Source organism: Strix aluco, chromosome 25 (genome assembly GCF_031877795.1).
Source record: "Strix aluco isolate bStrAlu1 chromosome 25, bStrAlu1.hap1, whole genome shotgun sequence".
NCBI lineage: Eukaryota > Metazoa > Chordata > Aves > Strigiformes > Strigidae > Strix > Strix aluco.
This window is the reverse complement of record NC_133955.1, coordinates 1691091-1752038: the sequence shown is the minus strand read 5'-3', so window position 1 is coordinate 1752038 and position 60948 is coordinate 1691091. Positions and strand designations below refer to the sequence as shown.

Genomic DNA, 60948 nt, shown 5'->3' with positions numbered 1-60948 from the left:
CTCTACAGTTTGCCCAAGAAAAGAGGAAGAGGCCACTGGGGTGAGTTATGCAACTACCTGCATGGAGAAAAGATGCCTCCTCTCCATCAGCAGCAGCCGACATGCCAGCAGCTGGGAAGTGGAGGAGCCAAGCTCTTGGGTCGGCTTCACCCTGTACCACTGGCCTTTCAGACAACCCCAGTTCATCCCCACCTCCAAGACCCCACGCAGAAGCTCCCAGCACACCCTCCCTGGCCTGTACCCTGTGGCAGAAAGGCCCTTTGGCCCCAGGTAGCTGCACCCACAGGTCTGTCCTGTGCTGGGGCCAGATGGTACAGTCAGCATCACATGCATGGGCTGTTTTTAGTGAGGTTAAGAAACTTAGCCCCCGTGGAGTGACAAACTCAGCATCTGTTTAACTCACTGCACCTATTTCTGCACCGGACGTTGGCTGAGAGCAGGCTATTTTTAACCATCCCTGGTTTACTATCTTCTTTCTAGCTGTTATCATGGGCTGGGAGAGGATCTGTGCAGTCTTTGTGAAAAACTCACTGCTGATCCCAGACCAGATAAGCCTGCAGAAAGCTTCTTCCCCCAAGCCCAGAAGCATGTGGGCGCAGGCTCTCTTGCAACAAAAATGGAAGTGACTACTTTCTAACCGCTTCCTTTCTTTCTGGGTCTCTCTCTCCCTCCTGCCCCTCCTGACAAGTTCGTTTCCTGTTATTGATAACGGCCCCTGCACCCAGCGAGAGGTCACCATGCTCAGTGCCCCCACGAGAAAACAGCGTGGGGGCTGGAGACCGCAGGACTGTGCAAAGCAAACCAAGCTGAGCTTTGCTGGAGCAGGCAGAGAGGCTCAGTCCATGCCGCTGGGCGCTGAGGTCCCTGCTGCTACAGGGTGCAGTGTGCCAAGGGACCCAGGATACGAACAGCACAATGGATCTTCTGGATTTTCAGGCCTTTTTGTGCTTTTTTCAGAGGGAGCTGCTTTGTCCTGTATGCTCTGGGGATGGAGGGTAGCTGAGGGGTTTCTTGTTCCTGGGAGCCTTCTCCTGCCCACACTCCTTGCAGTGTTTTGCAAGCAGGCACTGTGGTCTAGAGCCTCCTGAGAAGACATGTGTGTGTCTCTTGGAGCGGGGCAAGACACTGTTTGCTGCCACCCTGCCAGGCTTCCCATGTGAGGCAGAGAGCTAGCTCCCCAGGGGTAACTGAGGGACACAAATGTTTCCAGACAGACTTTCCAAAAGCACAGCATTCTCGGAGGCAGCTGGGGAAGTGCAGGACAAGCCCAAGCGACACGGGGATGAGCAAGATGCTGCCACCGGTGCTGGGGCTGCCTCCCCTCGTGGTGCCACACTGTGTCCTGGGTGACCAGGTAGCCCCATGGCTCTTGCTGTGCCTCTGTGGCTTCTCCTCTGGCATTTGTTGGTTAGAGAGTCAAAGTCTCAGCACCTTGGAGATCTGGCCCCACATGCTGACTTAGATCTCCTCTACCCTCACCACTTGACTCAGGAGCAATCCTCCATGCATGAAGCTAAAATGAATGGGGAGACCTTGTTCCCAGATGAGGAGAGAAATAAACTATGCTGATATAAAGCACCTTCACGCTAGAACACCTTTCCCAGGAGAGTTGTTCCTGTGCCAACACACCCCTCTTTAGTCCACAGCAGCACCAACTCTGCATCGTGGCTAACCCCACACAGATGGGGCTGGGGGTTCACCTGCTTTGACTCTGTTGGCAAAGTTGGAGGAAAGCTCAGCCTGTTTGCAGGAGATGTGGGAGAATATCTAATTCGAGAAACCAAAAGTGGTTCTGCTCAGCAGTCAGTCAAAGAAGAAAAAAAACCCCAACAGTTAAGCAAGAAAACCAGGTGATAAACTGTTATTTTGGTTCTCCTTGAGGAGAGGGCAGGAATGAAGGGGCTGGCAAGATCAGCGGCGGATGCCTTGAAAAAATGAAACAGCAATTGCTTAGTTGCTCCCAGCCAGATCCGGGCAGCGGCAGGAGCAAACTCTGCGCAGACCGTCACTGGCAAGTGGGAGGAAGGTCACACGTCGGCTCCCTCCAGCTCTCCCTCCCCCAGGATCAGCTCCATCCCAGCGGGATGCCCGAGGGTCCGGGCTCGCATGCAGCGGTGCTCTGCGGGTGCTGAGCTCCCCGCGGCTCTGCCAGCACGGGCTGCGTGTGGCAGACGTTCGCCCACCACGGCACAGTGTCGGGGCTGTCCTTGGGAATGCGCTCACGCGGAGGAAGCTGGAGTAGCGAGACGTTGTTCTCCGGCAAAAGCAATCTGCGGAGGTGCTGCACTCAGCTCCCGGGTCCTGGCTGTCCCCAGGCCAGCGGACATGTAACGCCGAGCCCCCCGGTACCATGCCGTAACTGGGCTGTTTGCACCCCCCGCAGCCCGCTCTGTGGGATGCTCAGGCTAATTGCTTAGCCCTTCTCATGCCTTCCGGGAGCTGATCGGCTGGTTTTAACAGAGTCTGCTGAATCCCCAAGCAGCTGCTTCACCTTCACGTGCGATGTTTAGGCAGCGAAGGAGATGGGCTAATTTCCAAAACTCTACAGGACGTCCTGAGCTCCCAGTCGTGCCAGCGGGAGCAAGACCATCCCTTTCTGAGCGCTGGACCCAAAGGTGATGGAGGCCCAGCGAGACGAGGCCATGGTGCGGTAGGCAATCCCAGGGGAGTGAGACTGCGGGGCAGCATCTGCGTTTGGGTGTTAGTTCGGTACCTGCCTGGGCTCAGGTGGCTTTGGGGCTACACTGCTGTTTGAAGAAGGTGAGGAGAGGTCCTGGGGTCTATGGATGAGGGTAAGATGGCTGGGAGAGAAGGCTCATGCTTGGGAGGCTGGAGGACAGAAATGGGTGTAAGGACTGGGTGGGTTTTAGTGGGAGGAACAAGTCCCAGTCTGAAGCTGAGAGCTGCTCTTTGCACATGGGAAACTAACTGTGATGGTATTGCCAGAGGATGCTCGAGGTGCAAGATGACCCCATGGAAGTGGAATTGTAAAATGTAAGTGAACAACCAGGAAGTACCAGCCAGGGATAAATCCAGATGTCCCTCCCTGAAGCACTAGCTCCATAGGGTCCCCATGTCCTGCTGGGCTTGCTGAAAATAAAACCACAGCCATACAGTCCCTTCAAGACCCTTGAGGCTCTGCCACAGACCTCTCCAGTCCCTACATCCCAACTCGTGATCCTAATGCACTGGTGTCTCCAGATGGGACACACAGGATCCCATGCCAGGCACATCTCTGGGCCCACGTTGGGCCAGGGTGAATGGCTGATGTGGTAACTCTGCGTCCACCCCTCCATCACCAATCCTCTGCTGTCCCACCACCACTCTGGGCATCCTCATCACCTCCTGAAACACAAATGCCACACTCGCTCACCCTGCTCACCATGTTGGGCATCGGGGATGCTGTGCAGGCAGGATGCCTCCGGGGACAGGAGGAGGTTGGGGCTTCTGCAGCGAGGCAGGGGAAGGACCCAGCATCAGGGACACTTTTCTCCTTGCAGCAGTCCTGCTCTCCACATGGGCTGTAAGAGTGTGAGGGTGAAGGCCACCCTTGAGGGGTCCAGGCAGTGACACCCTGCTGCCACCAAGGTCAGAGCAGAGAGGAGTGCTGGGGACAAAGGATGTTCCTGTTCTGGGTCCTTACCCCTCCTGCCTCACTAGATGAGGGGCACAGCTTGGCCCTGTGGGATCCACCCCAGAACCATTTCCTTCAGTGCAGCTTCCCCCATCACCTCCTGGACTTTGCCCTCCAGGTACTGCCCTGCCAGGTTCCTCTTTCTCTGTGGCAGGTTGCGATGGGGGTGGCTGCCCTGGAGTCCTGGTCCTGCCGTGACAGCAAACTGTCCCTGGGTGTCCCCAGCCCGGACACCCTCCTCCCTTGAAGCCAGGACCTACTGCAGGTCTTCCATGGACCCAGAAGTCCCTTCTTGTAGCACCCAGCAGCTCCGCCACACTCTGCACCCCTGGCCAGCCTGAGGTATCTGGTGCAGAGCTGGCAGTCCAACACGGGAACAGCAGTGCAAGGCCCCTTGCTGGCCAGAGCAGCTCCTGGCTTTTTGCTCACTGCTGCATCCCTCTGCAGGCCCAGCCTGTGTCCCTCAGGAGAAGCAGGGTGGCAGCATCATTTTCCAAGTTGGAGTGCAGAGGTGACCAGAAGTGGTGTGCACAAAAGCATGTGTGTGCACCTCTGGGACTCCCCTGCGCTGCAGAGGCCAGTGAGGTATTTGCATGCCCTCTGCCTGCATGGGTGGACACTAATGTGTGGACAGGGACATTTGCTCTGCACGTGTGGGTGTGCATCCTGCCCGTGTGCTCCTGCGGGAAGGCATGCGGAGGTACACGTGCCATTCCCAGGCAGGCAGCAGCCACGTGGGTCAATGCGATGAGAAGGTTGCTGCAGGAGTGGCACCGAGAGCTGATAAGTGCCCTGGATCAAGTGATGTGTTCCTGTTCCATCTGCTCCTGGTCTCCCTCACGTCCACTCTGTCTCCACCAGCTTATGCCTCGGTTTCCACCATCACCTTGTCTTTCATGCTCTGGGTACCCACTGGGCTGTGGCCTCCCATGCTCTGTCTCCCCCCAGATGCTCTTCTGTTGTCATGTCTCAGCCTGTTGGTGCTTCAACAGAGGGGAGGAAGAGGAGCCATGCTGGATGCGTGGGAGTATGCTCATGGACCATCAGATGTGTGTAGGGGTCAGGAGGTCTCAGCAATGCAGATTTTTCTGCCCCTGGGAGCCTGGGCCATGGCACATCCCTGCACCACATCTCTGCTTCCCTCCTGTGTTCCCTCCATCCTGGATGAGTCCCCATGGTCCATGAGTCTCCATCAGTTCTTTCTGAATAAGGAAAAGCCAGAGGGGGTCAGGTGCGGTTGCCTGGGACTCTGTCCTGAGTGTCCTTCTTGGTCCCAGCCAGCACATGGCTAGTAGAGCCAAGCCAGTGGCATGGGGAGGTCCATCAGTGGCAGAGGGAAATTGTTGTAGGGTTTTCTGGAGTACTTCCCTGAGCATGAGTATCTTGATGTTGTGTTGTTTCAGAGGCAACATCAGAGGATATGCTGCATCCCAGTATCTCAGTTTCCACCTTTTACCCCCCGTGCACGGTCTCACAGAGGCAAAGGAGTGACCAGGTCCCAGGACAACCAAACAAGGTCATTTTGCAAAGGGAGCGCATCTGCATCCTTCTCTGCAGCTTTCAGGAGGGTTTCATGACCAAGGCAGAACCTAGCAGGAGGAGGAAGGGACTTACTGCTGAGGGGATCCCGAACCCTTTGAAATGGCCATCAAATCTCTTAAATCGTGCTGAGCCACAGATCACTAAAATGGACAGCACACAGGGAACTCCTGGCCTTCATAAACCTTTTTTTTCCACACCACTTCCGCAGCTTGAGCTTGTTTCTTGGATAAAATCATGTTTTGGCAAAAGGTTCCCATTCCCTTTGGGGAAACAGGGCCAAAATCCAGCTCCCAAAGGCTGATGCTGCCCTCTGGTCTCCTGCCCACTGTGTTCTGTGCAGAGGAGCAGGATGTGCCTGTGGTGTCTCTTGGGTACCCTGAAGGCCTCTGGACAGCCCGCCTCTGGGGATTGGAGCTCCATTTCTCTGTACCTTTGGGTGCTGATGGGTTTTGTGGATGCTCCCTGGGCCCTACAAGGTCTGTGGGGGTCCAGCTGTCACAGGCACCTGGCAGTTGGGCAGGTTGGGAGTGAGAATGGGTGCACGGATGTCACTGACACATGCCCAATGGCTCACGTGTACTGGCAGCTCCATGGGATCTGCCCCGCTGCCATGCCGAGCTTGTCCCTTGCTTGTCCCTTGCTTGTCCCAGGGCCAGAGGAACAGAGCGACAAGGATGCAGCAGGTCTGTGCAGGGTTGGGTCAGCAAAAGACAGGAAGGGCGGTCCCAGGGGTTTGCATCTTTGCTACATCCTCAGGGACCCCTTGAGCTCAAAGCCACCCAGATGGGAAGGGTGCCCACTACGCTAAGAGGGCAGATACAGTCCCAGCCTCAGCCTTGCTGAGGAAGGAAGTTTCTGCATTGTCTGACAGGCTGATACTTCAGGAAAAAACCCTCTTTGTTTACTCTTGTCCCTACTGAGGGCAAGTTTATACAGCCACCTTGTTAAGTACTGCACTGCTGGTCCTCTTAGGTAGACTTCTGAGTCAGAAGATGGAGGGTGGGAGGGAAGGGCAGTGCTGGGCTTGTTTGTGGTGGGGTTGTCTCTAGGTTCTTACAGCTGAGTTCTTTCATCCCACATAGGACCAGGAGGAACTCCTCAGTTCATCCTCAGGTCTGATATAGAGTCAGGTCTGCAGAGGCTGTGGCACCCTGGGATCTGCTTGTATGACAGAGATGCTGGTGCCCTTGTCTCCAGGATAAACTTTCTCTGCTGCTGGCCAAGCCCAGTACTTTGCTCTGGAGCTTGGCCCCACTGATCTCCCAGTTTTTGGTTAAACGGTGGCACTGACAGGGTCTCCCATGGGCCACCAGTGCAGATGTTGTTCTGGCACCCCCTTGCACACACGTTCCTGCAAACACACAGGTGTGCACAGACATGCACCTCTCCAGCACGGTGACCAGTAGTGCCTGGTCACTAGGTCCATCCCATCACCCAGGGATGGACCCGGTCACCACAACGAGCTGGGCTGGAGGTGCCCTGGGGCAGGGGGGTGTCCCTGGGGCAGCCGGGAGGAGCCAGCGGCCTGGCAGGGGTGGGGAGAAGGTGTTTGGGATGGGGGGTCCGTGGTGGCTGGTGGGGACGCAGCAGGAGCCGCTGCAGCATAGCGGGGTGGGGGCAGAAGAGGAAGGAAGCGTGCAGTGTCTCTGTGCAGAGCCCAGGCAATAACAAACAGGAAGAGCGGTAGGGCTGTGGCAGGCGGCAGCGGGCATCGGCAGGAAGGATGTGCAGTGCCCCAAGGGCAGACCTGTCCTACCTGAGCCAGACCCTCCAGGGACATTCCTCCCCAAATACAGCCCCTTCCCTGCCCTGCTGGGGAGGGGGAGCTCATGCACCTTCCCCCGAGGTGTCCAGGGATGATCCTGGGTGCAGACAGGTGGCAGATGGCCCACACAGGGACAGCAGTTAGGGGGGTGGTGGGTGGCATAAGGACCACCCTGTGCACGGCTGGGCACTGAGGGCGGGAGGCAGCGGGCCCTGGCTCGCCCCTCAGCCGTATGGGCAATGGCTGGTACGCAGCCAGGCCAGGGGATACGGCCAGGGTGGCAGGGATGGGAGGACTCACCCTGGCTCCCTGTGGGGCAGGTGGGGTCTGGTGTCCGCAGAGCAGCGCCACTGCACAACGTGGAGCATCCCACCTCAACCCTCCTGCCGCTGGCCCCAGCCCCATGGCCAGGTCTCGCCTGTGCCTCTGTGGCCCATGGGCTGGCACCGGCACTGGCCATGGCTGGTCACAGAGGACACCAAGCACACCCCACCGGCCCTGATGGACATTCCCATGGAGGCACCCCAGGATTTTGGAGGAGGCAGGGCTGTGCCTGCAGGCGTAGGACAGGGGTTCACTGGTGGGGAGAAGGGCTGGGGCTGCAGGCAGCCCAGCGGAGCCGAGCTGCAGCGATGTGGCCGGTATGTGTGTGGGCGGCAGGCAGGGTGGGGGAGAAGGAGGGAGAGGAAGCAGCAGAGGCAGCAGCTCCTTTGATAAGCAGCTTCCTGAACACTTTCAAACCGTGGTGTTAGACCAACACGCGCGGCGCCTGCGGGCCTGTGCCAGGACCAACGGAGCCCACGCCGTGGGGCAGCAGGTAGGCAACCCCCCAGCCCTCCCATGCCCCCACTGGAGAGGGGATCCCTGCCGGGCAGTGCCGGGCCCTGGTGCCCATGGGTGGTGGGCATGTGCTCGCTGCTGGGCAGCCCCGGGTAGGGCTGGGATGCTGGGCAGGGTGATGGGGACTCTCTCCCTGCAAGTGCCAGCAAGGACTCTTCCCAGGCCCTTCTGCCTGCCAGGGGCTTGGCCAGAGCATCTCCCAGGTGTTTCCTGGCCAGTGTGCAAGGGATGGCTGCTGGGGTTGGAGCCTGCTGCTGTCTCTGGTCAGGATCTCTCCTGGTGCTGTGGCTCCTGCTGCTCTTGCCCTGTCTGGCTGGAGGAAACCCCGTCAACACAGGCCCCCCAGGGCACTCTATCTGGGGTGTGAGGATGGTGTGCATGACAGCCGTGGCATTGCCACCCCCAGAAATGCTGCTGGGCAGCAGGGAGTCATGGGGAGCAGCTCCTGCTGTAGCTGTGTTCCCAAACAGCACAGCCACAGCATGGACCCAGTTCTCTGCAGGACCTCCCTGAGCTGATGGGGTACCTGAAATCCCACTCTTTGCCCAGCAAGAGCTCCAACTCCACAGCACCCCCTGTCCCTTTGGGTCCATCTCCTCCTCACAGAGGGAGCTGGGGACAAGAAGGAACCTCACAATCCCAGGGTACTGCCTGCACCATGAGGAGCTCTGCCCAGAGGTGAACCAGCATCACCTGCATCTCTCCATCCCGGCCAGCGGCTGTCGCGGGGCCGGTGGTGGTGGAGCCGTGGCACCCTCCTCCAGATGGGCTACCCCATTGCCTCTTGCTCAACCACCCAGATAAAGCAGTTTCCTCTTGACGGTTGCTGAGACTTGCGGGATGGAGGAGGCTGTCCTAGGGTCATCCCTCCCTCGCCAGAGCCACGAGGCCATTGAGGTTGTCTGGCCCTGTGTCTGCCAACGGCAGGAGCTGGCCAGGCTCCTGGAGGTGCCCACAGCCCACCTTGTCTCACCTGCTGAATGCTGCTGTGCTCATGCAGGTCCCAGTTCTCACTCCTCCCCACCATGTTTCCAGGCTGAAGCAGGCATACCAGGAAGGGCTGGAAACACATGTCAGCGTGTGCTTCCCATGGAGGCAGAGAACGTCTTGGTCTCCCCCAAAACCAGACCATGGTCCGCCAACACAGGGCATGGATGTCCTCCGCTCGGTGCATGCAGACGGCCATTGGTGCCATGCCCAGGGTCACCAGTGGGTGCCTGTGTGGGCTGCAGTGCTGCAGGCACCCTGGAGGGTGAATGTGCTGGGAGGTCACCTTATGCCACCTGTCTGTGGGCCCCTATGCAGGGGCTGGGGGTCCTGGTTCCAGGGCAGCTGAAGACTTAAAATCTGTCCCTTGCTTAGGGACCATCCATTGGGGGATCCACCCAGCCTCATAGTATCTCTCAGATCTGCCTTTTCTTTTCCAGCTGCTTCTCCTCCAATGGCTCCTTGACTCCCTGGGAGCTGAGGCCCCCCCGTGTCCACTCCCTGTGCTTCAGGACAAGGGCTTCACGGCTGTCGCAGCATGGTACAAGCCTGCTTGGTGTGCTCCAGACTTCACAACGGCAGCCTGACAGCCCAGGCAGCCAGGACAGACATGGACAAGACGGACAAACCCAGTCCCTCTGCCAAGAAGCACGTGCGTCTTCAGGAGAGGTGAGCATGGCTGGATGGCGCCTGCAGCCCAAACCCTGCACTGCCTGTCTCAGCCCAGACAGGGGGTACCCATGGCACTGCTCATCCCCAGGGCTTAGGCTACCCCAAACTTCCTTCCCCCAGCCCAGCCCTGCCAGCCTGCTGCCTGCTGACTTGTGCAGATGACAGATCTGAGCGTGGAGGGAGCCTGGAAACCCCCAGCCCAGCCCAGACCAAATCTAGACACTGTCCTCTGGGGGCTTTCCAGCAAAAAGGCAAAATGACCAGCTAGTTCCTTGTTCCTCAACTCCCCCATCTTCTGGGGTCTCTACCTGGCCCCTTTCGTCATCCCCTGTTATTCTCAGCCTGGCTTTTGCTCGGTGTGGGATGGTTTTAACCGATGATATGGCAGGATGGGCTGTCCTCCTGTCCCAGGGTGGCAGGGGGTCAGCCAGGGAACCTTTTGCCTTGCAGGAGGGGCTCCAATGTGTCGCTGATGCTGGACATGAGCTCACTAGGGAGTGTGGAGCCCATCCAGCCCGTCTGCACGCCGCGGGACATCACGCTGAAGTTCCTGAGGACATCCAGCCATGTGCTGAGGATAGAGGAGCTTCAGCAACAGGCGCAGAGCCTGACACAGCTCCAGGAGGAGTTTTCGGTGAGACATTCCCTTCCCCTCTCCCTCCTCACATGAGGGAGGACAGGGGCTGGTGGTGGGTGGGGCTGGCAGGGGTGGACATCTCCAAGGGAGGCTCCGAGCCCCACAGCACTGGTGGCAGGGAGGGTGATGTGAGCAGGCAGAGGTGAGGGATGCCCTGGGTAATCCCTGGCTGTCCGGTCCCTGGAGTGCACACGAGTCCTGTTTGTGTCCCTGGAAAGCCCGTCCTGCCCTCCCATGCCAAGCTCTTCTCCCAGCGTGACCTCGCTGGAAGGTGTCCCACCACATCTGGGGTAAGGACAGGGCACATCTCTGGTGATGCTGCTAGGTCCCTGGGTCAGCTTCTCATTGCCTTGGGGACCAGCTCTGCCACGATGAGGGGACACAAGCAGCAGCAATGGGGTTTTCCTCATAGTTGTTCTCTCCCTCTGCAGAAAATCCCACCCAACTTCGTCAGTCCGGAGGAGCTGGAGATCCCTGGGCGTGCCTCCAAGGACAGATACAAAACCATCCTCCCCAGTATGTGCCACTGCATCCCTTTGCCTCACATTTGTCCAGGTGCCACGTGCAGGGTGTGTATGAATGTGTGTGTGTGTGGGAGGGGGGGGTGTGTGTGCATGGGAGAGAGGTGACTCAGAGCAGCCCTGGCACTGCGGTGGGCACTCTTGGGTGCTCTCGGTGTTCCTGCCGTGCTTGTTCCTGCTCCCCATGTTGCAGGAGCTGGTTGCTGTGTTGCAGGGGGTGTTATGGGGTGGTACGTGGGGAGCTACTCCTTGGGGTGTATTCCCAGGGTGTGCAGCACATGACAGCCCAGCCTGGGTTGCTCCCTGTCCCAAGGGCATGTCGCTGGAGGTGTAAAGGCTGGGACTGTTATAGGACGACTCATTTGGGCTCTAGTTAGGCACTGTGGGAAGGGCCTGGTGGGTCATTGCCTGACGGGTCAGTTACCCCACATGCTCAATGTGGTACAGGCAGGTTTGGGCATGACTGGCTGTACTCTGCCATGGTAGTGAGGGTGAAGTGGGGCAAGAAGGGGCCTGAGGGAGGGTGCAGACAGCTCTGAGCATGACATGGAGCTGGAGGACTCAGCCTCCAGTCTCTGGAGCTGAGGCAGGGAGGATTGGCAGGGTCAGGCTCTGAAAGACTGTCCCTGGGGTAATGCTGCCATATCTTTCAGATCCTGAGAGCCGGGTCTGTCTCAGGAGGGCAGGGAACCAGGAGGAGGACAGCTACATAAATGCCAACTACATCACGGTGAGTGTCCTGCCTGGTTGGAGAATGGGGTGGTCTCCCAGATCCTGCAGCCTCACAAGGCATCAGGCTGCAAACTCCTTGGTGCTGCAGGTGCCACTCTGGGACCCGCATGTTGGGCACTGACTGTCACCCACTGTCCTGTGGCTGCCCTGGGGTAGCACTCTGAACTTGCCACCCCTTACTGAGCTGGAGACACGTGGCTCCATCTGTGCAGGGCAGACACACCGTCCCTTTTGGTGTGAAAGTCTCATGAGGTGGCTGCTCTCAGCTCCTGCTGCTTGGGAGGATTGAGCACCTCTATGGGCTCCCTCACAGTGGCTCCTCTGTCTCTTCCTCATGCACTAGTCTGCTGTCTGGCAAGGCCACAGGAGGCAAGCTGTGCCAACAGAGCTTTGTAGCCAGGTGCTGTTCAACCCTTACACATCCAGAAATTCCCTCTTCACTTAGGGGGTTTGCTGCAATTTCCCAAGAAGAAAACTAATGAAGAGGAGGGCATGGCTTATCTCTGACACCCGATGGGGTCCCTTTCCAGAGACTGAGAAATCCCCAGACCCACAAGCAGCCTGATTTATGCTAATTATCCTCTTGTGCAAATGACCCCTTTGAGGCTGCAGTCTCACTTGTGCTGAGCCATGTATCACCCTAAAACAGGTTCTTGTGTCAGCCAGCGAGGAGACAGTGGGAACGTGGAAGTCAGAAAAGCAGCCCACAAAAGTGCCCTCTGGTATGATGGACAGACCCCTGCATTTATTAGCGTTTATTCTTCTGATGGTGATCATGGGTGTGATCCAAAGAGATGCCAGCATCCTGCCATGAGGGTCAAAGTCTGACTTTGGACGCAGGACCATCATGCCTAAAACTGTTGGGAGGCTTGCTCATCCAAATCAGGGTTTGAACATGGGCAGCAGAGGACTACTTTTAGAGTAGTCTTCCTGAAGCAGCCTGGCAGCGTGCAGCTTCACATTGGGTGACACCATGACCCTGTCCACATGCCTCAGGGTGTACATGAGCATGTGGCATCCTCTCTGTCTCACACGAGCGCTAGCAAAAATGCAAAACCACCAATGATCCCTATCTCACACACCTACGCACATGGGTGCCAGATGTCCTTGTGTGGAGCTGGTATTTTCTGACCCCTTCCTCTCCAAGGGTGTCACAGTGCAGGAATTTGTGGGCACATCAGCAAATTAGCAACCCAGCCTGCTTCTGGCATATTGGGAGGCATGGCGAGTCTGGAAGGATTCTGCAGGTATTTGATCACATCAGGCCCTACCTGGGATTGAATATTTTTCCTGCTGACTGTATCTATGAAATGTTTTTGAGTTTGAGAAGCAGGTGTGGGGGGGGAATTCCTGGTGTTGATACCTCCAGATCTTTCTGCAAGTCTCCTTCTGAATGCAAAACATGTTTCCTAGGAAAAAAAAGATATTCTTGAGGCGTGAGAAAAGGGATATACAAAATGTTCCTGAAAATGTTCCTGCCCCTTGGCTGGGCCAGTGCAGCTTCTTGTGGGATGAAGCTGTTAACAGGATTGCTGGAAAGATCTGGATTAAATCACAGGGGTTTGGGTGCATTTTTAACAAAACCATAAAGCTCTGCTCGGAGTGCCCTGTACTTGCTTTTCCAAAGGGTGTGAGCACTGTGGGTGCCTCCCCTGGCATCCCCGCGGCATCCCCAGCCAGGTCCCTGACTCCCTGTTGTATTGCCAAATTGCATCTCCAGCTGGGAGCCTTGGATGAGGCTTTTCCACACCTCTGCCTGTGCCTGCCCTCCAGCTCCTGCCTGCTCCCCTCTGTTGGCCAGCAGCACTGCCCGTGAGGTCATGGTGTGAAGCAGGAGCCGAGCAGGACTCAGAACACCCCCAAGCTTTTGTATTTCTTGGCAATTTTATACTGGGGGAGGAAGTGACCATGGAGGCAGGGGATGCTTGGAACTGTGAAACACAACCTGGGGCAGAGGCAGCACAGGGGCCCATGCCGACCACCCCTCCACCTCCCCGGGCCCAGCCACTGCTGGGACTGCCACATCCCCTCCCGAGCCTGGCAGGGAGGCAGGACTGGTGGGACTGTCCCAGGTGCCAGCCAGAGCAGGGCTTGATGGCTTCTGCCTGTCCTTGAGGAAATGCGTCTTGTAAGAAGTGCCTTCGCTGCGTGAGCTCTGCCTTGCCAAGGTGTCCATCGTGCTGGCTATTGTCACACCAATAACCTGGGAATGTTTGCAAGGAGCTTGGGTGCACATGGCTTGCTCTAGGGGTTTGCTCCTGGCTTGTGGGACCAGGAGGATGGAGGGGATGTCTGGTAGTTCCTGATCAGGTCTACAAAAGCATTTCAAGGACAGGTTTAGTAGGAAATAGCCTGTGTGGCTCAGTGTCTCACCTGTAAAGGAAGACAATCACCACAAGAGCTAGGGTGGCCTGGAGACAGGCTCCCCTTGCATGTCAGGGTCCCTCCAGCGTCACTGATAGACCATGTGCTCAGCAGGGCTATGCGGGGCAGCCCCGGGAGTACATTGCCACCCAGGGACCCATGCTGAACACCGTGACCGACTTCTGGGAGATGGTGTGGCAGGAGGAGACACCCCTCATCATCATGATAACCAAGCTCCAGGAGCGCAAAGAGGTACCATTGTCCCCCCCAGGCGCAGGCACAGCACCCCAGCCAGGAGCAAAGGGTGGGGTAGGATAATAAAAACAGCAAAGGGTTATGTGAGACCAGACATGGGGTCTGACCACCCGCTTGCTCTCTCTGCTTTGCTCTCAGAGGGTACCCCTGATTGAACACACTTGGAGGAGGAGAGCCCCAGGGCTGCAGCCTTGGTGCCATCCATCAGAGCCTCTCCTCCTCACGTGGCCTCTCATGCTCTGGGCATGCTTTGCCAGCTGGATAATAGGATAAAGAGATTAGGGCAACTCCTGGGAGAGGGAGCAGAAGCAGCAGTCAGCAGTGTCCCTCCAGCCCCGAGAAACTCTCCTCTGGGCTGGGAGCTCTCAGCTGGTGGATCCAGGGAGGGATACGACCCAACAGCACTGTACCCCACATGGCAGCCACCCTGTGGCTTGGCTGGGATCCCTGGCTCCCCATCCAAGCAGCACCAGCCTGGGGGAACTCACCCTCTCTTTCCTGGCCATGTCCTTCCTCCCTTCTCTCCCTGGCTGGCACAGCATCCCTGTGCCCTCCACCAGCATCTGGGCCCTCCTGGGTCTGGCAGGACATAGGCTGGCCCAGGCACAGCTCCTGGGGGGCTGGGGAGAGCCGTGCAGACCTGAGTCTGAAAGCCATATGTCATGGGAGAGGGTGCAGGGGAGCAGATGTGGACAGAGGGATCTGTCCCTTTCTTAGCTTCCCCTCTGTATCACTCCACATCCACCTTTGCCACACCTCCACACCTCCCCAGGTGATGCCTCTTCCCAAGGGCACTGAGCAAAGTATAGCTCAAACATCCAGTGGGTGCCTTGAGCATTTCCACAGCCACAAACCCTGCCTTGTTCTTTCAGAAATGTGTCCACTACTGGCCCGAGAAGGAGGGCACCTATGGCCCCTTCACTATCCATGTGCAGGGGGTGAGCGACTGTGTGGAGTACGTGATCCGGGATCTCTCCATCCAGGTGGGTTTGAGCTCCATCCTGGGGTCAGAGGGGGAGCCCAGCAGGGCCTGGCAGTGCCCCTGACACTCCTGGGCTCTCTAGTGGGATGGAAACACTGTGTGAGAGGAGAGGGGGGGTTCAAGGCTTGGAGAGCTGGGTCTTATGAGCCCCCTGCCAGAGGAGGTATCTGCAGAGCTCCTGTCTGCCCAAGGAGGCTGAGAGGGAGCAGGACTCAGCCCTGGGGGGCACAGGAGAGGGAATCAGTTAGGGAGAGCTCCTCTACTAGCCCATTTTTGTTTGCACTGTGGTATTGGGCTCTGCCTCATGGGCTTTCCGTAGTCACCCTGGGCTGACATTAGCCAACAGTATCTTGCTGGCTTTGCCTGGACTGTGGGGACAGTACTGGGACACTCTGCATCTGTTCCCATCTTCTGGGATGGGATACTTTGCAGTGTCCCTGGTCTCTCGTGGGTGTCTGGCAGAGGCTCAGAAGGGATTCGGGAGGAGAGCAAATGAGATGGGTACAGGCTGCCCGACTTCTGTCTGAGCTGGACTCCATGGCTTTGTTTGGCCCAGCCCAGCGAGTCCATGTTCCCACATCCTGATTTCTCTTTCTTCTGTGCTGGAAAAGCTTGAAGGTGAATGCCGCCAGGTCAAACACATCCTCTTCCCTTCCTGGCCGGACCAGCAGACACCTGAGTCAGCCAAGCCCCTGCTCCACTTGGTGTCCAAGGTGGAGGAGACTCTGCAGGCTGCAGCCAGACCAGGGCCCATCATTGTGCACTGCAGGTAAGAGCTTTCCCTTCTCCTGAGCACCTGTGTGTTCATTACCTTGGGGTCAGCCTGCAAATGCTGGAGGGGAAAATCCCACATGTGAATGCTCATGTGCTGGTCCCGCTGTGGTGCAGAAATTCCAGGGCACAGCAACCCCATAGCAGAGTTGTGCAACCAGCAGCTCCTGTCCTGGCATCAGGATGGTGGCATTAGCATGGTGCTTCCCGCCCCGTATCTGGTTTGCACCTGGGTCTGCGGACAGCAGGGTGGGAGCAGGAGAGGGCTGCAGGGTCAGGACCCAGCCACCATGGCAGATCCACACAGCTCAGGCTCCTGCTTCTTCTGCCACTAAGCATGGCCTGCGGCTTGGCTGCGAAGCTGTTTTTTGGGGCAGCCCTCCTGGAGGAGGTGGACTCTGCATATTTTCTCTCATTGCTGAGTGAACTTGGGGACAGGGGAGCAGAGACCCTGGCTGTCCCTATGCAACGCACTCAGCATGCAGTGCTGCAGGCTGGCCTGCCCCAGTGCAAACCACTCGGTGCCAGGGGTTAGAGCACAGCTGGGGGGGGGAGGGTGGGTGAAGAGACCCCTGCGCTGCACAGGGGTGGGGAGCACAGACTGGGTTTGTGCTTCCAGAGCAGCCTCAGCTGGGACATGCAGCGTGGCCAGACCCTCTTGCCATGGCAGAGTGACACCAACCCATGTCTTTTGGTGCCTGGCTAAGAAAGTTGGTTTGGTAGCTGGGACTGGAACCCCAGCATCCCTCTAGAAAGAAATCATGGCAGCAAAACAATTCAGGAGTACGTCCAGCTTGGGCAGATTAAGGTCCAGGCAGTGGATATTGTGGGTGCTCAGCACAGCTACGTCTGTCCCGCAGCGCAGGCATCGGCCGGACAGGCTGCTTTATTGCTACCAGGATCGGGTGCCAACAGCTGAAGGACAAGGGGGAGGTGGATATCCTGGGAATCGTGTGCCGTCTGCGCATAGACAGGTGGGTTCTCAGAGCAGGCAGCTCCTTGGAGGGTCCTGCTGGGTGCCAAGATTGGGAGGAGGGATGTGGGGATGGGCATCGTGACAGGGCATGGGGATAATTTTTGATGGAAACCAGAAGGATTGCTGAAAGATGCAGATGTGTTGACAGCAGATGATTCCCCAGTGCTGGGCTGGTTTTGCTGTCAGGGCTGTTATAGCTCTGGGGACCTGAGGACATGAGGGAGAGAAGAGCAGCTCTGAACCTGGCAGCCAGTCTGCTCCTTCCAGCTCAGCCACTAAATCCAGAAACACTCTATTTTGTCACTTTTCAAGAAGTACTGGTAAAAATTAGAGTCAAAGCAGCTCCTAATCTGCATTTTGAACAGCCCAGCAATACTCTTTGGGCAGTTCTGGCGCCTGTTTCAGAAGTACCTGGACATCATGGGTGAAGCAGGAATATTTGTGCCCTGGGAGCAGGGAGCAGGGGATGGGGTTGTGGGCTTTGGTGAGGTGTCAGCAGGACCTGCCTTTCCCTTGCAGAGGCGGGATGATCCAGACAAGCGAGCAGTACCAGTTCCTCCATCACACACTAGCTCTCTACGCTTCCCAGCTGCTGGAGGCGGGAGGCCACTAGCGCAGGGCTCCCACCAGGCTGCCAAGTCCCCGCTCTGACCTCTCCTGCACCAGCCTTGGAGACACATCCACCAAAATCCCTCCTGCTGCTGCTGGGCCACAGAGCAGCAGCATGAGCATCCCTCAGGATGAGCACAGCAGCGCAAACCCATGGGGATTGTGGCCTTGTGACCCTGGGGAGGAGCAAGGTTTGGCGGGTTCACATGAAGGACTCAGTGGGTGCTTGATGTGGCCGTTGCTGCTGGCTTGAGGCAGATTTCACCCATGGAAAGAAGCTTTGGCTTTCAAAACATGCGATGTTTTATTCTCAACCAGAAGAGCAAGATGTGCGGAGGAACTGAAGCTGGGTGAGCGCCGGAAGCACAGTTTGCCTTTTAGCTGCACAGAAATGTTTACCCCGTTAGACACAGAGCTGGTAGAATTACCCTGCAAATAAACAGAGCCTCTCTCCTGACTGCGTATCATCTGTGGGCAGAGGCTGCGCTGCGTGCAGGGCTGGGCTTGCTCCAAACACACGCCACGATGCTCTTCTTGCTAAAGGTGCACCTTGATGGTTTAGTACAAAAGGTGCACAGTTGGCTGCCTTTGTATGTGGCTTGCTTTCCTCTCCACCTTTGACCAGCACCTTCTCAACAGCCTTAAACTAGGGATATTCCTGAATGCATCTGCAGTTTTGCAAGCAACGTGTTCCCGATTGCCTTTTGTTACATGAGGGTGGGGGTTTTGCAATCTTGGTTTTTTGCTGAAATCAGAACAAAATATTTGGGTTTTGCTGTTTGTTTTTCTTCACTGATAAATTCAGGGGAAAAAAAAAAGAAGAGGGAGAAACATTTTGGCATAAAACGCGGAAATGGAAATATTCTGTAAAATATTTTAAAGCTGTTCAAAAGTGGCCTTCAGCTGATGGGGGTTGCACACCCTCTTGGGCAGTGAGGATTGATAAGGAGCTGGCGGCTGCCTAGCCTGTGCCTGCCCATGCCGACAAGCCCTGACATGGCTCATGTGGTGGGTGAGATCCAGGGAAAAAAGGGTCAGTCCTCATGCTGAAAGAGTCTGATCTTCCCTCGGCTCTGCGGGCATTCCCAGATCAGGGCTGTATGCATGGACCCCCCTCCACCACTCTGTGGGTCCCCAAAATGCTGCCCAGTGGTTTTGCCCTAGTGCCTGTTGTTCAGGCTCTGTGACTCTCTTGGGAGGAGAAAAGATTGAATAAAAAGAGAAGTTTCATCCTTAACTGCAGTTCTCCTGACATGTCATCAGTCCATCAGTCCAGGAGGGGGGTCCTCAGGCCGGTGTCATCCGCCCCCCGTATCCCATCCTCACTGCTCCTCTCCTGCCCCTCTCTATAAAAGCAATAAGCGAGCAAGTGGATCAGCCTCGTCCAGGGACGGGTAGTGAGCCAAAATCAGCTGCTTCTCCCTAATCTCTCTGGGCATAAGTAGCAAACCCCGTGGCAGACCAGGCATGGCCCACTGCACAAAAATACCCAGTATTACAGAAAGTTTCATGTATTGCTGAGCCCTGGTAGTCCGTATTAGTCATTCTCACGTGCTGCAGACTCTTCGGACAGAGTACTTGCCAGGGCACTTGCTGTAGCACAATAAAGCCATGTTAAGCTCATCGCAAGGAGCAAAACCTTTTGGAGAAATGTCTCAGACAGACAGTGAGAGACCCTCTGCTAGCACAGCCTCCTCCCAGGGCCCCGGGAACAAACCCACTCCTTGGCCCCACAGTGGGAAAAGCCCCAGATCTGAAGTGTCTGCATCGCCCCGGCGGAGCAATCTCCCTGTACCTGCCGTCAGGTCAACCCTTCCTCGTGCCCCTGAGCCTGCCCAGTCGGGCGCTGCGGGGGGGACCTTGGTCTCTGCAGGGCTCCTGCCTAGTGCCCAGGCTCTTGGAGAGGCTGCAGAACCTCCATGAGCCCCCTGAAGGTCAAAGGCTCAGGACTTCGCCTTCTCAGTTAATTTTGTCACGCTGTTGCTTTTAATGGTGTCTCTGAAGGTGGAATTTTTGAGTTCATCTGAGGCAGGCTGTATTCAGCTGGCACACAGCACCCTCCTCCCCAAGTCTTTCCTCTCCGCACTGCCATCAGGCAGGGGAACTTGAAGATCCTGCAAACTGCACCAAGACACAGCCTTTTCCTGCGCTCCCTGGACAGCAGGACAGGCACAGTTTTTCTCATGATTTTGGTTTATTATCAAGGGAAGAGTTGTTAGGGCAGGCTTGCAGCAAGAGCTGTGCTGAGGGTCTCCCAAGGCATGCAGGAGCAGCACTGGGACCGGTGGCCGGGCAGGGGGTGCTGTCACCCCCTTCGAGGTTGTCACCCCCCACCCCTCTCCAACCACGGGGTGCTTGGAGTTTTGCCGGTTCAGCTGTCTGATGCAGATTATGATCATTTAAGCAGTTCTCCTGTCTATCAGTCTCAGTTTCTACCAGCTCTATCTGTTTAGGACACTTATCAGGCACTATCTGAGTATCTCTCCAGCCTCTCTGTATTTATTTCCCAAGCACTCCTCAGGGCTATGCTGGGCTATTGCCTGTGTTATTGCAAAACCCCATCCTGGGGCTCACCCAATGTCAGGGGTGAAGCAGGTGTTTGATCTGGTCTGACTGTGTCAGGCTTATACCTACGTCCTGGGAAACTGCTTCACCCCATCCATAAAGATCATGGGGTGCCCAGCAGGCAAAGGAGAAGAATCAGCCCAAAATGTCATGTCTGCCCATGTCCTGGGCTGAGCTTGGCCAGGGGTTTCAGCAGGGCCAAGATTGCTCCTGTTCCTCATTCCCTTAAAACCCTGGTATGGACCCGGCTGTCTTTTTCCTTCTCATGGCGTTTCTGTGCTTTGCTGGCAGTTCATCCCAGACAACCAGGCAGGGAGCTCTGGTACTGGGGGCCCTGGGCTGTGAACTCCTGCGAACCACATCCCCAGGAGGCCAGGTCCTGCACAGAGTTCAGGAAAAGTCCTTTCTGCACATGACTGTAATTTTGGTCTGGGGTTTCCCAGGCTGATAATCCATTTCCTACCCTTATGACAACTCACACTGGAGGTTGCGTAGGGTGAGAGAAAAAACCATGGTGGCCACATGGGGCACATCGCTGTAGTGGCACACGCAGGCGCTGCTGGTGGCAAGGACATCCAAGGTCCCCCAAATTCACTGCAGCTGATGGAGAGCACCAGTGCGTTGCGTGGTGTCCCCACAGAACACAACACACCACAGCAGGCTGCAGCAGGGCACTGCTTCGGACAGTTTCTTGGAAGAGCAGAGCATTGGGGTAGGATGTGCCAAAATCCAGCGTTTTGGATATTCAATAACAGCTCTCCACTCAGGCGAGCGATGTAACTACAGACAAGTCTCCAACAGCATCCTCATGGACTCCAAGTAATCAATGACCAAACCGTCACCCAGAAAGGAGACATTTCAAGGCGTGCTTTGACATTTCAAGGGCAGCACTGGGTCCCAGAAGCTCATGGAGGCCCTGTGAGAGCACTGGCAGCAGCTGGGACCCCACAGAGGATGAGGTCCACCCAGCAGCACCTCACCCAGCATCAGAGGGACGGGTTGGCCTGGTGGCTGGGAGCAGCGGGGACACTGTGGGGCACAGGGACATCTGTTCATGCTGGTCTTTGGTAACGCAGTGGTTAAACCGTGAGACAGGGCAACACAGAGAATAAGCCATCCATTACCCACATCAACATGGGCACAGCCCTGACGATTCAGTTTCTTTAAGGAGCTTGGCTGAGCAACCACATCAAAACCTCCTGGGAATTTCAAATATGCTCTTGTCTGGAGAGGTCATGGAGTGGTGCTGGCTCTTGCACAAGACGCTCTGCCCAGTCCCACGCTCCTGGCGTAGAGACCACAGGGTGACACAGTGGGGGACAGCACTGCAGAGGTGCAGCCACGGGGACCGGACCCAGCTTGTGTATCCCCACGTGTGCCACCACGGTCCCTCTGCAGGGAGCAGGGCTTGGGACCCCCTGGTTCACACCAGCTGGAAACAGCCAGATGTCTCCAAAACCTGCCAGGGCTGGTGTGAGACCCTTCCCTTGCTGGGGGGAAGGGAAATGGGGCTGGGTGGAGAAGAGCCAGTACATGAAAAGGGTCTTTTTTGCTCATTTGCTCATGTCTTTCCCGGCGTGGGGATGGACTCGCCCAGCTCCCATCTCTGCTGTGAGGGGTGTGTTTTGTTTGAGCACTGGCAGGACAGTTTCTCTGGCAGGGGCTGCTATCAGGAGGCAATCTCTGCTGACAGCTCAAGTGCCACAGGCGTTTTGGGTGGGAAGCCACAAACTGGTATAAGGACATTCCCCGGGGTTGGAATCTGTTAAAAAACACCATCTTCAGGCAGAAATTACACAAAGATTTGGGGGATGATGAATTCTTCACTGGTATGAGGAGGAGCTACAATGGAGTAATTACAGAAAGGAACAATATTCCTGCTTCCTTAGGCCTCCCTTTGAGAGCATGGGGACCTTCAGCAGGCTGCAGCATCTCTGAAAGCAAAATGGTTTCTGTCTCTGAAAACCTACAGCACATGACGGAAACTCTTTCCCATCATTAATTGTCGTGGGCTCTGAGATACGCGCTGTGAGGCAGATCCAACCACAGCTCAGTTTCTCTATTTTCTGTGTGTACACATTTCTCTCAGGCAGCCAAGCAGTCCCAGCAGTGAATTCAGCATCTTTGTCTCTCATGGGAGCGTGAGCAACCTTCTCTGCACGTGGGTTCTCCCCAGCAACTGCTGGAATAAAGGTCCTGCCTCTTCACCCCGGTGTAAGGGAATTGCAAATGCCCATGTGTGTCAGCCCTCACTTTAGGACTGGCTCAAATCCAGCCTGGATTGCCAGTCAGAGAGGGACCTGGGGGTGTTGATTGACAGCCGGCTGAACAGGGGCCAGCAGTGTGCCCAGGTGGCCAAGAAGGCCAATGGCATCCTGGCTTGTACCAGCACTAGCGTAGCCAGCAGGGACAGGGAAGGGATCTGACCCCTGTGCTCGGCACTGGTGAGGCCGCCCCTCGATGAGTGGGTTCAGTTTTGGGCCCCTCACTCCAAAAAGGCCATTGAATGACTCGAGCGTGTCCAGAGAAGGGCAACGGAGCTGGTGCAGGGTCTGGAGCACAGGTCTGATGGGGAGCGGCTGAGGGAACTGGGGGGGTTTAGTCTGGAGAAGAGGAGGCTGAGGGGAGACCTCATGGCCCTCTGCAACTCCCTGAAAGGAGGGTGCAGAGAGGGGGGAGGAGTCTCTTGAGCCAAGGAACCAGCGCCAGGCCAAGAGGGAATGGCCTCAAGCTGCGCCAGGGCAGGGTCAGACTGGCTCTTAGGAAGGATTTCTTTGCAGAAGGGGTTGTTGGGCGTTGGAATGGGCTGCCCAGGGCAGGGGGGGAGTCCCCATCCCTGGAGGGGTTGAAGAGTCGGGTTGACCCAGCGCTGAGGGATCTGGTGGAGTTGGATCTGTCAGTGATGGGTTAACGGTTGGACTGGATGATCTTCAAGGTCCTTTCCAACCGAGATGACTGGGATTCTGTGAGCCTGTTGGCATCACACAGCCGGGCAGGGCGGCCGGCAGCACACTGCCCTGAGAGCTCAGCACCTACATGGAAGGGCAAAGCAGGGTGAAAGCACAGCCAGCACAAGTACCTGGAGTGCAGGAGCAGCTTAGCACCCCCTTGCAACTCAGCAGAGCTTGGCTGGGTGAAAATGAGGGGGTTTCGAGGCTGCAGGGCCTAACCTGATCTCTAAAGGCTGGTGTCGCAGTGTATCAGGCTGTATAAACATCTTATAGAAACAGCCCTTGAGAAAGTCGTGCCTTCGGGTTGTGTCTCGCTCTGCATGTGGAAAATTGCTCATCGGCTCTTGTCACATTGGTCTGGGCTCCTGGCTCTGCGGAGGTCTTGCTTTGAGAAATCAAAGGGTAAAAATACAAAAAGCAGATGCAGCTCATTACCTGGGGAGACTGAGGCCCAAGGGCAAAGTGCCAGGTCAAAGCCCAGCACCCAAATCCACAAAACCAGCTGAAAAGAAACCAGCAGGTGGACGAGTTCCCCTTCGTGCACACGAGGTCCCCTCACGCCACGGTGCACGTCCCACGGGGGCTGGACCTCCAGGTCACCCTCATCTCACCCATTAGTGTCCACTGAGTCCCAGGAGCTGCGATCCCTGCTGGGACCTCACCCTCGCCACTGGTGTCACACCGTCACACCCTCTTTTGGGAGCATCCAGCACTTCTACATGGCCACAAGCCCAGAGGAAGGGGCACCTGTGGCAGGGGGGTGGCTCCTGCTGTGCCCCCAAGCTGCCTTGGCCCCTGGCCAGGCACTTTTTTTCCCGCTGTGGCTCTATCTCAGGTGGTAACAGGGGGACCGTGGCCTGGGCTGCAGCGGGGCTGGGGGGCAGCCCCATAGGCTGGCCCAGCCCTTCTGTGGGTGCCAGGGAGCCCTGTGGGACCCCTGGGTGCAGGGGGGAGTTGGGGTCCGGGGGGGGAGACACGTAAGGGTGCAGGATCGGGGGTCTGCCCAGCTGGCATGGTTGGAGAGGAAGGGTGCTGGCTGGTGCAGAGGCTCTGTCCCGGGGTGCAGGATACGTGCCAGCCAGCGCTGGGTGCCAGCCACGTGCTGCCTGGCACAGGCCGCCGGGTGCAGGGGTCAGTGAGTGCGAAAGGGCACAGGGGGTGCTGGGGGTGTGGGGGTGCTGGGTGCAGAAGGCGCAGGGCTCAGGAAGGTGCAAGGGGTGCCAGGAGCAGGGGAATTGTGGGCGCAGGCTGCAGGGGTACTGGGGGTGCAGGGATGCCAAGGATGCAGGGGGTGCTGGGGATGGGGGCTGCAGGGCACAGGGGTGCAGGGGCACATGGTGCAGGAGCACAGGGCGCAGTGGTGCTGGGGTTGCAAAAGTTTGAGGGTGCTGGCATGCAGGGGGTGATCAGTGCAGGGAACTGGGGGTGCAAGGTGCAGGAGTGCTGGGGGTGCTGGGTGTACAGGGGTGCTGGGTGTCAGCATGGCAGGTGAGGGGGAGCAGGGGTGCTGGGTGCAGTGGGTGCGGGGGGAGCAGCATGTATGTATGCCGGGGTGCAGAGGGCGCTGGGGGTGTGGGGTGGGCGGGGTGCAGGATACAGGGGTGCAGGGCGTGGGGGTTGCTGGATGCAGGGGTGCCGGGGTGCAGAAGGGCTGAGGGTGCAGGGTGTGGGGGTGCTGGGGGCGCAGGGAAGCAGGGTGGGGGTGCAGGGGCTGCTGGGGTGCAGGGTGTGGGTGTGAGGGTGCTGGGGTGCAGGGTGTGGGGTGCTGGGGGTGCAGGGAAGCAGGGTGGGGGTGCAGGGGCTGCTGGGGTGTTGGGGGTGTGGGGGTGCTGGGTGCAGGGTGTGGGGTGCTGGGGGTGCAGGGAAGCAGGGTGGGGGTGCAGGGGCTGCTGGGGTGTTGGGGGTGTGGGGGTGCTGGGGTGCAGGGTGTGGGGTGCATGGTGTGGGGTGCAGGATGCTGGATGTGGGTGGGGCTGGGGTGTAAGGTGTGGGAGTGTCAGGGGTGCAGGGTGCGGGGTGCTGGGTGTGGGGGTGCTGGGTGTGGGGGTGCTGGGGTCTAGGGCGTGGGGTGCAGGGTGCAGGCTGCTGGGGTGTTGGGGGTGCAGGGTGTGGGGGTGCTGGGTACGGGGTGCAGGGTGCTGGGTGTGGGGGTGTCGGGGGTGCTGCGTACGGGGTGCAGGGTGCAGGGTGCTGGGGTGTCGGGGGTGCAGGGTGTGGGGTGCAGGGTGCAGGGTGTTGGGTGCAGGGTGTGCGGTGTAGGGGTGCTGGGTGTGGAGGTGCTGGGCGTGCAGGGTGCGGGGTGCAGGGTGTGGGAGTGCTGGGTGTGGGGGTGCTGGGGGTACAGGTTGCAGGGTGCAGGGTGCTGGGTGTGGGGGTACTGGGTGTGGGGGTGCTGGGGTCTAGGGCGTGGGGTGCAGGGTGCAGGGGTCTAGGGCGTGGGGTACAGGGTGCAGGCTGCTGGGGTGTTGGGGTGCAGGGTGCAGGGTGTGGGGGTGCTGGGTGCAGGGTGCTGGGTGCAGGGTGTCGGGGGTGTCAGGGGTGCAGGGTGTGGGGTGCTGGGTGCGGGGTGCAGGGTGCTGGGTACGGGGTGCTGGGTGCAAGGTGCAGGGTGCTGGGGTGTTGGGGGTGCAGGGTGCTGGGTGCAGGGTGCAAGGGTGCTGGGTGTGGGGGTGCTGGGGGTGCAGGTTGCGGGGTGCTGGGTGTGTGGGTGTTGGGGGTGCTGGGTGCAGGGTGCTGGGTGCAGGGTGTCGGGGGTGTCAGGGGTGCAGGGTGTGGGGTGCAGGTTACTGGGTGCGGGGTGCAGGGTGCACGGTGCTGGGTGCGGGGTGCAGGGTGCGGGGGTGCGGGCGGTGCCTGGTGCGCTGCGTCCTCCCACCCGCCAGGGGGCGGCAGCGCGGGCGGGCGGCGCGCGGGCCCCACCCGGCGCGCGGCGGTGCGGCAGGAGGGTGCGCGGCGCGCGGACAATACCGGGGCGGCGGCTCGGCCCGGCTCGGCCTCCATCGGCTCGGCCCGGACCCGCGGCTCGGCCCGGCTCTGCTCGGCCCGGTCCCGCCCCGGCTGGCTCCGCTTCGGCCCGGCTCGGCCCCGCCCCGCTCGGCCCGGCACCATGCTGGCGCTCTTCAACAAGCTGCTGGACTGGTTCCGGGCGCTGTTCTGGAAGGAGGAGATGGAGCTGACGCTGGTGGGGCTGCAGTACTCGGGCAAGACCACCTTCGTCAACGTGATCGCGGTGAGCGCGGCCCCCCCCCCCCCCCCCCCCCGCTCCGGGCAGCGCCCCGGGGCCCGGCGGTGCACACACACACCCCACCCCCCCACCCACCCCCCCCCCCCGGCTTGCCCCCCTGCGCCTCGCACCCCATCTCGTTGCTCCCGAGCCTTGCCCTATCCCCCCCCCGCTGCACCCCCGTCCTGCCCATCCCCGGCTGCTCCCCAGAACCGCCCCGCCCTGTCGTACCCCGGCCCGGAAATGCCTGTGCAGAGCGGGGGGGAGGGGGGGGGCAGCGTGCAGGCCCGGCAGCACCGCGAGGGCCCGGGCAGACCCCGGGGTTTGCTCCCCGCATCCCCGGTGCCGAGCGCGGCGGCTCGGGGGCCGCAGCCGGAGCAGGCCCCGGGCGGGCTCCAGCACCCGCCTGCCCTTCCCGACTGGGGCTCGGCCGCTGGGGAGCTGCCGGGTCGGGGCAGCGGCCGGTGCCCCGGATGGCCGGTGCTGCGCGGGGTGTCCCGGCCCTGGAGCCGGGGGAAGCTCCTGCCCTTGCCCGCTTCGAGCCGGCGCTTTGTCATGGCCGGGCCCTGCGCCGCCGAGGGACACGCAGGTGGGGCCTCGGGAGGACCCCGCCGGGCTCGTGCCGTTTTGGGCTCGGTGGCCAGCGTACGCGGTTATTTGCCTTGCAGCCTCCGTCCCTTCCTGGCCAGCACCCCCCAGCAGCGGCGTTTTATGGGTGCTGGGGTGCTGCCGCCCCCGAGTGGGGCAGTGACACCCACCCCGGGGACACCTCGCTCCCGGCCTCGCCCCGGCTGTGCGGCCTCACCCACAGGGTGCCTGGGCCCGGCGGCGGAGCAGGAGCTGGGGCCCTGGATCCCGAAGCCCGGGGTGTGGTTTCACCCGGGGGATGCTCGGTGGAGTCTCCCCGCGACTCTCGGGTTGTTCTCGCCCTCTCCGGGCGGGATCCTGCGGGGCGGGAGCCGCTGGCGGGCGGGTCCCGAAGGGGCCGGTTTGGACTGTTGCTCCCGGGGGTTTTGTGGAGGGAGGTGGATGCGGATCCTCTCGCTGTCCCCCCTCGTCCCTGTTGCTTTGCTCAGGGCCTCCGCGCCAAAGCAAAGCGAGTTACGTCTGCTTGCTCGGGGCTCTGGGAGCTGCTGGGCTGTCAAAGGTGATTTTACAGCTAATTTAGAGGCTTCATTGCACTGCAGCTGTGCTCCCCAGGAGGTTTTCCCTTGGTGCCGGGTGCTGCAGGGACAAATACATCCTTCCTGAGGTGCCTGGGGGTGAAGGGAGGACACCCTAAAATGCTTTTCACCCCGGAGAAGGTGGCACCCCTGCTCTCGAGCTGGTTTGCTGGCAGTCACCGCTCGGGGTCTTGTGCTGGTTCTCCCAGCAGACCGATGCCAGCCTCGGGGGACGGGGAGTTTTGTGGCTCTGGGACAGTGACCGTGAGCACCAGTCCTTTTTTGGGGTGACTTTGTCCCTGCCATTTGCATGTTTAATGGTCCTTTTTTGCAGTCCCATGTCAGGGTGGGACGCGGTGGTGCCACATGTGGGCTAGGCCTGCTCTGGCCCCACAGTATGCTGCTAGCCTGTTAATAGCAACATAGGCTGCATTAAAAATTAAAAAGTAATTCAGTGCCTTTTTAAATAACTGCATAAGTTTTAAAGGGTGATGGAGCTTTATCCCAAACCTGCTGGGCTGTTTTGCCTGCACAGGGCTGGAAATCACAGGATGGCCCTTATCCTCTTGACATGGCTCTTTTGCCAGCCCAGCTCATCTTTCTCCACGTGCCTCCTCCTCTCCCAGCCATGCCTGCAGCAGATGGGGCTCAGCGTGGGCTTCGGTGGCGTTCCTGTTTCTGCAAATCAACAGTTCATACCTGGCAGTTTTGCTGTGTGAAAGACCCCACCTGCAAGACCCATGCGCCAAGACTCTTTTCTGCTTGGCCCGTATTGCTGGTGTAGGGAAAAGTGACACCCAGGAATTACAGCAGCTCTTGAGGGAAACTCGCTGCGCACGGGCCGAAGCTGGCTTCGTGCTCTCCTGGTTCGTGAGGAGGTCTGTGGTGGATGTTTAACACCTTTGCAGGGCAGTCAGGCTCAGGGTGCTGAGCGAGGAGCTCAGTCTCTGCTGCAGTTTTGCCCCTGTCTGAAGTTATTTAGAAAGTTCAAATTTTGTGGCAGGTGCACACAAAAAAGAGGCACTGACCTTTGGGAAAACGTCCTGTAAATTAAGGACTTGTCAGGGACAGCTAAATAACATGACACACAGAACATCCCAACTCAACAGGAACTGCATGGGAAGTGTTTGAGGCATCTGGCTTTAAGGTGATATAATGGGAGTGTTAGGAGGGGAAATAGTTGTGATCTGGGCTTTGGGGAGGGATAAAACCTGAACTGAGAAGGATTGGATTTTGGTGTTGTTGGAGATCTCCCGAGGAATCTCTGTGGGTGCAGGTGATGCTCCCCAGCCCGCAGAGCGATGCAGGTGCCGGGGCTAGAGCTTCTCTGGGGGACTTGGTGCCATCCTTGTCTTCCAGGATTTTTAGCTGCACTGGCTGAAAAATGGAATCTGGTTGCCTGGAGGATTGGGTGGCTTCCTCTAGCAGCCCAGAGCTGTGGCCATGCCAGGTGAAGGGTTTGCTGAAGGCAGCCATGATCGGGGGGGCTGACTCCTCCTGGGTCACCTGGCTGGGGTTTTTATTTTTCAGGGCTCGTTTTTTCTTTCCCTGGCTGTCAGGAGCTGAAGCTTGAAGTCCTGTGTGCACAGAGGGGTGAAAGGCTGTAAAATACATCTGGTCTTGGTTTTAACTTGAAATCAGTGAGCTTTTAGCTGCCTTTTCCCCAGTCTGGGTGTGACGAGAGTGAGACTTGAGCGTGTCAAGAGCCCCTCAATGGGTGCTGGGGCTCAAAACCTGTCAGTGCAGGACGTGTTTAGAAAAAGAGAGTGTTTTACTATTTTTTTTTGCATCTTCCACCTGTGCTAGAGAACCTTCCAAGGGAGTGGAGCCACAGAGACTGGGTGCTGGGGTGTCAGACCTGTGTGGTGGGGGAGCCTGGGGCAGCATCTCATGCTTGAGCTCCGCTCAGAAAGTGATTTGAATCCATGCTGCAAGAGGAAACCTCGTCAGCCTCGTACGTGACATCAGGTAGGATGATGGATGCTGTGGCAGCTGGCCAGCTCTCCGACGGCGCTGCTGGTGGAGGAACATCCTGACAGTGGCTGGGGGACAGCAGAGCTCAGCGCCCTGGTGAGCCACTGTCCCCCTCCGCTGACAGCTGATCTGGGAGGGGAGGCAGCGTCCTGCAAGGTCTCCAAGGATTGCTGGCAAGGTAGAGAAGAGAGACGCTGGTGGAGATGCTGAGGGAGAAGCAAGGAGGTCTTGTTCTGATGCATTTTTGCATCTGGCACCTGCCTCTCCCAGTAACTCTGGATGTGCCCCCCTTGCATGGGGTCTGGCAGGGCCAGGGTGGGGTGGGAGGTGGATGTGGGTCCTTGTGCTGGGTGGTTGTTCTGCCTCCAGATGCAGAGTCTGGGCCCTTGACAGCTGCTTCTGTTGCACCTGAGCTTCATAATGCAGAAGGTGGTAGGTTTTGGTGGGGGTTTCTCCATGTTTCTGGAAGAGGAGAAGGAGCTGGCTGGGGCGTGGTCTTGCCTTGCTGCTGTAAGCTCTGTCAGCCTGAGCCAAGAAAAAATGGACAGCGGGTTTTTTTCCAGGATCATGGAATCATAGAGTTTTGGGTTTGGGTTGGAAGGGACCTCTAAAGGTCATCTAGTTCCCCCCCACCCCGCAATGTGCAGGGACACGTTCAACTAGATGAGGTTGCTCAGAGCCCTGTCCAATGTGATCTTGAATGTTTCCAGGGATGGGGCATCCACCACCTCTCTGGGCAACCTGTTCTGGTGTTTCACCACCCTCATCATAAAAAATTCCTTCCTTGTGCTTAGTCTGAATCTACCCTCTTTTAGTTTAAAACCATTACACCTTCTCCTATTGCTGCAGCCCCTGCCAAAAAGTCTGTCCCCATCTTTTTTATAAGCCCCTTTTAAGTATTGAAAGGCTGCAGTAAGGTCTCCCTAGAGCCTTCTCTTTTCCAGGCTGAACAACCCCAGCTCTCTCAGCCTCTCTCCATAGCAGAGGTGCTCCAGCCCTCTGACCATTTCTGTGGCCTCCCCTGGACCCGCTCCAGCAGGTCCATGTCTGTCTTGAGCTGGGTACCCCAGAGCTGGACCCAGCACTGCAGGGGGGGTTTCATGAGAGTGGACTAGACGAGGAGAATCCCCTCCCCTGCTGGCTATGCTTCGCTTGATGCAGCCCTGGGTATGGTTGACTTTCTGGGCTGTGAGCACACGTGGTTGGCTTACGTCCAGCTTTTTGTCTACCAGTACCCCCAAGTTCTTCTCCACAGGGCTGCTCTCAATTCCTTCATCCCCCAGCCTGTATTGATACTGGGGGTTGCCTTGACACAGGTGCAGGACCTTGCACTGGGCCTTGTTGAACCTCATGAGGTGAAAAACTGGCTGGACGGCCGGGCCCAAAGAGTTGTGGTGAACAGAGTTAAATCCATTTGGCGGCCGGTCATGAGTGGTGTCCCCCAGGGCCCGGTTTTGGGGCCACTCCTGTTTAACATCTTTATTGATGATCTAGACGAGGGGTCGAGTGCGCCCTCAGTCAGTTTGCAGGTGACACCAAGTTGGGTGGGAGTGTTGATCTGCTCGAGGGTAGGGAGGCTCTGCAGAGAGACCTGGCCAGGCTGGAGCGATGGGCTGAGCCCAACTGGAGGAGTTTCACTAAGGCCAAATGCCGGGTGCTGCCCTTGGGCCACAACAACCCCCAGCAGCGCTACAGGCTTGGGGAGGAGTGGCTGGAGAGCTGCCAGTCAGAGAGGGACTTGGGGGGGGGGGGGATTGACAGCCGGCTGAACAGGAGCCAGCAGTGTGCCCAGGTGGCCAAGAAGGGAGGCCACCTGGGGAGTGGCTGAGAGAACTGGGGGGGTTTAGTCTGGAGAAGAGGAGGCTGAGGGGAGACCTCATGGCCCTCTGCAACTCCCTGAAAAGAGGGTGCAGAGAGGGGGGATGAGTCTCTTGAGCCAAGGAACCAGCGCCAGGACAAGAGGGAATGGCCTCAAGCTGCGCCAGAGCAGGGTCAGACTGGCTCTTAGGAAGGATTTCTTTGCAGAAGGGGTTGTTGGGCGTTGGAATGGGCTGCCCAGGGCAGGGGGGGAGTCCCCATCCCTGGAGGGGTTGAAGAGTCGGGTCGACGTAGCGCTGAGGGATCTGGTGTAGTTGGGAACTGTTAATGTTGGGTTGATGGTTGGACTGGATGATCTTCGAGGTCTTTTCCAACCTGGACAATTCTGTGATATAGACCCACTTCTTGAGCTTGTCCAGGACCTTCTGAATGGCATCCTGTCCCTCAGATGTGTCCGCTGCACCACTCAGCTTGGTGTCATCTCCAGACTTGCTGAGGGTGCACTCGATGCCACTGTCTATGTCCCACTAATGAAGATACTAAATGGTACCAGTCCCAGTACAGACACTGGTCCCAATACGCCACAAGTGATGCCTGACTGTGAGTTGCATTGTCCAGAGCAGAAACATAAGCAGGTCTGAAAGGGCTTGACCAGGGTCGTCCAAGTGAGTGGTGGCACCATCTCCCTTCTGCTTGGCAAGAAACCCCGAACAAGCCTGTCTGCTTGCCCTGAAAAGCAGCGTGTTGTGGAGCCATGAGCTGGCTCCCTCGGGCGCTCCAGGATGCGGCCCGGGGCTGGACGTACGCACCAGAGGGGGATGTACCCAGCATCCTCCGCGCCAGCCCCCAGCCAGTCCGGAGATGCTCCATGCAGCCCACAGGGGTAAAGTCACTTGGCTTGCTCCAAGCATCATCCTTGGGTACTGGGGGCAGCGGGGTCTTGCCTGCACTCTGGGTTTTGCCAGAAAAGCGTTGCTGCCCAGCTCGGGATGAGGGTTTGCAGGACCTGCTGTGCACTCTGGGGATGCCAGGAGAGGGACCGAGCCTGGTGGGATACTCTGTGCTGTGCTCAAGCTGCCTTAAAAAAGAACCCCACCATTGTGGCATGTCTGTGAGCTCTGCCCCGGCTCAGAGGCCTGGTGGGGAACCCGAAGTACATCAGGGGAGAAGCACCTTGGCATTGCACAAGACTTCTGGGATGTTTCTGGGAACAAACATGGGGAAATAGAGGGATGAGGGAATAGAAAGGGTCCATTGCATGACAACAGGTGCTGATCAGTCTGTCCTGTCTTACAAACTGCATTTCTAGCTATTTCTCCGAATAAGGGGAGATGTACTTCTGTGTGCATGAGTGTGTTTGGGGGCCTGAGCACCAGGAACTGGTCTCCAAACCAGGGGTCGCTTGTCCCTGGTGCAGGGGACACCCATGCTCTATGGCTCACTGGAGTGTCCTTGCTGGCACAGATGAGAAGAGCAACTGTCCCATCCCAGGGCTGATGAGCGCTGGCATCTCGCTGCACCCAGGTGATGGGGTTTGGGACTGCCGTGCCCCTTGCCGGGCTTTCCTGGGCACAGGCCTGTGCAGGTGCTGGGGTTGAGTTGGGTGTGGAAGCGTCTGCCTGGCCACTATGTCCCACAGCACGGGTGCCATCCACTGGGCGAGAGCACTGACGCATCCTGAAAACCCCAAGTGAACCCCCCTCAGCATAGCCCAAAGTCCGGACATAGCAAAGAACTGCTAATTAAGGAGTGTTGTAATTATTATTTTTTTTAATTAGAGAGTGCAAGGTTAAAAGGCAGCCCCAGAAGAATGTAAACAGCAGTAAGACTGGGAAGTTAAAGAGTAGCATGAGCCTTGAGCAGCCTGGAGATCTCTGGTCTTTCAAAGCTGGCCAGCCTTGGAGATAGATCCAGCTTTGAAGAACCAAGGACTACCAGGCTATGGCAAGCTCAGCGGGGACTTTATTGCTCTGCCTCGTCCTTATAGCAGCTGCTGGTCTCTTCTCTGATGCCCCTCACCTGAGAGGTCCCATATGGATGTACTGCCGCTTCTTTAACTCTTCAGCAATCAGCCTTCACCCCTGCAGCGGAGCCAGGTGCTGCTTGAGAAGGTGTGGTGGGACTCTGTGTCCTTGTGCACTTTGCAGAGGTCTGAGGTAGGGGCCAGTGCCCGAGGGCCTGGTGGGAATGGGCAGACTCAGGCCAGGTACAAGCAAAACTTGGTGCCTGTGCCTGATGGATCTGGGGGTGGGTGTTCCCTGCCTTAGCGGGACGAACAACACCTGTGTTGGAAGCCAGTGGCTGTGCGGGCGCAGAGCTGGGGATGGTTGCCAAGGAGCAACCTCCTGTGTTTTCTCTGGGCTGGTAGCAAAAGTCCACCAGCTACAGCCTCGTGAGAGGTTTGTCCTTGTCCCCAGCTTTCTGTTTCCACAGCCGGCACCCACTGCTTGGTTCTTCATTTTTCTTGTTCTATTTTTTTTTTTAATGGAAAAAACAAACGCAGTCCTCATTTGCTCTAAAAGTGGAAAATGTGTCAACATTGGTTTAGCTCCAGGCTTTGCTACTTTTGCTTTTTAATTATTGCCATTATGCAGATTTTTTTCTCCTATCTAACTCTACTTCTCAGGAGCAGCAGCTTCAGCAGGTGGAAGAGTTGGTTTCTATGGGCACTGCTTAAATATTTACTTTGGTATCATCCTTACAGCCTTGGAGAAAGTAAGGTTTTCACTTACATTCAGTTTTACTGATGGCTGCCAGCTCTGCCTGCCGTGATGTTCCTCAGCCCTAACACCCCACACACGCACCCCCACACCCCACCACACACCTCTCAGTTGACCCTCAGACTCCACGGTTGCTCTGGCAGTTGTCCTGGACCTCCTGGTCCCTCCAGCAGCCACCTTCTCCCATGGTCTCACTCCTGGGGACACCCACCGTCTGGGTCCGTGGCCACTCCACCTGCTCGGTGATGTTTGCCCACTCACCCGCACTCGCTGCAGTTGCTGCACCAGGGACAAGGGGCCTCTGACCCCCGGTTTGGAGACCAGTTGCTGGTGCTCAGACTCCCAAACACGCACGTGCACACAGAAGATAGAGGCCATTACCCAGGGAAACAGTTAGAAATGCAGTTTGGTAAGAAGGCAGGGCAGACTGCACTGGCTGAGCACAGGGCACGGCCAAACATACTGACCAGCAACCTGTTGACCCTTTTTATCCCCTTATCCCTCTGTTTTCTTATGTTCCCACAGATGTCCCAGAAGAAGTCTTGTGCAATGCCACGGTGCTTCTCCCCTGCTGTACTTTGGGTTCCCCACCTGCTGTTGTGTCTGTGGGTAGAGGAACCTGCTCTGGCTCTCCTGCCCTGGGAGTACCTGCACCAGGGTTTTTTGGGGTTCATCCTCCTGTTCTTGCCTCTCTGTGCTCCTTCATGTGTGTGCACATGAGTTTTTTATCATAGAACTTAACAACCACCTCTGTCAGGCTCATCTAGGAGGTTCCCTGCAGCTTCCCCTTGATTAAACCCAGCTCAGGAAGAAGAGCACGAGGCTTTGTCAAGAGGTGCCACCCGTGTCCTGGCCGGGCTGTGGACCTGTGGCACCGCTGCTGATAGTGCTGTGCCCTCGTGGGCTGCAAGGTGTGAGCACCCGCAGCCCCACTGCTGGCTGCCCCTGCCTTGGCTGGGGTGTCACGGCTGGTTTGGGACACCGTGCTTGGGGGAGGAATGGGTGGGAAGGAGAGCTGGGAGCAGGGCAATGGCTGGAGGTCTCCGAGAAGCCAGAGCAGTGATTGAAGAGGGGACAACCTGAGCGTTGTAGTTCAGCAGAAGACCAAGGGAAAGCGAGCAACCTCAGAAACAAGAGTTCAGCCAAGCTCCTCCAGTGCTGAGTTTGTATGAGCTGGGTTGGACTGGGGAGGAGGCAGATGGATGCTGGCAGTGACAGAGCAGGGGCATTCATGGGTCAGGGATGCATTAAACACTGTGTCTTCAAGGTTCCGTTGCTGGGGCCATCCATTGGGCTGGGTAGTCAGAACCAAGGGTGCAGGTACTATGTAGCCAGCTCATGTGGGTCCTTTGTGTGTGGAGATGTGCACTGAATAGCAGAGAGGCCGCTTCTGTTTCCATCAAGAGGGCAATGCTAAGGGCAGAACTGCTAAGCTGCAACCTTTGCCTCATCCCAAAGGATCTGGAGTCCTCCAGAGGTGTTGCCTGCTGCCCCTGCATTGCACGCTTGGCTTGGGCGTGCAATGCAGAGCGGCTCTGCTCCGATCCTGTCCCACACTGTTCACTGAACTCACAGGAAGGGACCTTCTCAGTGCCTTGCTTGAGTCCAGAGGGTTTTGCTTTTCTCCAGAGTTTCTGTAACAGACTCTGTGCTGCCATCAAGTAGTGCTGATGCTGGTGGGGACTGCGTGTGTCCAGCACCCCAAAGCCTGGGCCAGCAGCAAGCAGTCACTCTAGAGCCACCGTTGCTTCACGTGGCCACCACCTCTGTTCCTCTGTCCAGGTGCTTCCTCGTTACGGGCACATCGCGAACGAGAGGAACCACCAATAGATTTGTAGGCAGTTGCGGGGTCTGTCTGTACAGAGGTGGGAGCAGACGTTGCAGCAGCTCTTGTGTAGAGATGCCTTCTCCACCTCGGACTGGAGAGTAGTGCTGCGCGTCCCTGGGAGCTGCTGGGAGCATCTCATACGTGTCTGTGTCTCTGCCTCAAACAGGGTGTTGGGTCAGCGCAGCCTCAGCGCCGCCATGCAGGGTGTTACGGGCTGTGATGCGGTGCTGAAGAAGCAAAAGCAGCCCAAAGATTTTCCCTTGCATCTGAGAAGCCTCGTTTTTATGAAAGAAACCGATCTTCAGTGATACCGTGGTCTAAACAAGCCTAAAAGCCATTAGCTGCACTGCAGGTACTGGGATGAATCTGTCCTGGAGAGCATCGTGCTGCCTGGGACCTCTGGGCTTACGGGCAGTGTCATCATCTCTGCTCCAGGGTCACCTGGTGTACGGCCTGGCTGCCATCCGCTGGCTTGTCCCCAGATCCCATTTTTACTCTTGGGATACAGAGTGCCCTGGAGATAGGGCCCGTGAGGTCAGGGAGGGCAGCACAGCCTGATTCGGCTGCGGTAGCATCACCAGGAGTGTGGCCATGAGGGGCCCGTGGGTTTTCCACCTTGCTGAAAGCCTGGGATGTTGAATTTCCAAGCTGAGGGGTGCTGCAGAGCCAGACCCTGTATGTTAATTGCAAGTGTTGGTGGTGAGACCATCTGCTTTGGGGTGGAAGGGGACTGGGGTGCCCATCCCTATCCTGCAGCACTGTGCTTGCCCAGCTTGGGCTGCTGGCCTGCCCGCAGCCCTGGGATCTGACTGACACAGGTCCCTTCAGCACGATTCCTCTGCATGGAGGTGTTGAAACCAAAGCATGCTGAGGATCTGGGGCAAAAGTTGTTTCATTCTCAGACCCGTGTGGCACTTCCTCCTTGCTGTCAGCCCTCGGGTAGCTCCATCCTGCCCAGCTCCAGGTAGCAGCCTCCCTTCCCAGGTCTCTGGGTCCCCTGGGAGGACTGTGCTGTGCTCAGGAACAGCCCTGTCCCCTCTGGTACTTTCTACAGGGGGACATGGGATTCCCTGCAGTAGGTGCCCTGTGATGCTCAGAGCCCCAGAGAGCTGTAAGACCCACTGTCAGAGGGAAACATTCTAAAGGCTTGGCTTGAATTTGGCTTCTTCCCATCCAAATGGGGTACTTGGAGTCAAGCTGAGTCCTGTGGGGCTGTCATGGCTTGGCTGGGTGATGTGAGATGTGCTGAGGGGCTGAAACGAGCCCGTGCAGCCGGCTGGTCTTTTTTAACTGTTTTGGAGAAGAGCTGCTGGAAGAGCAGTGGCTTTGGAAGCAAAACTCCCAGCTGCCAGGCGCTCCCACCCTCTGCTGTGCACAAAGCTGGTTGCGGGGGCTGGACGGGGAGGTTACAGGTGAGAAATCAAACCCCCTGCGTCCCAGTCTGGGTTGGCGCTTGGACGAGGTTCGACAGGGACTCAGCTGTGCCGTGCAGCAGGAGACGCCTGCAGGAGCGTGAGGCTGGGGGGGTTTGGGGATGGTCGAGGCCCAGGTGGGAGCCACCCAGCCCTGGGTGCGTTGGGCATCTGCCTGCCCCACGGGGGACCGTGTACTGGTGGAGACGTGACTTTAGGTGACCAGGGGCTGGGCTTTCGGCGCTGCCATTTCCAGTCCCTGGTGAATGGCTTGTTTGTGAGCTCCCAGGGATATGGGGCTGCAAAACAGCCAGCAGTGATGTATCGAGAGCAGGTTGCATTAAAGCGGTGTCATCCTGCGCTGGGACAGGGTGACAGCTGCCTGGTCGCAGCGAGGAGCAGGGCCTGGCCACCTTGGCTCTGCACGCTGCTTGCCAGAGCTGGTGGGTGCAGTGTGAGGGCTGAGGTTGCTTCTCTGTGTGTGCCAGTGAGCCGAGGTCCTGGGTGCTGGCTGAGCAGGGCACGATGGCTGAAGTGGCAAGTGACCTGGTGTCCACGTGCGTGTGGCAGAGGATGGGGCTCAGAGTGAGGTGGGGGCACTGCTCAGCCCCACAAAAGCTGGATCCTGGCTGCCTGAGGTCATTTGTCTTCCAGCCAGGGCACCCAGGCAGGGTGGTTTGGCCAGAGTGCTGAGGGGACCCTGGCAAAACCAGCGGTGAACTGGAGCCTGCAAAGACCTGATCCACCTGTTGTAGCCACAAAATCCATCTTGCCTGCAAGGATTTTTGTGCCTTCCAGAGGAATCCAATTCCCAAGCAATTGGTGTGGCAGGGCATGATCTCTGGGGTCAGCGCAGATGCGGTGTGCATTGCATAACCAAAATCTGGGGGAAAGATGTGTCCGGTGAAGCTTCTGCATGCCTGCAGTTGGGCTGGTCTCCGCTCTCCCTGGGCAGTGGAGCTGCGGATGGCTGGACCCTGCAGGTAGTTGAAGATGTGCCGGAGGTGTCGGGATCTAGGATAGCTGGAGAGGAAAGAGGAGACATCATGTTTCCACCGTTCAAAGTTGCTTCCAGAGAGCAGCTGATGCAGGAGGAGCTGAGCACATTGCAACACGTTGAAGACGCTGCCGTGGGTGCCAGGACAGCAGGGACCATGTGCAAGACATCCTGTGTCGTGTTCCCAGCCTGGCCTTTTTGTACAGCATGAGTGGTTTTGTGTTGAGCCCTTGGCTGTGGGCAGCCTGAAGGCAGGTGCCACGGCGGGGGAAGGATTTGGGGCAGGGAGCAAGGCCGTGCTTTGCTCACGGAGATGCGCTCGCTCCCATCTCTCACAGGCCAAAGCAGAGGTGACTCCTGGCTCCTGCAGCCCAGCTTTTCCTGGAAGAAGAGCTGCTATCACACATGAACCATGTCTCAGATGGCTTTCACACAGCCAGCAGTTCCAGTGATGTGGTCCAGGATCCCCAGTGGAGGTACCTGCAGCTTCCGAGAGCTCTTCAGCAATTGCTGTCCATATCTTCTGGACAAAGCCTGATAATTCCTTAAAACCTGGTCCGTAAAGTCAAGTTGTGTGTTGAACCTCAGTCCGCAAGAGACATCCCCCATGTCAGCCAGTGGTAGAGGGATTCTTGCCTGCTTCTCCTCCTCTCCCCCTGTGCCCTCCCTCCAGTCCCCAGTGTGGTTTCTGGGTGCACTGTGGCTTGGAGACCCCTTGGCTGCCAGGCTTTGCTGATGAATGCAAAAGGGAAATGAAAAAGGGAAGCAGTGTGTATTGCAGAACTGTTGGAAGAGGTCAGGAAAACCCTGGGGACTCGCTGATGTGGTGGGTCTGGAGGAGCTGTTGGCTCAACCAGGCACAAAATTCTGCTTGTCAGAAAATGGCATAAATTGCCTTCCCTTTTTGCGGTCTTTGTTAACTGAAATAAAACCCAGAAAAATTCTAGAGAAACTGCAATTTTAAGCTGGTAAAGAGCTACTGGGATTAGTTCGGCCGTGGTTGGTGGTTTCCGCAGGTTCCTGGCACTGATGGCCAAAAGCCTCAGTGCCATGTTATCCTGGTTATCAAACCCTCTTCCCCATCAGCTTCCCCAGCGTCGTGCAGCAGGGCCTTCCACAAGGACGCATTTCAAAAGCAAAGAAGATAAACCTGTTTTGAGTCCCAGTGAGGCTGCCTGCCAGGCGGGAGGCTGCTAGAGGCAGAGGAGGTGAAGGGCTGTGGCAGCTCTGGCCTCCTGCCCCAGGGATGCCCGGAACATCCCCCAGTGCTGCTCAGCCCAGGACATCTTGCAGCGTTGGGATTTGGGCAGCAAACTGGAGGGGTGGGCTTTAACAGACCAGCACCATCCTGACCCTCCGGTGTGGTGCCAGGCATACGGACTGGCAAGCCGGCATCTTGCCACGGTGGCAGAGGGACGGTTCCTGCTCACTGCTCTGACAAGACTAACCTAGTTTTGTAGTGGCACTGGGATGGTGCAAACCCATGGCAATTTCGTGCTGCTTCTGCCTGATGCGTCTTGGAGCTGTGCTGCTGGAGAAAACGTGTTGGCAGTTCTTGGGGAGGGGGAGAGGGGACCTGTTGCGTCCCCCTACAACATCCAGCATGAGCACCCAGCCCTCATGCATGGGCAGGGTGCAGGGGGTGAAGGACCCATGCAGGCAGGCTGCAGGCTTGCAGGAAAGCAGAAGTCAGTCTGGTTCGGGCTGGGCTGTAAATGACCTGAAGCAGGAAACATGCTGGAGCCCCTGGGACTGAAAAGGAGCCAATGCGGGAGGTGGTTCCCCTGGGTGGGAAGACTGGCTGGCTGCCTGCACCCCACGGGGGTCCTTGTGGGGCTGCCAGCGGGTTTTGTGGGAGCGGTTTGGGCCTGGCACAGCTGACCTGAGGTCACTGCAGCGGGCGAAGGTCTCAGTCTCCTCCTGCGAAGGGCTTGGGAGTCCCGCCTGGAAAGGGCTGGGTCGGGCGAGCCTCCACCACCCCACCGAGACAGCAGCTTGCTGAGCGGCCGGGGACTTCACCGGGGCACTCAGGGCACCCTCACTCCATGCAGCAGCAGCACCATTTCCATCCTGCGGGCATTTTGTCTCCTTGGCTCTAATTTTGCTCCGGGTGTGGACCTGGAGGAGGGTCACGCCGTGCCTGCTGCGGGGCTGGCAGTGTTTGGGGTTATTTCTGGGCAGGCTGTCAGCCGCGCTGCCCTGCTTGGGGCAGGCTGGCGGGGTTTTCGTGCCTCCTGACACTGTTCTTTGTTCTCTGACTTCTGCCTTGTTCCTTGCAGTCAGGACAGTTCAATGAAGACATGATCCCGACAGTGGGCTTCAACATGAGGAAGATCACCAAGGGGAACGTTACCATAAAGGTAAGGGGCAGATGTTACTGCCAGTGGGGGATCTTGGGATGAAAGATGGAACGAGGGGAGATTGGTGGGTCTTCTGCTGGAGGTTGAAGGATGCCAGCAAGCCCAGCTGCACTTGGGAAGATCTGCCCTGTTAGGCTCTTGCAGGTAGCCACCAGAGGAGATAGTGGGAAGGCATAGGAGATCCAGACCTCTGCAGTAGGAGCCAGTCCAGGCTGCAAAGCTGGAGGTTTTCTTACGCTTCTTGTCTTGCTGGTGGGGACTCACAGATGTGGTCACCTTGCTGAGGGTGGGAGCACTGGGAAAAACAGGTCCTGGCTTGCAGTGGTGGTCTCTGCCTCGAGAGCCAAGGGAGGGGAGGTTTCTACCCCTTCTGGATCTTTCAAGGGCCCAGGGTTGGACTGGGAGGTAATGGTGGGACAGGCTTGAAAAGCTGATTGGGGATCTCTGTCTGCTGCAGAAACGTTTCCAAGAGCGTGCTGAGTGTTTTAAATGGCAAATGCATCAGTGAAAGGCCAGGAGGTGCGGTGAGCATGGAGAGGAGCACCCCAGCTTGGGCCCGGGGGTCCCTCTGTGCTAGCAGAGGCACATCACAGGAGGTGTTCAACACCTTCCAGCTGCTGTTCCTGAGGTGTCTCCTTTCTTTATCAAGTCAGGAGCCTCCTCACTAGGGTTGAGCCAAAGAGGAGGGCATGGGGGTGGGTTTGCTGCGTGCCCGGTGCTCTGGCTGGCTGGCCATGTGGGGAAGGGTCATGGGCAGGATGGTGGGATAATGGGCAGGACGGCGGGGTAACGCTGCCTTTTCCCTGTCACAGCTCTGGGACATCGGTGGCCAGCCACGGTTTCGCAGCATGTGGGAGCGGTACTGCCGTGGAGTGAGTGCCATCGTGTGAGTATCCCTGAGAGCCCTGTCACCCACCCACCCAAAGAGGAGCCGGTGGAGCCGTGGTGTCTTCTCTGCCAGAGCCAGACACCTGTGTCGGGAGTTGAGATGCTGGAACTGGTGCCCCCACAGGATTTGAGCACGGGGCAGCCAGGTCCCTGTCAGCATCAGTCGGCCCAGCTCTGTTCCTTGGGTCTTTTCCTTCCTGGCTCCCCTGCTTCCCCTGTGCTGCCCATTCATCCCAGGGGCTGAGCAAAGGCCACCAGTGTGGCTCAGCCCTTTCCAAGAGGCTGGTTTTAAGAGCAGCCGCCAGCAGCCTGTTTCCAGGTCGTGGGTTTTCTGTGCTGCTGGATGAATCTTGTGCTGAGAGAAGGAGTCTCCGTGCAATGCCCGCTGCTGACTGTCAGCGAGTCTCTGAGTGTCCCCGCATGTCCCCTGCTTGCAAATGTTGCAGTAAGCACAGTCCCAGGGAGCCCAGGCTGGGGATGCTCCTGGGAAGCGGGCTGCCTGCTCCTAAGGACAAATACCCTGGGAGACCACAGCAGGGTTACCTAAACCCAAGGACTGGGTTTCTGTACTGCCCTTCCCTGCAGGTGAGGAGGAGTGAGGGCCACTTGTCCTGCTTGTTGGGACAGCAGTGTCTGGCCCTGCCCTTGGTGATTGTCACCATGTCAGGACATGTTCTTGACACTTTTTATTACAGCAAGCTTTGCTGGAAATGACAAAATCCCATTTTTTTTCACTCCTTTTACTGCCTCCTTCCATGATTTCATAATTTTTCCAAAGTGGCCGGTCTGGTTGAGAGGAAACGAAAGGACCTGTGGCCATCCAGGTCACGCTGCAGTCTGCCTTCCTCGCCTCGAGCTGCGTCACATCCTTTTTCTCTTGCCTTCAGCCCTCCTGCTCCGTCTGGAGTGCTAAAGGCTCGTGGCAGTGCCCGGGTGGTGTTTTTCCCTCTCCCTCTCTGTACAGCCATACACATTTTCCTGTGTTCAGCACTTCAGTAGCTAAAGGCTCTTTTCCTATTTATAATAAACCCCACAAAGCCTGATGAAACTTGATGGTGTTTCTCACTTCTCTCCCAGCTTCTCAATCTTGAAAATAAAGGCTGCTTTGGTCAGTTCCTCCCCAGTTCTGGCTTAACTTACATCCTTTGCAGGATGGGTGTCTGCCCGTAAGAGCTAAATCCTTCCCTAAACCTCCCCCGTCTGCTCAGAGCAGGCATTGCTGACTGCCAGCTTCGCCGCTGCCCTTTGCTTTGTGCCCCGTGCCCAGGATCGCTCCCATCGAGAGGATGAGCAGGTCTTTCCCCCTCTCAGGAGGACACCTCTTCTTATCCATCATCAGCTCCTCTTGTTTTCTCCACTTGTCCTCTGTTCTGGATGTCTCCACAGGAGTTGCCACACACAGATGAGCCTTACTTGGGTGCTTGGGGACAACGTGTGTCTTGCAGCTTCTTCTGCCCAGGCAGCGCCTGGGCTTCCCTGGTCACCATGTCCCTCCTGTCAGCGGGGTGGTCTGCTGCGGGGTCGGGGACAGGGAGGTCCACCCCTTCCCTGGGAGACACGAGGTGCTCTCAGCCCCACAGCATTCCTTGGGAAGAGGGGTCCTGGGGGAAGGATCCCCTTATCCATCCTGTCCATGCACTGGCCCAGGAGCCAGCGGGGGTGGTGCAGGTGCCACGTGAGCAAGGTTTGGTGGTGGCACAGACCTCAGCACAGCACCGGGCTGTGGGGACCTCGATGCCTGCACTCAGGGGTGTCCATTCCTTTGCAGGTACATGGTGGATGCTGCTGACCAGGAGAAGATAGAGGCCTCCAAGAATGAACTGCACAATCTGCTCGACAAGCCACAGCTCCAGGGCATCCCGGTGAGCTGCTGCCTGGATAGGTACCCCCCAGCCACTCGCAGCCCCCAGACTGGTGGCTGCCAGGGTTTGTGGTGAGGGGTTTGCATCTTGCAGAGCCGATTCAAGGAGGGGATCCCCTTCCTTTGGGGTTCCCCTTCCCTGCTGCGCTCCTGCGGGAGCTGGGGCAGTGATGTTTTGTAGCCCAGGGCTGGGCCACCCAACAGGGAAGGGAGCTTTAGAAGAGACCAGACACTCCCTCTCCCCCCCCCCCCCCCCCCCCCCCCATGTGTGAGATCTGTCCTCTCGCATGAATTTGCACCTTATTTATGGTGGGCCGTTAAGGTCCTGTCTCCTAGGAGAGCAGCTGCTGGGCTGTGACATTTGCAGGAGGTGGGCTGTGGCGGCGGCGCGGGGCACGCTGCGCGTGCCGATGCTTACAGAGCATCCAAAATCGGCATCCTCTGAAAGGAGCTAATTTGAGGATCTTGCCACAGATCCCAAACGTTTGCTGCCAACTAAATGAAGCTCCCGACATAACGCGCTGCATTTGCAGCCCTTCTGAGTGTTCTTTTTTGGGAACAAGTCTCCAAATTTAAATTGTGAGATGCTGCGTTACCACGCTGCTGCAGAGGCTCCGACTCACCCCGGGAAGGCGGCCGCAGGCTCCGTGCTGTCCTTGTCAGGTGACAGTCGTGTGACTTGCTCTGGAGGGATGAACGAGTCCTGCCAGGTGATTATTTTCCCTGCACAGTCTGAGGATGCCTTTGTGGATGTGAAAAGCTTTGAAGTGAGGAGAGATCAGTGGATGGTGCAAACAGCCGATGCTTTTTTGGGTTGGCTGCCTGCGGAGAGCGGGTTCTGCACGGTGTCCGCAGCTCTCTCCTTCCTGATAACATCGTGTTTAGCCATTTCATTTGACTTTTTGCTCAAAGACGGTAAGAGGCTCCTGGGAGAACATCCTAGACGGCACAACATGCTGGTACCCTTCAGGGAGTATGCTGTGGGGCCAGCTTCTCACTGGGACTAGAGAGTACACAGGAGATGCTGTGTACGTGCTAATTAAGGCTGTTAATTGAAGTGCTCTGCCTTCTGGTTGCCCGCTGAAGGGGTTTTCTCTGTGCTGGCACACCCTGGTGAAGTGGCCAGGGCTGTCTTGTATCTCAAGCAGCGTCTGCTTCTGGGTGGCAGAAGCAGGTTCCTGCCTGGTCTGGTGGCCAGGAGCTTCAGGTGTCCCCTCTCCTGCCCTGCAGGTCCTAGTCCTGGGGAACAAGCGAGACCTGCCTGGTGCCTTGGATGAGAAGGAGCTCATTGAGAAAATGTAAGTGTGCCGGTGGCCTGGGCGGCCACGGTGGGGCTGTGACACAGTGTGACCCGTGCTGGTTCCAGCCAGGGTGCCCTCGCGGTGCCTGGGGTGTGCTGGGTGACGGGGAGCGTCCCAAGGTGGCGGCAGGGAGGTGGTGTCTGGAGCTGGGAGCCACGGCCACAGTGCCGGGGCCAGGTCCCACCAGGTCCCACGTGCCACATGGTGGCGTTGGGGCCCAGCACGGCGCTCGGCAGCGTTGGGCTCCCGCCTGGGTGCTGCTCCTGGCACCTTCCCGCAGCTCTGCCCCGCTCCCTGGTGCAGGCACCGTGCTCGGGCAGCACACAGCCCCTCCTGCTTGGAGGTCGGATCCTGCTCCGGCGTGTGATACCATTCACGTACCTCTCCTGTATTTCGCCACCGTTTGCCGTGCTGGTGTGTGGCCTCCTTGCAGCCGATGCTGCCTCCTGTCCACCTCCTCGCTGCTGGCGGCGACCCCCTCCCCTGAGCCGGGGGACACGCTGCCTCCCAGCGTCTCTGCTCCCCCCCAGAGATCTCCCCTGTCCCGTGGGCACCGGCGCAGCTCCCGTGCTGCCAGCCCTGTGCTGCTCCCAACCACTCCCTGCCTCATCTCCCCACAGGGCTGTGCGACCGAGGTTCAGGGAGGGGAGCTGTGGGATTTTGTGGCCAGGCTCTCCGTGGGGGCACATAGCCCCCACACACCACGCCTCCTCATCAGTCGTGGGCACGCTGTGCTGGTGTCCTCGCCTGACCCACATGCAGGTCCCTGGGGGGCTGGAGAGACATTGCCCCTGTAAAGTGTCCCCCACCTTGGAGCCAGGGTCCAAAGGGACCCTTCAAAAGGCTGCCCGGAGGCATCTCCCATTGCTGCCGACGTGCAGCCCCCCGCATCTGCAGCCAGAGCTTGCTCCTCTCCCGCAGGAACCTCTCCGCCATCCAGGACCGAGAGATTTGTTGCTACTCCATCTCCTGCAAAGAAAAGGACAACATCGGTGAGTACCGGTGGCTCCGGTGCAGTGCTCGGGGTGCTGTGGTGGGAGGCAGCCCGTGCCTCCCGTAGCAGTGTGCCCAGGCTGTTTGCCCAGTGCAGGAGGGGGTGACAGCCTGAGGGAGAGGCTGTAAGTGTCCCCTTGCCTTCACAGACATCACCCTACAGTGGCTTATCCAGCACTCAAAGTCTAGGAGAAGCTGAGATCCCGCGGACTGCAGCTCGGATCGGGAAGATGCCATTGTACAAGTCCATGCCCCTTCTCTCTCCTGCTCTGTCCCTCCAGCTCTCTCTCTAGATGGGTATTTTTAGGGGACCCCAGACTCCGCTCGCATTGAGGTGGAGCCCTTGTTTTTATTGTAAAGAAAATGTCCGACTGCCCTCCTCTCCTCTCTGTCTCTTCTTCCCATTTTGGCACTGTTCTGTTGTTGTCTGTGTATACAGTATATATATATATGTATATATATTTTAATTTTTTAATTTAAGCGATAGCGCTGTTACTAAACTGGGCCCTGTGAGCAGTAGGAAGGCTGTGGGCTCCCCGAGGCCGGTCGAGGGTCAGCGCTGGGAGGAAGATGAGGGTGGTGGCAGAAGGCAGCCCTTGGGGATGGGGCTGTGCCAGGCTGCGGGCAGGTCCCCTGGGGCTCCGTTGTCACCTTCCCTGGGTGTCCTGCCTGTACCCCCGGGGAAGAGAGCATACTGGGGGTGTCGGGAGCATGCCCACCTTTCTCTTCCTCAGGCTTCAGCCCCATGGGCAGGATTTGGGGCGGAGGCAATGCCACCCCCCAGGCTCCTTGCCCCTCCGGGGGGACAGGGATTAGTCACGACCCGCTGTGATCAGCCTTCCCCCATTGCCTCCAGCTGCCGTGCCACTGCCCCAACCCCTCTTGCCCTCTCTAGGTCACTTGTCCACCTGCCCCGTGTCCCCCCCAGCCCCTGTGCCTGGGCCGGATCCTGCCCAGTTGCCCAGTCCTGCTGCTCTACTGCGCTGGGGCGGTGATCCAAGGGGGTCGGTGCCAGAGCCGGGGGGGGGCGGGGGGGGCACTCAGCAGTCCCTGCAGGGAGCCAGGGGCTGCCTCCTATCTCCTCCCTGCCCCAGCCGCCCCTGGAGGTGGCTCGGCCCTGTGTAGCCTCTCAGGGTGGTCGCGCTGCTCCCCACGTGCCAGCAGGCATCGCCTGCACCCGGCTGGGGGCTGCTGGCTCTGCCCCGGCCGAGGACATTGGGTGGGGACACCAGGAGGGGGGCGTACATGGGGACACACGCGGTGCCCTGAGAGCCCCTGTGTGCCCGCAGCGCTGCCCACTGGAGCTGGGGGGTGATCCCCATGCCCTGCTCCCCACACCGGCCCCCAGCTCTGCTGCCCTGGCTGGGGGACACGGGGAGAGGGGGGCAGGGGGTAGCGGGGCTGGGTGGGGCATGGTTGGGTCCTTGTCTGCAGGTGGGGAGAGGGCGAGAGGAAATTTTGGGGGGGTCAGGAAGGCTGTGCTGTCTGTGCCGTGTGATGAGTTGTTGGGTCTCTGCAGGCATAACCTGGGGGCCTGGCCAGGTTGTTTGGGGCCAGTCTGGGGGGACACTTAGCTGGGCTGGGGGGGACACGCGGGCGTCAGGAGGGTGGGTGTGTAGTGGGGTCAGGTTGGTGGCACAGCAGGGAGGCAGCTGCCTGTCCCCAGCTCAGGACGGGGGGAGAGGGTGGTGGTGGCCCAGGGGCAGGGGGCTGCAGGGCCCCTCTCCCAGCCCCTTCCCCTGCTCGGCTCGGCTCTGTTCTCGTTTTTGCAGAATTGCACAAAGAGAGATTTCCTTTTTCTTTTTTTTTTTAATTTAATGAATTGTAAAGTGTTGTCACCCCCCACCCCCCCTTTTTTTTTTTTAAGAGATATTTTGGCTCAGATTTGACCTCTGTTCGGAAATGATTCTTGTAACCGTACAATTTTTTTGCCTCCTAATAATAATAAATTAACAATTTTGCGTTGTGGGGTGTGGTTACAGTCACGTTACTTCCTCACTGCACCTGTCCTCCTTGGTGCTGTGCCCATCCCTCAGACAATGGGGCGGGGGGTCCCTTGTCCCCCAGGCAGCACTGGCCACCTGCATGGTCGTTCTCACCCAAGAGGTGCCGGAGCCAGCTCTGATGGCTCTGGATGCCTTGTTTTCTTAGCCTGGGTGCGAGGACGGGCTCAGAGACCTCTGGCTGTGGCCAGGACCTTTCTCTGCCCCCACATCGTGTTCCGGGGCTGCCACAGGGTCCTGCTTCGATGCTGGCTTTGGCGGGGGGTTGCTGCAGGGCTCCAGCCCCCCGCTCCTTGCCCCCTTGCCCAAACCAGCCCCTTCCTGGGGGCTGTGGCCATCGCTGGCAGGGGTGGCCCTGGCCCGCGTGCTCTGGGGGGGCTGGCCCCCTGCCCTGCCCCGCAGGGTTGTGCTCTGTGCTTTACCTGGGTACCCGGGCGCTGGGGCTGGCACCAGGGCTGGGGTTCAGCCCGGCCTGTGGGGTGCTCTCCCTGCTGTGGGGCTGTGTGTTGCCCACAGCCCATGGTGATGGTGCTGCCTGCGCCCTCCCTTCCCCCTGCCCGGCTCTTCTCCTCCCCACGCATCCAGCCCCACGGGGCCACAGCAACAAGCCCGGCTTTGTTTGCCCTTGGCCCAGGCTCAGGACAGAGCCGCACGGACCAAGCGCGTGAGAGCTGCCCCCGCTCCCTTCCTCCCACCGCCACCAAACCCCCACAGGGACCCACTCACCCCGTGGGGATGTAGGGGGGTGAGGGCACAGTGGGCAGCCTGGCCTCTGCTTCCCCCCTTCCATCCCTGCGCCAGGATGAGACCCCTCTTCTCTCCGCCTGCTCCCACAGTGTGGGGCCCAGCACTGGTCGGGGGGAGGAAAGGAAAAACCCATTTCTGTGCTCTTGGAAGAAAACTGGGGCTTTTGTTTCCCTGGAAACGGGGCTGCGAAAGCAAAGCCTGGTGGGTGTCGATGCCGCACAAAGCCTGCAGTGAGCCCCTCGCATTCACCCGGCCGTAGCAACCGTCTCCCTTGCCCCGGCATTTCGTGGGCTGGGGCGGGTGCCAGCGGCAGGACAAGGAGCTTTAACAGCTCTGCTGGTCGGGGCTGGCATGGCCAGCCTGCCCTCAGCCTGGGCAGGGGGTGGATGTGGGGCTTGGAAACCCTGATACCCTGAAATCAACATCCTGGGACAATTTTGTCCCTGCGATGGGCAGGTGGATGAAGGCCAGGAGCCCTGCACGGGGCTGTGTGGATGAGATGTGCTCACCCCGTGGGCTCCCCAGGGGGTGCTGGGGGTGGGTGGTCCCACGTGGGACTGTGCACCATGGTCCTGCATGGTGACCCGCCTGCCTTGCAGGCTGCAGAGCACCTCAGCCTAGTGCTAGGCCGGGCTGGCTGGGACCAGTTTGAGTTCTACAAACCACCCCAAGCCCAGACCCTCCCAGGGGCTGGCTTGGCACCAGCTCGCTCGGCATCACCTCAGAGGGAGCAGGGCAGAAGGGCTGGGGACCTTTCCCCATCTCCCTTGGGTGCTGCCTGACCTGGCACGGCTGCTTTCCTGCCCTCACACCCACCCAGCTGCCCATGCCCACCCCAGAGCCCCCAGGTTTTAGGAAAGAACCATCCAACCCCAGACGCTGGCTCCCCGGGGCTCTGCTCGGCGGTGCTGGATGGCTGCGTGTGCGACGTGCTCTAGGTTACTGGTTTATTGAGCTCTTTCTTACAGGGCACTGCTTGGATCCGGTGGGATATAATCACTGGGACCTTCCGCTACTGTGGAGGGGGCTGGCAGGAGGGGACAGGACAGGACAAGGGCAGTTTGTGTTTGCTATGTCATCTGCAAACCGCCATGGAAACCCTCTGTAGTTTCAGATGGGACCTTTCTGGCACAACTCCATCTCCAGAGCAGCAACCCCTCTGAGCCTGGCCAGGCAGGCAGGATGGGAGGGTGCTGATGTCCTTGCTGGCCTTTGGGCAGAGGCAAGAAGGCTGCCAATGTAGCCACGGGGACTGGGATTTCAAGCCCCACTTGCCCAAGATGGGGTTTGAAGCCCACGGCGCAGCCCCCTGAGCTGTCTCTTCTGCTTGTTCCACGTCCAGACACAGGCACTAATGGCAAAACGTTTGGTCTTGGGAGGAGGTGGTGGAACGATCTCTACAGTTTCCCGGTGGCACTTAGCAAGGTGTGCCGAGGGCCAGGAGGGGTGGAGGGGACTCCCGGGGCTTGTCAAAGAAGATGGAGGAGGACATCTCCGTTTTGAGCTTGCTGTCGGCGCTGCCCTCGCTGGAGGCAGTGTCGGGGCTGCAGCCCTCGCAGCAGCAGCAGCAGCAGTCCATGAAGGCCTGGCCCAGGGGTCTGCAGAGGCACAGCAGCAGGATGGGCGTCACCGAGCACTTGAAGAACAGGAAGAACTGGTTGATGAGGTTGAGCAGGTCCAACGTCTGCTTGGACATGTCAGGGGACATATAGGCCACCACGATGTTGCAGACGTTCTCCGGGGTGGTGCAGAGCCCGTAGATGATGGTCAGCCCGATGATGGTGCAGTTCAAGTGACTCTCGCACTGGCCATGCTTGGTCCCGCGGCACTCGCTCTTCTTCTCGGTGCCGCTGATCCTCCGGGTCACCAGCTGGCAGCTCACGGTGAAGAGGATGGGCAAGCAGAAGTAGCAACCAAAGTACCACCACATCCGGGCATTTTGGTAGGTAAGCACCAGCGAGTAGACAGACTCGGGCAGGTTGGACGAGGGCTTCATGGTGCAATACTCCGTCACTATGCCAGACACAGGCGACGTGTCCTGTGCCAGCTGCCAGAGTAGGATCTCTGGCACCGACAGGGTCATGGAGCCCACCCAGATGACAGCCAGCTTGGCGATGATGGACTGGCACTGCTCGATGGGCCGGGCGCTGGCCTGGGGGCTGGTGGCTGCGTGGAACCTGTCGATGCCCAGGGCACAGAGGCTGAAGGTGGTGACTCCCAGCGATGATACCTGGCGAGGGGGGGAGGCAGAACAAGTGGGCCGTGCTGCAGGGTTGTCCCAGGGGGCTTGACTTCACCAGGCTGGTGGCAAACCCCTGGCTACCCAAGACCTACAGCCTGAGACCCTTCCTCCAAGGCTGTAGGGAGGTCACAACCTGCAGCTGCATCGCAGCTTTAGAGCCACTTTTCTGTGACTCCTGAAAGGGCAGTGGATAAAAATGTCCCTTGACCTGTTTGTCCCTACCCAGCTCCCTTTTCTGCAGAAGGGAGAAGCTTTGCTGGATGTCTGTCTGTCTGTCCAGTTGGAGTGGGAATAGCAGGAATGTCCATCAGTCCTCTGTTCTGAAGAGGGACCATCACACCCACCAACACCTTCCCAGGGTCCCCAAGCCTCCCCCAAGCTGCCCCAAGCTGGCTTGTCCCTGCCCTGCTCTGCAGAGTTGCTGCTTCCCGGACAGGCCAAACGAGTTGAAGGCACCGTTGTCACAAATCAGCTTGGGGCAATTTCCGCTGCATTGAGAATGGCAGGAAAAACATCCCCTTTGCCAAAGGGAAGAGGCCAAAGGAGGCAGAGGAATCACGATGGCTCTGGGAGGGCTGGCAAGGCACCGAAGGTCACAATCAGCATTCACAGTCCCAGCCCCAGAGCTTCAGCTTTGCTCGGAGCCAAGTCCCACAGCCCTTGGCCAGAAAAATGGCAGAGTCACATGCTGGTGCCCCCCAGCCCTGTGGCCATTCCTGGCCTCACAAAGCCTTCAAATGTCACCCTGTGCTGAAGGACCTTCCGAGCACTCAGGAAACCACCCAGGGCTCTGCAGGGTGGCTGGATAGCAGCCCAAGCCAGGTCTGGCACTGCCCCCCCTGCCCCTACCCCCACGTTTTCCAGTGGTCCTGCGTTGGCCCCTTCACCAGCTTGTGGCCCACACTGATGCCAAGCACCAGCATCACCATTCGGTTATGCACAGCAGCATCCCCCCCGACACAACATCGGGGCACTAGCCCAGCATCACCATCCTGCACCCAGCCCCACCACCCAACCACCTGCTCATGTCTCAGCTCCTCAGCCCCATGCCCAGAGCCACCCTGAGCATTCAGACCCCTTGCTCTGCCCCACAGTCAACACCCAGCACACTTGCCCAGCTCCCTGGCTGGCAGCTGCAGCCATCCCAGCGCTGCTGTGTTGCTGCCTTTCCTCTCCCCCTACACCCTCCCACAGGCTCTTTTGTTTCTCCCGGTCCCCTCAGTCCTGGCACGTAACTCGGACATGGCAGAGCATCCTCCCCAGTGCCCTGGCAGGGATGCAGCTGGTGCCACTGGTCACCCCAGGCACATCCCTGCACACCGCCTGTCACCAGGAGCCCATGTAGCCAGCTCTGCTCCAAAAACCTGGCTTTGTGCCCTCCCACAGGGCATTTGAGTTGCTACAAAGTGGAGGACAGAAGGTTTGCTCATTACAGAGTTCATGCAGCAGCCTGAAACACTTGCGCAGTCCCACACTGAAAGGCTGGACACTAACTGCTGGACTGCAGACTGATTCCTCTCTCGTGGCTGACTCTGGGCTGGGGATTTAGCTCTGGCCTGGCCAGGCTCTCCTACCCAGGCAGGTGCTGGGTCCCAGGTGAACAGAGAAGCCCTGAAGCCCATTTCTGCCCTTGCTTTGGGGACCAGAGGCAGGAGGGCAGGGTAGGACTGGCAGCTGGGGTGGCAGAGCAGGAGTAGCCTCCTGGGTGGACCACAGCAGGACTGTGAATCCCCAGGGCTGTGCTGTGCCCATCCTCCAGCAGCCCCACCATCCCACCGTCCTTCCTGCCTCCTTCGGGGACCGAGCTGTCTCAGGGGCACCCTGGTGCTGTTCAATCACTGTATCTGGAGGTGCCACCCACAGGGACATGGCCAGGGACCCCATAAGCAACTCAGAGACAGGCTGTGGCAGATTCTTCTCAGGAAGGGGTCTGGTTTGAGGACATCACCCTTTCCTTCCCATCCTTACCAGGGTGCTGAGCCTGCCTGCCTGGGCAAAACATGGGTCCATATTCCTGCCCCTCTCTGAGTCCTCCTTCAACTCGGCTGTGACGTCAGGGGCCTGAGGGGGAGGATAGGGATGGGGCACTCACTGCATTTAGTAAGAGGCTGGGGTGGGAGATCTCCAGAAATGAACAGCTCCTGCTTGCTGAGCAGGGGAGACAGTGCGGAGAGGCGGGGGCTGCACATCTCTAGCAAACACCCCGTTGTTGTGCTGGGCTGGAACTTGCAGGTTTAGGGCTGTGTCTGGCAGGATACCCAGGGTGCGGGTCCATCACCCCAGGCCTGCGTCCAAACAACCCAGTGGAATTGCTGGGGTCCCCTGCTAGGGGCGTGCACAGCCAAGCTGCCCATGAATGTCCAGGAGCCCCTGTGCCTCCGCAGACCCTGCACAAAGGACTGGGGAGCAGCAGGACAGACTGGGACCACTGCTGCAGCCATGGCCTCACACCTGCTCACCTCACAGCCCTGGCAGTGGGGCTGTGCCAGCCCATCCAGATTCATGTCTACCCTCCATCTAGCCTGTGCTGGATCACCCCAACCTGCAGCTGCTGTCAGGTGAAGCACGAGAGGATAATCTGGCCACCCAGGGACTGGGATGCAGCCAGGTCCTCCACCCCAGAGCCCTGGGTCCCACTCTCCAGCAGAAGCCGGACCAGGGAAGGGGATGTTGGGGAGGGGATTGTGGTGGGACACGTCAATGTCTTGGGGTCATTTCTTTGCCTGTAATGACTGAGGCCTCTGCAGCCATGAGCTTTCCCTGTCTGAGTGCCAAGGCCTGCTCTCTCTTCCCTCCAGCTGTTATTTCTCTGAGCAGGCTTGAGTCCTGGTGATGGGCACAGACAGGTCTGGTGATGACTGAAGGCCAGGTCACATCCCAGCCTGGTGACAGCCCTGGGAGGGCAGGGCTGGCCTGGGCATGGGTGCCAAGGCGTGTCAGTGCTCTCACACAACCTGATCAGGTTTGGGAAGAATGAGGGCAGCAGCCCTGGGGCCCTCCAGCACAAGCTGTGGCCTCAGCTTGCAGCTGGTTTTTCTATGTCTTGTCGGGGGCACTGACCATGGGAGAAGACACTCGGTGGGATGGGCAGATTTTGAACCCTGTCTGGCCTGACCAAGCCTGAGGGGGTGGACCTGACAGTGTATCTGATCTCTTCCACCCTTGCGTTTGCACCCTTCTTCAATAAACTGGGCTTTGGAGCCCCAGAGAACACACACAGGCAGGCTGGGTCTGTCTGTTGTATGTGGGCATGGAGGGGACCAGCAGATCCCAGCTGTCCCTGCAGCATGGGACATGCCCCACAGTGAGGGTTTGTTTTCAATGCAAGAGCAGAACCATGCAAAATCACACCATCTGGGGCATTTTTGCTCATTCTGCCTTCCCATCACCACAGTCCCTGTAGCCTTCTCAGCGGGTCCCCAGCTCACCCCGAATGCGGGCAACCCATCACGTGTGAGGCTTGAGGACAATCAAAGATCTCAGGTTCCCAAACCCAATTCCTGGGCTCTCCCACCCCAGTGCTGCCCCACCCACAGCCCCCTGCCCTGGGGCCATCCTCAGTAGTTCACCACAGCCAGTGCTGGGCCAGCACAATGTGGGGCTGAGCCCACAGGCTGTGGGGTGTCAGGCTGGGACAGGGACAGACAGACAGAGGGACCCCATGGACAGAAGCCCCCATGCTGGCTGGACAAAGGAAGGTTTCATGGGATCTGCCCAGCCCTGGCAGTGTTGGTGCTGGCTGCAGAGCCTGAGGAATAGCCTGGGGCCGAAGGAAAGGGAAGGTCAATATCGAGACTGTCCCTCGGCTCCTTGCTGTGCCATGCAATTGGGTTCTCGGACACACAACGCTTGTGCCAGGCCACCAGCAGCATGGACTGTCCCCAAAGCAAGAGGGAGACGAGTCCTTGAGCCCTCCAGGGCCCTGCGCAGCCCCTTACCTCCATGAAGGGTACAATGCGACAGGACACGTCCCCCAGCAGCCTCTTCTTGGTGATCTCGTTGAAGATGACCACGGGCAGGCAGAAGAAGAGGATAAGGAAGTCCCAGAAAGCCAGGCTGGCCAGGATGGAGTTCCAGGCACTCTTCATGTAGTAATTGTGCCACACAATGCACATCACAGAGAGGTTTCCGATGATGCCCACTGCGAAGACGATGAGAGACAGAAACATCACGGCGTAGGCACTGTAGGAGTTTTCCGTCACCGGGTACAAGGGGTTCTGGATTTGCAACCGCTTGTCGGACACGGTGGTGAGGTTGGCTCGGGGCTCTACCCCCTCCCCGTCCGTGGGGACTCCTTGTTGCTGCTCAGATGGGTCCGTGCTGGATGGCAGCAGGGCCTTGGTTGGGTGCAGGCTGGCGGAGTTGAGGGGCCGTGGGAACTCCACCCGCACTCCCGGCACGTACTGCTGCACTGACTTGGAGTCCTCCTCCGTCCCCCGGCGCAGCCTCTCCTTCATCACCTGGACCTCTGGACTGTCCCGGGAAATCATCGGCAGAGTCCTACTTCCATCTGCACCCTGGCCACGGTGGGTGCTGCCTTCCCCAGGCTGCCCAGCCCTGCCTCGCATCGCCGCAGCCCCCGGTGCCAGCAGCATCAGCAGCAAGAGGACAAGCGGCGGCGGCGAAGGCATCGTCCCCTCCGCACCCTCCGGAGAAAGCGTCTGCTGGGAGACAGGGCAGCCCCGAGCACAGGGACGCCGGGGCTGCAGGCAGCGAGGGAGCCGTCCGGAGGAGCAGCCGCTCTGTCCGGCTCCGGCCGCTGCTCTGGGCTCTCCGGAGAGCTCTGGGCAGAATAAAAGCCGCGCTGGGGAGCGGCAGCGCCGGGCCCTCTGCTGGTCACCCCCCCCCCCCGCGCCCGGGGCGGCTGCCAAGCTCCGCTGAGATGAGCCAGCGACCAGGCTGGGCAGCCCAGCATCCCCAACATCCCCCGACATCCGCCCAGCATCCCCAACATCCCTCGACATCCCCCCCAACATCTCCCCTGCATCCCCCCAGAACGAGCCGGACAAAGGCTGCCCGTGGCTTGGCACTGGGGATGGGCTGCTGAGCTCAGATCTGCCCACCTGAGCTCTCCCAGCCCCTGCCTGAGCAGGTGGCACTAAGGATGCCCGAGGTCCGGCACTGGGCACCGTGTGGCACATCCTCTGCACGCTCAACCTGGACTCAGGACGCCTCAAACAGCCAGACCACCTCCCCGGGGCTGCCCACGGTGGGAGGGTGAGAGGATGGACTGGCCGGCCTCAGGTGATGCTCCTCGCCACATCGGGGTGGCAGATCTGCAGGCCCAGCTCTCCCAAGGTTTGTTGCTGTTTTTCCTACTGATTTCCCCTCTGAGACAGGGGTTTGAACAGAACTGAGATCCCTGATCCCCTGCACCTACAACTTCTCCCCATACCCATCATCTCTCCCCCACACCCATCATCTTTCCCCATTTTCATCACCTCTCCCCACACCCACCACCTCTCCTCTGTCCTAGTCTCCTGTTTCCCTACCTGTTATCTCTCCCTGCGCCGTCACCTCTTCCCCATGACTGTGGGACTGGAGGGACCAGGGTCCCCGCTGGGGACGTGCCCTGTGGCACGTAGGCAGTCCATGGGGATGCACGCCAGGCTGGAAGCAGTGGGGCTGTCCCAGACCTGAGCAGCTCAAGGAGTCTGTCCCTCCCCTGCATGGGACAGTGGCAGGGCCTGGGACGCCTCACCCCACCGCCGCCAGCGAACACCAGCTTCCCCCTAGCTGGGACCCCCCTGCCATCTCCATCTGGCACCATGCCCACTCCTCCCTGAGCCAGAGGGGCCTCTGGGCTGATGTCCTGGGGCACTGAGGGGGGACATGGGCCTCTTGCTGCGTCACTGGGAGCTGGGACAGCTGATGCCACTGGAACCAGTGCAGGAAAACTGAGTCCCAGAGCTCAGAGGCTGCCCCTTCCAGTGAGCGTGTGACCACAGCTAGCAGGACACTTGCTGACATGGGTTTCAGTGATGGGATGCTCCTGCTCTGCTCAGAATCACATACTCAGCCAGCCCTTGGTGCTTGGCCACTGCAGCTGGGCTGGCAGAGACTCCAGTCCCTGCAGGGTGAGGCAGGAGGAGCCTCTGCTCCCAAATCATTTGGCTCAGCCAAGTGCAAGCCCTTCATCCCTCCCGCACTGGAACCATCCCTCGGCTGTGTGTGACAGTGCTGGTCAGCAAAGGCCCCAGAAGCGGGAGGCACACCTGCAGTCTGGCGCTTTTGCCTGCAGCCCCAGGTCCTGCCAAGCAGCACTTTGCCCAGGGCCCTGCAGGCAGGAGCTGGCAGCTGTGCCTGGCTGCTCTTCCTCACGCTGCTTCTCCCGCAGCCAGGTGCTGCTCTTTGACTCTCAATAACGCTGTGATTTTTGAGCATCATTTGGCTATTTCCACCGGGAAATGAGAATTTCAGCTCCTGCTGGGTTCTACAGGAGCAAACAGTGGCAATGCCCGAGGTCTGTCCTGGGTGCAGAGGGACTGACACCTCCAAGTGATCACTGGCCCAATGCTAGTGAGCCCATCTGCCAGAGGGAGAATTGCTCAGCCTGAGCTCAGTGACAGTCTGGGGATCATGCAGGATGGCTGCGGGCTGCCAATTGCTCCAGGTGCTCTGGCTGTAAGGACACAAGAGAATCTGTGAAAGATCAGGGGACCAACCCCAGCATTCATGGCTGCTCTGGCCTTGGCGCACCATCCCATACATAAATGATCCAAGTGTTCTTCTTAGCAGAGAACAAACCCCAAAAAGAGGTGAACTGTCTCCAGTTTGCAACAGGGGCACAGTGCTGTGCACAGATGTGGGCAAGCCAGTAGAACCAGGTCACAGGCAACTTGTCCAGCCAAGCACTGCCAGCATTTTAATTGTCTGGTTAACTGAAGGACAGATAACACGAACTTGGTCCTCAGTGACCCTCCAGTGCTGCTCCCAGCTCCCTCTGCAAAGGCCAGGTAGGAGAACTGATGGCATCAATCCCCACAGGAGGCTCAGACGAAAACCACGCTGCCTGGTGACGGAGCTGAGTGAGGGACAAACAGAGGCAAGGCAGGGCTTGGGGCAGGAGCACAGAGGAGGAGGATGAGATCTTTCCTCAGTGCCCACATCAGCCTGCCAGGAGGGATGCGGCAGGGTGCTGGCACAGTGGTGCAAGGCAGCCAGGTGTTTTTCTGCAAGGAGAGGGAGCTATTTTTAGTTCCATTTCATGGCCATTGCACAATGGCAGGGTGTGTCATGGAGCTGCCTGAAGACAACAGCAGAGTTCACTGGGGCAAGGTGGCATTTCGGTGGCACAGGAGTGACCTGAGGAGGGCTCTGTCACCCAGGGAATCGCCGTCCAAGCAGCCTCCAAGATGCTCCTCTTCCTTCCCTCTCTGTCCAGGACCTTCCAGAGAGCGTGGGTCCCTGACTGTCCCCAAACTGGGGGCCAGACAACAGCTCTGGAGACTATTTGGGAAGCTCACATTTATCTTCTCCAGCCTAAATGCACAGACAGGTTGAGTCTGTTTCTCGGGAGATGAGTGTGCGTCGGGGTTTTGCAGACGTCTCCTTGGAAGGAACTTTATCTGAGTCAGAGCTTTCCACTGTGACCCAGGGGAGGTTTCTTCCTAAATCCCCTCTTTCAGATATTTCATTCAACCCTCCAAGTTTCGCACAAGTCTGCACAAAATTCAGATCCCACCCAAGACCTGTATCTCCCTGCTCTGTGGCCCAGAGGGACCCTCAGCAAAACATTAAAAATCATCTGACAGAAAAGGGGCAAAAGTCAGAAGTGTTTCTGAGCCTGCATTGCACCACGCCAAATATCTTCCCCATTCTGGGACTTTTTTAAGCTGTTCCTTTGGAGCAAGACAGCTTTGTTGCAGCCAAGGGCAACTACAAAACCACCCAGCAATGGCCTCAGCTCCCATCCACCATGTGCATGTACCCACCATGGCTTGCCAGGTGCTGGGGATGGTTCAGCAGGGACACAGCGGGACGTGAGGGAGATGCTGTGTTGGATTCCATTGCCGGACTGTCTTTCCCAGCCGGAGGGGATAGTGAGGGTACCAGCACCCTCCAGGGTGTGTGAGCCGGCAGTGTCTGTGGCAGCTGGGACCCCCCATGTCAGTTGATTTCTCCGACTCCCTTCTTGACTCCACAGGAAGACCCAGTGTCCTCCTACTCAGGCTCCAGCATCACCATCATGAAGGGTGAGCTGTGTCCAGTCTCGGTCTGTGTAACATTGTTCACTGGCCTTGTGATTTCTGGGGAGAAGGAGAACTGCCCCAGGCAATTTGCTCTAATTCAAGCACAGGGGCTTGGCTGAGATAGAGGAAGCTTGAAAGTCTGGGCAGCAGTAAGATAGTTGTGCCTGCGAGTGTAATGCCATGTGCTGAGATGGACAGTTGGTCATCTGAGGGAACATGGGCCTGTCTGTGGGTGGGATGAGAAGCATTTTTGCCAGGAGGTGACAGCACCAGTGAGGCTGAGCTGAGTTTGCAGGCTGGCTGGGAGGGCAGCAGGGTGGCAGAGACAAGCTGTTCTCTTCCCCATGGCCTGTACCGCCCTGGCACCTTGGAACTGAGGCTCCATCCATGACCTCCGGCAGCCCCGCTCCTCTCCTCATGGCCCCACTCCTGCTGCTGTGCACCTCCAGCTCGGCAGGTGTGTGCTCTGCTGGGCCATCGTGTCACAGAGCATCCTCACCAAGGGCTCTGGGAGATGCCAGAGCTGTCCCTCTCATCCCCTGCTCAGTGCGTCCCTCATCAGACCCCAACAGTGAGCTTAGACCCAGCGTAGCTCAGCTCTTCCAGAGCCCTGCAAGTGGGCGAGAGCCTCCTATAACTATAAACAGCCTGAAGTGACTGAAGAGTGGGCATGCTCAGACTCAATCTCACATCTGATTTTTCTCCGTTGATGAAAACACAGTATAAATGTCAGAAACCCCCCTGAGGCTTCAGTGTGTCCTCTGGCGAGCTTTGATGAGCTCCTCAGGGCTACCCCAAGCTACCTCTGACAGTGCACAGCAGAAGGGGATCTGTCCTGGCTGCTTTGCAGACATGGCAGGACGAGATGCTCCAGAACCAGCCACCCCCTGCCACTGCGGGTGCCCCTCACCCTGCGGCACCTCGCCCTTCCTCTGGTGACGGGAGCAGACGAGACCCAAATGCCCAATGAGAGGAGGGAAACGGCTCTCTTTTGTTTCCACCAAACAGTCTGGGCTGTGCGGGAGCAAAGCAATAACAAGGCTGGTACACGCCTGTTTGCCCTGTGCTTTAGAGTGATCTGCATGGCTCCTTGGAAAGGGGGGAGAGGGCAGGGAGGGGACATGGTAAACACAGACAGCTGGTGCAGGCAAACCCTGCGCTCAGGCAGCTGCAGCTCTGAAGGCAGGGCTGCGGGAGGTGGGTGCTGCGAGGAGCTCCCCACCACTGCTATGACCCCTTGTCCTGAATGAAGATGCTCCCGTGTGGTTTTCATGCCCTCCCGAGGACTGCTGAGACCAGCCCAGCATCTGTGCTCACCCCAGCTTCTGCGTCTCAAAATTGACTCCTGGTGTGCTGGGCTAAGCCTGCCTCAGTGCTTTATGGGGAGTTTGGAGTTCCCATCAGTGTCTCGATAGCACCGACCCTGCAAGCTGCTGTCTCCTGCAGGGGTGGTATGCAACGGTTCAGTGCAGAATTTGGGGGATTTCGGGGTGAAGCAGCCTGTGATGTGTGACCAGCTGTTCCCGGCACACCACGGTGCCAGCCAGCTGCATGCGGGAGCCATGAAAGGCTTTGGAGCCTGCGGCTCCCCCTCCCCTGATCCTGCGCTTCCTTCCTGGAGCTCATGAAAAGCCTCTCCAGTCCGACCGCAGCCCCATTGCGCTCAGCTCGCTGCAGCCAGCACTACTGGAGCAAACCTGCACCCCACGGCCTTCCCGGCCTCCGGCAGGACGCAGGCTCTGCTCCCTGTGGGCGGGTTTCCCAGCAGTCACTGGTTTAAAGCATGACATGAACACTCAATTCCACTTTGCAGCGAGGAAACGAAAATGACGGTGGGATTTCCTTTGAGCCACAGCAGGAGGCGAGTTCCTGGGGCTTCCACACAGGGGCCACCGCGGGGATGTCCAGGCTCTCCGTGGGTCGGGGCCATGGCGCTGGACGCAGCCTTGGCTGTGCAGTGAAGTGTTATCAGCTCATGTGAGCAGGAGCTGCATTTCTGTTTGCAACACGGCGGTCATGTTGGGTTCAGGGGAGGAGCGGAGAACCCAAGGCAAGTTCAGCTTAGGGCGAAGGCAGTATTCTCCCATGCAGTAAAATGAGCGATGGTCTGGAAGCAGTGAGAGGCCATTTGGAGAAGCCCTGAGCTTGGCCCCTTTGTTGGAGCTCACTTGGCGATTCACTCCCAAGTTCCCTGTAAATGCACAAGGACTCACAAATGCAAAAATGCAACTTGGAACAAAAACACTCAGAAGTATAATGTAGAAAATAAACCATCTTCACATCCATCACCTTTTTTGGGGGGACAAGGTATTTGGTTTCTCCATTTAGAATCATAGAATCACATTCGGGTTGGAAAAGCCCCTCGGGATCATCGAGTCCAACCCTCAGCCCGACTCTACACAGTTCTCCCCTACCCCACATCC

At 58.5% G+C, this 60948-nt stretch overlaps 3 protein-coding genes across 6 annotated transcripts; 2 read left to right on the top strand and 1 right to left on the bottom strand.

Annotated features, from left to right (window-relative positions):
- The first annotated feature begins 7651 nt into the window (after nucleotides 1-7651).
- On the top strand, nucleotides 7652-17744 carry PTPN7 (protein tyrosine phosphatase non-receptor type 7). 3 transcript variants are annotated; one of them, XM_074850050.1, is made up of 10 exons: nucleotides 7652-7758; nucleotides 9209-9437; nucleotides 9891-10074; nucleotides 10509-10593; nucleotides 11252-11328; nucleotides 13809-13946; nucleotides 14822-14932; nucleotides 15543-15700; nucleotides 16563-16676; nucleotides 17198-17744. In XM_074850050.1, the coding sequence occupies exons 2-10, from the start codon at nucleotides 9307-9309 to the stop codon at nucleotides 17289-17291; spliced, it is 1092 nt and encodes a 363-aa protein (XP_074706151.1). In that variant the 5' UTR covers nucleotides 7652-7758; nucleotides 9209-9306; the 3' UTR covers nucleotides 17292-17744. The 3 variants fall into 3 exon arrangements, with proteins under 3 accessions (XP_074706151.1, XP_074706150.1, XP_074706152.1); XM_074850049.1 differs by having other exon boundaries at nucleotides 13806-13946; XM_074850051.1 differs by lacking the exon at nucleotides 13809-13946.
- A 7980-nt stretch (nucleotides 17745-25724) lies between these two features.
- Nucleotides 25725-47307, top strand: ARL8A (ARF like GTPase 8A). Of its 2 annotated transcripts, XM_074850547.1 has the most exons (7): nucleotides 25725-26032; nucleotides 40218-40298; nucleotides 41111-41184; nucleotides 42955-43048; nucleotides 44278-44345; nucleotides 45270-45340; nucleotides 45491-47307. In XM_074850547.1, the coding sequence occupies exons 1-7, from the start codon at nucleotides 25910-25912 to the stop codon at nucleotides 45538-45540; spliced, it is 561 nt and encodes a 186-aa protein (XP_074706648.1). In that variant the 5' UTR covers nucleotides 25725-25909; the 3' UTR covers nucleotides 45541-47307. The 2 variants fall into 2 exon arrangements, with proteins under 2 accessions (XP_074706648.1, XP_074706649.1); XM_074850548.1 differs by lacking the exons at nucleotides 44278-44345; nucleotides 45270-45340; nucleotides 45491-47307 and adding an exon at nucleotides 43522-44271.
- Nucleotides 47308-49024: 1717 nt separating this feature from the next.
- GPR37L1 (G protein-coupled receptor 37 like 1) lies at nucleotides 49025-55321 on the bottom strand. Its single transcript, XM_074850546.1, has 2 exons — nucleotides 54272-55321; nucleotides 49025-50321 (listed from the first exon to the last, which is right to left on the bottom strand). The coding sequence occupies exons 1-2, from the start codon at nucleotides 55307-55309 to the stop codon at nucleotides 49509-49511; spliced, it is 1851 nt and encodes a 616-aa protein (XP_074706647.1). The 5' UTR covers nucleotides 55310-55321; the 3' UTR covers nucleotides 49025-49508.
- Between the last annotated feature and the right edge of the window lie 5627 nt (nucleotides 55322-60948).

Bases quoted from the DNA above. Each gene is read 5' to 3' on its own strand.
- GPR37L1 (XM_074850546.1), bottom strand. From the start codon at position 55,309: ATGTTGGGGGGGATGTCGAGGGATGTTGGGGATGCTGGGCGGATGTCG. The intron at 50,322-54,271 runs GTAAGGGGCTGC...CCCCCTCGCCAG, and splicing joins GCATTGTACCCTTCATGGAG to GTATCATCGCTGGGAGTCAC.
- ARL8A (XM_074850547.1), top strand. From the start codon at position 25,910: ATGCTGGCGCTCTTCAACAAGCTGCTGGACTGGTTCCGGGCGCTGTTC. The intron at 41,185-42,954 runs GTGAGTATCCCT...ATTCCTTTGCAG, and splicing joins CGTGGAGTGAGTGCCATCGT to GTACATGGTGGATGCTGCTG. The intron at 43,049-44,277 runs GTGAGCTGCTGC...CCTGCCCTGCAG, and splicing joins CACAGCTCCAGGGCATCCCG to GTCCTAGTCCTGGGGAACAA.
- PTPN7 (XM_074850049.1), top strand. From the start codon at position 9,307: ATGGTACAAGCCTGCTTGGTGTGCTCCAGACTTCACAACGGCAGCCTG. The intron at 14,933-15,542 runs GTGGGTTTGAGC...GTGCTGGAAAAG, and splicing joins TCCGGGATCTCTCCATCCAG to CTTGAAGGTGAATGCCGCCA. The intron at 15,701-16,562 runs GTAAGAGCTTTC...TCTGTCCCGCAG, and splicing joins CCCATCATTGTGCACTGCAG to CGCAGGCATCGGCCGGACAG.